The following is a 72089-nucleotide window of genomic DNA, read 5'->3' on the forward strand; positions in this document are numbered from 1 at the left end:
GTGATGATACCGTTTAATTAGAGAACTGTTATGAATGCAGTATGAAAATATGATTCAAATATGATGTGTGATGTTTAGATATTGGCGTTGATGTTCAGATATTGGCGTTGATGTTCAGATATTGGCGTTGATGTTCAGATATTGGCGTTGATGTTCAGATATTGGCGTGGTTATAGGACTTTAGGCTTGTGGCATACAAACAAACTTCTCTACCTGCGTCACTTGTCACACACACAGTATATTCTTAGTGCCACATAATACTGTCAAAAAAGTTCCCCTGTTGCTTAGATACAGTAAAGATGAACACACATTGCTTCAATTTCACCATCTCAAGATTATGAGGGGTGAGTTGGTGACATAGGAATTTGAGACAACAGAGATACCTAAGAAATGTCTCAAAATCTGTCTCAGTGGGAAAAACAAGACCATAAAAGATATTTAAATCTACATCAAAACACAAATAGGTGCCAAAGATGGACGATAACTTCTCTGACTCCTGTGTTGCCATGGGAACATGACTCATCAAAACAACTCCCACGGATTACCTGTAGCAGCTGGAGGCGACTCACGAAAGCTATTTCACGCTGCTTTGTTTGCCAGCACACTGTTAGGCAGTACTAAGCTTCGATTTTCAATAACATTTCACACCAGATGTCTCATAAAACACAGAAGAGACACTCACAACAAAACTACCGTGTGGAGTGAAGGTAATATGGCTGTTAAGACTATGATTCAGTGGGCTTAGGTACTGTCCAGTTCTATGGCAGTTTAGGCTAGTTAGGGGAGTTAGGGGTAAAATAATGATACGAAGTACGAGAAGCAACAGAGTCAAAGGAGGGTGAAACATGTAATGAATATGACAGGATTTCTCACTCCACATATCAGAGAGACAATGCTGTTATACAAAACATCTATCTGAACATTCCAAATGGTTGTACGCTGTTGAATATGGCCCAGATCAAAGTAAAATTCTGGGGTGGAGTTCCCCTTTAAATATAGAATGCAATGGATTGTTTTTTTTCAAATCTTTGTTATGCCATTTGCCTCTTTCCAGGTAGCTATTAAAAATGACAACCTGTTGTCTTGTTCACAGTCAACTGACAAATAAACGAAAGGTTAAATAAAGTATCACGCAAACCTATCTACAGGCAGTTAAACGTCAAATTAGTATGTTAGACCTGGAAGCTGTTATGAGTTTAGTGTTCTAGTGTTTCAGAGCCGTAAATGTAAATGCTAAATAAATAAATACACATTTTATATAAATATATGGCTGCATTCCGATTGGTTACGTTTCTATTACTTTTCATTCAGGTTAGAATGGCATTAGATGTACTGTATGTGAAATCAGTGCCATAGGATGATGTTGATTGTATGTCAAGAAATTACACTTGGTTGACTTCCTATAAGTGTATGGCATGCATCCTAACATCAATGTCTAATATAGAGCTGTATTTTAAGGCTGACTCTGACAACATTGACAAAGAACTGTGTGATGGGATGATTCCATAATAATCAAGTGAAGTATGACCTTCATTTGTAGAACTATAGGCCTACTTTCAAAGTGTCTCAAAGACATTGATCCATACGTTATGGTGTCATGTCCCTTGAGGGTGTGGAAAAGTTGACCGTCTTTAGGGTTGAATTACCTTATAAGCTTATATCCCTAGCCCTCAGTAAATATCTCTACATCCTCAATACTAAATGGGCTGACCTCTGACCCTTTTGATTGGCTATATTATAAAATAAGCAAGATCTCATCTTAGTTCATAGATGTGTGCCCTGAATGGTTCGATAAGACCTTAGACCTCTATTGGATTCACCTACAGTGCCCTCCGTAATTATTGGGACAGTGAAGCATTTTTTCTTCTTTTGGCTCCACACTCCAAAAGTTTGGATGTGAAATCAAACAATGACTATGAGGTTAAAGTGCAGACTGTCAGCTTTAAGTTGAGGGTATTTTCATCTAATTTGGGGGTGAATACTGTGCATCACCCAATTGCATCTCCCCTGTGCCCACCTCAGATTAGGTAATACAGTGGGAGGTGGGGGGGTTATATTGGAGGTGACATCCCCATCATGGCCCAGGAGCTCAGCTGTAACACACACACACACAAACACACACACACACACACACACTCCCCCAGGACCCTTCAATGGTGTCTCATTACTGCTATACAGGAGTTATGTGAGCTATAGTACCTTAACCTCATCAGGGTGATATTAGAGCTATAGTACCTTAACCTCATCAGGGTGATATTAGAGCTATAGTACCTTAACCTCACCAGGGTGATATTAGAGCTATAGTACCTTAACCTCACCAGGGTGATATTAGAGCTATAGCACCTTAACCTCATCAGGGTGATATTAGAGCTATAGTACCTTAACCTCACCAGGGTGATATTAGAGCTATAGTACCTTAACATCACCAGGGTGATATTAGAGCTATAGTACCTTAACCTCATCAGGGTGATATTAGAGCTATAGTACCTTAACCTCACCAGGGTGATATTAGAGCTATAGCACCTTAACCTCATCAGGGTGATATTAGAGCTATAGTACCTTAACCTCACCAGGGTGATATTAGAGCTATAGCACCTTAACCTCATCAGGGTGATATTAGAGCTATAGTACCTTAACCTCACCAGGGTGATATTAGAGCTATAGCACCTTAACCTCATCAGGGTGATATTAGAGCTATAGTACCTTAACCTCATCAGGGTGATATTAGAGCTATAGCACCTTAACCTCATCAGGGTGATATTAGAGCTATAGTACCTTAACCTCATCAGGGTGATGTTAGAGCTATAGCACCTTAACCTCATCAGGGTGATATTAGAGCTATAGTACCTTAACCTCATCAGGGTGATGTTAGAGCTATAGTACCTTAACCTCATCAGGGTGATATTAGAGCTATAGTACCTTAACCTCATCAGGGTGATGTTAGAGCTATAGCACCTTAACCTCATCAGGGTGATATTAGAGCTATAGTACCTTAACCTCATCAGGGTGATATTAGAGCTATAGTACCTTAACCTCACCAGGGTGATATTAGAGCTATAGTACCTTAACCTCATCAGGGTGATATTAGAGCTATAGTACCTTAACATCACCAGGGTGATATTAGAGCTATAGTACCTTAACCTCATCAGGGTGATGTTAGAGCTATAGTACCTTAACCTCATCAGGGTGATATTAGAGCTATAGTACCTTAACCTCATCAGGGTGATATTAGAGCTATAGTACCTTAACCTCACCAGGGTGATATTAGAGCTATAGTACCTTAACCTCATCAGGGTGATATTCCTAGTCTACAGTAACTAGCACACTGGTTCAGAACTGGAAATGTTCAAGATTCAGATTCAAGATTGAATACTTCATTGCCATACCAACTGAAGTTGTTGGGAATTTGACCTAGTGCAGCTCATAAAAACCGGTACAAAAGATTCACATGAATTTGCAGAGCCTATACACACAATAGCGACAGTACATGGTATTGCATACTGTATTTTATATTTTAACAGTACATTTACCATATTAATGATTGTAATGATAAGAGCCAGATGGACTCTGTGAGGGCTGGATTTTATTACACCTTGTGGAATAATAAAAAAATGAAAAATACAATTGGACTAGCAAAAACCATGGCTATAAGAGACTGTCTGACCCTTGTTGGCCCCCATTGGCTGATGACTCATATCAGTCTGTTGTCCATCACAGTGCTGCTATTCTGGCTTTTGGAGTTCTGTAACATCAAAACTGTTAAACTTCACTTTATGTTTGATTAAATAGACTGTATTTACATCATTGAGGCTGATGATGAGGCTTGTAGTAGTAATAGTTGCACATCATCATCACAGTTTCACTGAGGATGGGTTTTTCAGATCCCCATAGAACATTTACTTCATTAGCATCAGTGATGAGTTAATTAGTCTCTGGCATGTAAATAATGCTAGTAGGCTGTTAGGGATGTACTCTACTTTCCCTCCAGATGAGGTAAGAGTTATTACCTCATGAATATGCAAACACTTATCATTTTTATGGTATGCCTCTCTGTGACATGCCCATCTCCAGTGAAATATTACATAATATTATAATGAAGCAATTTAACTATTGTGGGTGCATGGTGTTAAGCATTGAAGTTTTATGTGCTTTCTCTTCCAACCATTCATTGCTAATAGGCCATTATTGGTGATATGCATTTTTTACTACAAAACACGTGAGACAGATTTCAGTTGTAACACCCTTATACAATTGCTCAGGGTTAATGAATAATTCATGAGAGGGAAACAGATCTATTCGCCTGTTTCCCTGCGCGCCCCTACAATGTGCACAGGGTTCCCTTTGGCCACGGGAGAAGCGCCTAATTCTTAAATATCCCTCATGTAGGCCTATCACAAATCGCTGACCCACTATCGATTTGGGAAAGTTGAATCAATAGATAAGGATGCAAGGAAGTTATTTCTGGGAATTAATTATCAAAAACAATAATTTTAGCTGTGGTCTGATGTGTATGACCTCACAAACACACTCTTAAATAACTAAAATAACGAATGAATCAATGGAGGAATCAAAATAATAACTATGTTGTCAAACTCCATGGATGACGTTCTCTTTTTCCTCACGTGATAGATCATTTTAATATTAATATTCAAACGACTTCGCACTAGACAGGGCAGGCTCCAAACAGTCGTCTTGTTTAGTACGCATGCTCTGCGCACAAAGGCAGTTGGGTGCGTCGCAGTCCCACTGTTTTCATGCTGAGGTAGTTGTAGGAGGGAGAGGAGATATGAAACATTAGCCCATGTGTTACCCAAACGCTCAATTACACATACCATCGAATTCTGTTGCAAATACCTGTGTGGTGTGGGAGTAGAAAAATCCATACGTTTAAAGAAACGAAATGGTCTGGCGCTAGAGAGGCGCGCGGTATCCCCACTTCAGCACTCTGGACAGCGCTCCACCAACTTGGAGACGGCGAAACTTGTAGGAGTTAAATTCGGGAATGAGGACCTTGGAGATAAATGACGGCGGAATCATGGTGGATATTAAGTGTATATTATCTACAGGTGCATGCAAAACGCAAGTTGACTTTTTCAAGTGAGATATGGACTTTGCGGAAATTATCTTCGCGTTGTTCATCGTTGTGGTCGCAATTGTGTCGTTGTTGTCGAACTTGCTGGTGCTGCTATGTTTTGTCCAGAGCACCGAGATCCGCCGACAGGTGCCGGGTATATTCATCATGAACTTGTCTTTTTGCAACATACTTATCACCCTTTTAAACATGCCATCGACATTGGTGGGGATTGTCAGAAACCACCAGCCTTTTGGGGATTGCCTTTGCCATACAGTTAGCTTTCTGGAGACCTTTTTGACTGCGAACACTATGTTGAGTATGGCAGCACTCAGTATAGACCGGTGGATAGCGGTGGTCTTTCCCTTGAGTTACTCCAGTAAAATGCGCTACAAGGACGCAGTGATCATGATGTGCTACTCGTGGCTCCACTCCCTCACGTTTTCCCTCATCGCCCTCCTGTTTTCCTGGGTTGACTATAGCCACATCTACGCCTCGTGCACATTGCATTTGAGCGAGGAGAGCGACAGGATGAAGTTTACCATTTTCACCGTCGTTTTCCACGCCAGCAGTTTCATGCTCTCCCTGCTGGTCCTGTGCTTCACCTATCTGAAGGTGTTAAAGGTTGCACGCTTCCACTGCAAGAGGATTGACGTTATAACCATGCAGACCCTGTTCTTGCTGGTGGATATTCACCCATCGTACGTATGCTCCTTTACTTAAGAGGTGTGCAATCAATAGCCGTTACAATGAGCAGTAATAGCTTTCCAGTAGGCTATGATGGAGGTTATAGTGTCAACCCTGAGGAAACATGATTAGAAGGTGTTAAAAAAAGAGAAATATAATCATATTCAATGTAGAATGTTTTGTCATTTATTCTGTTGGACTAATATCAGTTAATTCCTATTTTCAGTGTGAAACAAAGGTGTCTGGTAGAGCAAAAGAGAAGGAAACAGAGAGCCACCAAGAAAATCAGCATTTTCATTGGGTCGTTCATTATCTGTTTTGCTCCCTATGTTATTACAAGGTAAGTGGGTTTCCAGTAAACTGGGATACAGGCAGCTGAACAAACAGGAGTTTCATTCACCTACCATAAACACACATTATTAAAGGGGTTATTATATAGGTTATGAGATTAACACATCTCCAGGTGAACAGACTTTGATAATAAAACGCAGCTTATGAATAGTAAAGATATAGGCTATCATCGAAGGGTTTACATTGTTTAATAACTTTGCCACCCAGCAAAATAACTGAAAAATGATTAAACAAAATTCAGTTGAAAGGTGAGGCAGTACACATGCAAGATTGAGCAATGCACAACTGAAGCTTTAATTCAATTTCACCCAATGAGGGTTTTTGCATGTTTATGACAATGATCTCCATCTGAATCTGAAACATCCTTCATTAAACAATCCATTATCTGTTATCAAGTAATTTCACTGAACCACCATGAGATGACAGTTATCACACAAAGAGGCTTTTATTTCCAAGAACGCACAGCATGTCCTAGAGCAGGGTTTCCCAAACTCGGTCCTGGAGACCCCCCTGCGTGCATGTTTTGTTTTTTGCTCTAGCACTACACAGCTGATTCAAATAACCAATTAATCATCAAGCTTGGATTATTTCAATCAGCTGTGTAGTGCTAGGGCAAAAACCAAAATGTGCACCCCTTGGGGTCCCCAGGACCGAGTTTGGAAAAGCTTGGCCTAGAGGGAATATAGCAATGTAGTTTACATTTGAGCAAACGCTCTTATCCAGAGCAACTTACAGGAGCAATTATGATTAAGTGCCTTGCTCAAGGGCACATCGGCAGATTTTGCCTAGTCAGCTCGGGGATTCAAACCAGCAACCTTTCGGTTACTGTCTCAACCTCTTAACCGCTAGGCTACCACCCAGTAGTTGTGGGCTGGTGCCTGGCTAGGAATAACAGGAGTTCCATAGAAGTGTTGCCATTTTATAGCAAGTTTGCTGCAATTCTACACATTTTGCCATAGGGTGGAGAGAAATGTTTGAAGTTTTAATATGAGACTAACTAATGGGGGCCCCCCGGCCGGTAATTCGACCATGATAACAAGTTTAGATAGCTGGCCACTAAACTAACTTAGCAATCAAACAAATGTTAGCTGACATGGGCTAATTGACTGACTATCAGTGACTGACATAACAAGAGAAAAACTGCTGATGCACAACCAAATGTCGAAAATGCTCCTTGTGTATTCTACTATTCTAACTCGCAACAGTAAGTTGATACTCCGACTGAGTTCCCCCAAAATTAAAATGATCCGAGGACCTTCCAAAGGGGGGGCCCGCCAGTTGCCCATCCCTAGTTTAGACAGTGTGTGTGGGGCTGAAAGGTGGGGTCTAGAGAGGGTTGGGGTTGGAATAATGAAACAAATGATGGAGGAAAATGTACGTAATTGGCAACCTTTCACCCCCTGTGCACCTCTGAAATAGTCGGAATGACCTCAGGAAGGGAAAATAGCTGCTTATTTCCAGGATTTATCCTCTATCACTCAACTGCTTCATTGGCATTTCTGCATATACCTATGGGCAAGAATATTGTAGCAATGTTCAGCTTATACATATTTATTTTCGAAGAAAAGTTTGTACGTTATTATTTCCTTAAGTATAATGCTTTGTTGCCCAAGGTGTTTTTCTGGCCCATCCATAAAACCTAATTTATTCTATTGTACCTTGTAACCTTAGAGCCTCATGGCATTTCATAGAATAACAACTGAATTATCACCAAACACTCTCGAAAGCAAACAGAACAATGCCTGCAAGATAAATACCATGCTTTGAATATCGGATAACATTTACCCTTTCTAAAAGGCTATTTGCGAACTCTAACTTGGCCTCTGCCTTCTCCTCAGGTTGACCGAGCTGCTTCCCTTCGTGGGCATCAACCGCCACTGGGGAATCGTCAGTAAGTGCCTGACATACAGCAAGGCCGCGTCCGACCCCTTTGCCTACTCCCTCCTGCGTCTACAGTACAAGAAGGTCCTGGTAACCGTCGCCAACCGGTTGCTGCGCCGTGACCTGTACCCCTCGTCTGGCCACAACAGCTCTCTGGACACAGAGAACGACTACACTCTCCAGAGGATCAGTTAATGGCACCATTTTGGACATAACAAATATACCACAGACAGACAGACCCAAAATAAAGGTTTCCTCATGGAAAGAGGGAGGGAGGTGAGAGAGAGAAGGAAGAGAGAGAGAGAACGAGAGAGAGAGAGAGAGAGAGGGGGGGGGGAAAGAGAGAGAGAGAGAGAGATAGAGAGAGGGAAAGATAGGTTGTGGGAGGGGAAGAGGAGGATGAGGTGGATAGAATGAGACAGCAGGAAAACAGGCGGGGTAGACGGATGAAGAGAGGGCAAGATGGATAGACTGCACAGAGAATGATCGCATTCACGGACGTTTGCTCCAGATGATATTGGTAAACAAGGGAGTCTGATGATCCATGATTCACTGGCAAAGCCACACTCACTCACACACGCACACCCAGAGCCAGAATCAAATGAATCAATGTTATTGAATCAGCCAGGGGCTCGGTCAAATCATAAAGGGAGGGACACTCCACTAGAGACTGAATGCTAGTGGGCTCTTATAAAGCCTCTTTATAAAGGAAATGTCATAGCCACGTTTACAGACCTTTTGACACCCATATAGAATACAGGGACATGCTATGAAGGTTATTAATCTCTCGTGGACAGATGCACGTAACATAAATGGTAGTAGCAGCTGTCGACAGACTGTGGGATGCCATGACTAACGAGGAACTTTGTTCCGGTTGTCTGATTTTTTGTCACTGATCACTTGGACAAATCACGATTTTGCAGGTATCTTTCGAATTTCGGAAGGGGAGGGGACATTTGGGCCACAGACTTGCCCTAAACTGGCTGAGAGTTTTCGTATAGAGGGGTGGAGACTTCGCTGGTCTCATTAGTATATTTTATAACACATCTCCCCCAGAACTTAGTGGAGGATCTGACAAGATTCGCAAGATGTTCATTCTGGGTGTCAACGGTACAGAGTGGAAGATGGGAAAGCTTAGCTAGCGGCTGACCAGTAGCCATCCGGGCACTGGTGCAATTTCAAGGGGCAAGTTAAAATATGTGAACTTCTCAATTAATGGTACTCGCTGTGGCAAGTGCTGCCAACTAGATGGCCATGTTATGTAGCCTATGGACTGTGTTTTAGACTACTACTGCAGTTGCTCACAATTTCACATCAATCACTGGATATTGATGCACTTTGTATTTCTCTCAGAGCTACTAGTTACAAGAGCCAAAAGCAAATGCCATCATGTTTACTATGATAGCGTGTTGTAACTGATTATAAACTGGGTGGTTCGAGCCGTGAATGCTGATTGGCTGACAGGCGTGGTATATCAGACCATATACCACGGGTATGACAAAACGTTTATTTTTACTGCTCTAATTACGTTGGTAACCAGTTTATAATAGCAATAAGGCACATTGGAGGTTTGTGGTATATGGCCAGTATACCATGGCTAAGGGCTGTATCCAGGCACTCTGCCCTTAGCCGTGGTATATTGGCCATATACCACACCCCCTCATGCCTTATATCTTAAATGTACTACAGGTATAAAGATACTTTTGACTGAAATAGATTTGTACTATTGTATATTTAGTAACATACTTTATTCTGCCAGGTGATTGCTGGAAATGTTTATATGGATATTTATAAATACCGGATGTTATCTTTATCAAACTATTTTGCACTGTATGAGAAACCATAATATTTATTTGTTTAAATGATCTTAAAACAAAAGAGACGTGCTATAGCGGAAGAATGTTATGTTCAAGTAAGTGCTTTAAAACACGTTATTGTGTTTGTGCCAGTATTCAACATATGACTGTTTGGCTTTACAATAGAGTTGCTTTATCAGAACCTGTTTCTTTATATGCACCAGGCACAAGACTATTTCATTCTGCAGGCCTATGCCACTTGCTGTACTTTGGCAGTATGTGAGTAAAGCTGTTTGTGAAAAACGTGCAATAAAGCTGTCAAATAACAAGCATCCTTTGATACATATTGCCATATGACAAGAGAGGCATGTAGAAGCATATCTAATATCTAATGCCCATCTGGGGATGTCATGTTGGCAGATGTATTACCAGCTGTTTTGCAGGTGCCAGAGGCTGTTCAATGTTTGTGCCACCACACCTCAAATAATCCAATAGGAATGTCAAGAAGTAGGATATGTAGGGGAGAGTGGGGTAAATTGGGCCATTTTTAAACATTCAGCATCACTCCGTCAAGGGAAATATGGTATTCTTTCTAACAAAGATATCTACATATACAGTGCCCTCTATAATTATTGGGACAGTGAAACATTTCTTTCTTATTTTGTCTCCACACTCCAAAAATGTGGATTTGAAATCAAACAATGACTATGAGGTTAAAGTGCAGACTGAGCTTTAATTTGAGGGTATTTTCACCCATATCGAGTGAACCGTTTAGAAATTACACTTTTTGTACAGCAAAAGCATTGGGACAAATTCACTTATGTGTGTATTAAAGTAGTCAAAAGTTATTAAGTCCCATATTCATAGCACACAATGACTCCATCAAGCTTGTGACTCTACACATTTGTTGAATGCATTTGCTCTATGCTTTGGTTGTGTTTCAGATTATATTGTGTCCAATAGAAATTAATGGTAAATAATGTATTGTGTCATTTTGGAGGCACTTTTATTGTACATAAGAATATAATATGTTTCTAAACACTTCTACATTCATGTGGATGCTACCATGATTATCGATAATCCTGAATGAATCGTGAATAATGATGAGTGAAAAAAGTTAGATGTACAAATATCATACCCCCAAGACATGCTAACCTCTCACCATTACAATAACGGGGGAGGGTATCATTTTTTTAGGGGGTATGATATTTGTACAAGAAGGTCCTGGTAACCGTCGTCAACCGGTTGCTGCGCCGTGACCTGTACCCCTCGTCTGGCCACAACAGCTCTCTGGACACAGAGAACGACTACACTCTCCAGAGGATCAGTTAATGGCAACATTTTGTCCCAATACTTTTGATCCCCTAAAATGGGGGGACTATTTACAAAAAGTTCTGTAATTTCTATATGGTTCACCTGATATGAATGAACTTCAACCTCATAGTCATTGTTTAATTTCAAATCCAAACGTTTTAAGTATAGAGCCAAAAGAAGAAAAATGCTTCACTGTCCCAAATATTACAGAGGGCATTGTATTTCAGGATGTTGTGTATCCCTGGAAATAATCAGAATTCATGTAAACATTACATATTTCAAAACATAGCTTATCCAAAAAAAAGTGGTCTCTTGGCACAACTTACACCGGGTATGGGGTAAGTTAAGCAGCGGGACAAGGTAAGTTAAGCAGCGGGACAGGGTAAGTTAAGCAGCGGGACAGGGTAAGTTAAGCAGCGGGACAAGGTAAGTTAAGCAGCGGGACAAGGTAAGTTAAGCAGCGGGACAGGGTAAGTTAAGCAGCGGGACAGGGTAAGTTAAGCAGCGGGACAGGGTAAGTTAAGCAGCGGGACAGGGTAAGTTAAGCAGCGGGACAGGGTAAGTTAAGCAGCGGGACAGGGTAAGTTAAGCAGCGGGACAGGGTAAGTTAAGCAGCGGGACAAGGTAAGTTAAGCAGCGGGACAGGGTAAGTTAAGCAGCGGGACAGGGTAAGTTAAGCAGCGGGACAGGGTAAGTTAAGCAGCGGGACAAGGTAAGTTAAGCAGCGGGACAGGGTAGGTTAAGCAGCGGGACAGGGTAAGTTAAGCAGCGGGACAGGGTAAGTTAAGCAGCGGGACAGGGTAAGTTAAGCAGCGGGACAGGGTAAGTTAAGCAGCGGGACAGGGTAAGTTAAGCAGCGGGACAGGGTAAGTTAAGCAGCGGGACAGGGTAAGTTAAGCAGCGGGACAAGGTAAGTTAAGCAGCGGGACAGGGTAAGTTAAGCAGCGGGACAAGGTAAGTTAAGCAGCGGGACAGGGTAAGTTAAGCAGCGGCAGGTAAGTTAGCAGCGGGACAGGGTAAGTTAAGCAGCGGGACAGGGTAAGTTAAGCAGCGGGACAGGGTAAGTTAAGCAGCGGGACAGGGTAAGTTAACAGCGGGACAGGGTAAGTTAAGCAGCGGGACAGGGTAAGTTAAGCAGCGGGACAGGGTAAGTTAAGCAGCGGGACAGGGTAAGTTAAGCAGCGGGACAGGGTAAGTTAAGCAGCGGGACAGGGTAAGTTAAGCAGCGGGACAGGGTAAGTTAAGCAGCGGGACAGGGTAAGTTAAGCAGCGGGACAGGGTAAGTTAAGCAGCGGGACAGGGTAAGTTAAGCAGCGGGACAGGGTAAGTTAAGCAGCGGGACAGGGTAAGTTAAGCAGCGGGACAGGGTAAGTTAAGCAGCGGGACAGGGTAAGTTAAGCAGCGGGACAGGGTAAGTTAAGCAGCGGGACAGGGTAAGTTAAGCAGCGGGACAGGGTAAGTTAAGCAGCGGGACAGGGTAAGTTAAGCAGCGGGACAGGGTAAGTTAAGCAGCGGGACAGGGTAAGTTAAGCAGCGGGACAGGGTAAGTTAAGCAGCGGGACAGGGTAAGTTAAGCAGCGGGACAGGGTAAGTTAAGCAGCGGGACAGGGTAAGTTAAGCAGCGGGACAGGGTAAGTTAAGCAGCGGGACAGGGTAAGTTAAGCAGCCGGGACAGGGTAAGTTAAGCAGCGGGACAGGGTAAGTTAAGCAGCGGGACAGGGTAAGTTAAGCAGCGGGACAGGGTAAGTTAAGCAGCGGGACAGGGTAAGTTAAGCAGCGGGACAGGGTAAGTTAAGCAGCGGGACAGGGTAAGTTAAGCAGCGGGACAGGGTAAGTTAAGCAGCGGGACAGGGTAAGTTAAGCAGCGGGACAGGGTAAGTTAAGCAGCGGGACAGGGTAAGTTAAGCAGCGGGACAGGGTAAGTTAAGCAGCGGGACAGGGTAAGTTAAGCAGCGGGACAGGGTAAGTTAAGCAGCCTACACATTTCTTAAAACCATGTCTATCTTTACTCCCCAAACACAATCAGAATCGCCTTTTGTCTTTTAATTATTACAAACCTGCAAAATAAAGTTCTGAACTGGTTCAACTTCAACCCCAAAAACAGTACCGGTTTATATCATTCCAACAGTTCCTTTTGATTATTATTATTTTACCCCCCTTTTCTCCCCAATTTCGATCTTATCTCATCGCTGCAACTCCCCAACGGGCTCAGGAGAGGCGAAGGTCGAGTCATGCGTCCTCCGAAATATGACCCACCAACCCGCGCTGCTTCTTAACACCCGCTCGCTTAACCCGGAAGCCAGCTGCACCAATGTGCAGTCCCCACGGGACTCCCAGTCACAGCCGGTTGTGGATCGAACCCCAGGCTGTAGTGACGCAGCAACACTGCGATGCAGTGCCTTAGACTGCTGCGCCACTCGGGAGGCCCCTAACAAAGCAGCTTGCTATTGAGCGGGCAAGCTATTGTTTACATGCGCGATGGACAGACAAGTGCAGGGTGCGAGATGCGACTGAAATTTTGCAGGTGGGGAGAGCAAGAGAGGATGGAGGAGGAGGCTTGGCCCACATAATTATACCTACGGATGAGTGGCTTCTACGGAGGAACTTGGAATATCTTTGAACTTCCAAGAGTTGGCTTAACATTGAACCAGAGCTAGCTAGCTAACAAGCTTGTGTGTGCAGAGCAGCAACAGAATTAAAAACACGTCTTACCTTTTTGTAGTTAATAAATTAAATGTGAAACATGATAACTACAGTATCCTTAACTAACATTGAAAATGTTAATCCATTCTTCTCTAATTAAAAATCTCTCCCTAATTTCTGAATCATGCTTGTAACGTCAATAGGCTACATTAGCCTAAGCTTCTGAGGGGAGGGGCAGGTAGCCTACACGCACACACTGGCAAATATTTTCAGCTGGCAGGCAGACACTGGAATACGTTTCTGAGTGACAGAGTGAGGGCTTTACATAAGGTGCCTTGTAGCATTTTTTATGGGACTGAAAAAAATTACTGGAACGTAAAATAACGTTATTAACCGGTTCCCATGCTTTTAAAATAACGGTTATGTTCCAGAACAGTATAGATCACATTCATTCCCAGTTCTGACTGTGTTCCTCGAGAAAAAATAAAATCTGTTTTCGGTTCTGCTCCCTTAACCGGTTCCAACCCCTGATTGGCCCACACAGCTACAAGGACGCACTTTCATCCTAGGTTTAGGACCTCATATTGAAGCGTATAGAGACCCTAACTGATGTATACAATCTTAAAATAATCTCCTTTGGTTTAAATACAAGCATCATGAAACCTCTAACACAATAAATTCATTTGACTTGGTGAAAATCTGTTCTTTGGACCTAACTTGCTTACCACGTTTTCCATGTGGTTTCTTCCTTCACAGACTCCATGAAATAATGACCTCTTCCTAAATATTTGATCAACTGATTAATTTTGTGTATGGTTTCCTAGAAACAAGGTGGCTCAATTTACCCCTTTGGTCCAATTTACCCCACTCTCCCCCATGCTGAACATACCCCTTTGGTCCAATTTACCCCACTCTCCCCCATGCTGAACATACCCCTTTGGTCCAATTTACCCCACTCTCCCCCATGCTGAACATACCCCTTTGGTCCAATTTACCCCACTCTCCCCCATGCTGAACATACCCCTTTGGTCCAATTTACCCCACTCTCCCCCATGCTGAACATACCCCTTTGGTCCAATTTACCCCACTCTCCCCCATGCTGAACATACCCCTTTGGCCCAATTTACCCCACTCTCCCCCATGCTGAACATACCCCTTTGGTCCAATTTACCCCACTCTCCCCCATGCTGAACATACCCCTTTGGTCCAATTTACCCCACTCTCCCCCATGCTGAACATACCCCTTTGGTCCAATTTACCCCACTCTACCCTATGCTGACGTTCTTCAAAGCATATTGCTGATTGGTTGAAAGGGATCAAAGGACTTGCTCGAGCAAGGACTAAAGGACTGGAAAAACGCGCCAAGAAAAACACAAATCGGTGCTATTCGAAATCATTGGGAAGTCCCTACCCAATTGAAGTTGAGATGTCGAGTGGTTAAGGTGAGGGTTATGGTTATGGTTAAGGGTAAGGGTAGGAGTTAAGGTTAGGGGTCGTCCTAAAGATCCCGGATAGCACTGACGGAAAAAAATAGTGGCCTATTATTTTACAGAGAATGTCCACTGTTCACATAATCCAATACATACATTTTGAGGTAAGAAATTAAAAGGTTAAAATTGAATAAGAAAGTGGTGGAAATGGTTGAGCAAAACTGTTTAGAGTATAGGAATTGGTAACAGGTGTATTTCAGAAAGTTTACTTGCGCAAGTTTACTTGTTTTCAGGCACGATTCCCCCTCCATCCAGCCTTCCACTTCCGTCCGGAACATTTTCGTTTGTAATTTGATATTCAACCGTAATTCGTGTAATAAACTCACTTTTTAGGGAAGCCTTGAAAGTTTTCTTGCAATTAAGCACAGTAGCCTTGAGGTGCCACATCACAAAATATGGAATTTATACGGAGGAAAATGAAGACTATTGTTTTTCTGAATGCACTGGCAACAGTTGTCTGGTGTGCCCCTTCGCTCTGCGACCCTGAAGACGAATTTCTAGGTAAAGTAGGCCAACTCTGCTGTTTATGATAACGCACATGATGTGTTTGTGCATAGGAATGAAATCATAGTGTTTCGGCTAGTTCTGAAATAAAAGTGCATGGTTCAGAAATATTTCATTATATCTCAGACAAGACATGCAAACTGTGATGCTTCTATTCACCATTTTTATTTACAAGCCAACAGTAACAAGAATAAAAAATAACCTCGTGTCACAAATGAGTGCGAAATAAAATCCTTATTTTTCTTTAGAGAATTATTATAGAATTGTAGACTATAAAGATTGAGGTAGATATTCATCACTAGTGAGAGGTCACATGATCCAAAGAATGACAATTCTCAGCATGAATAAGTATTTACTGAAAGACAGACATTTGGGAGGAGAGATGGTGAAGCAAGATAAGAGCAGACTTTATATTGCCACAATAACGCTGGTGATAAATGCGATTCTGCCATCTAGTGTTAAATGCATGACAGCAACTAACAATAATTTTGTCTTTCAGGTAGCTTTTGCAAAGAACCAGAACCAGAACAACGTATGTAAATGTTATCTTCTTCAATAAATCCTTCAACTCATGTAAATGTGTTGTTTGTAAAGCCTTGGTGACAACATATGCAAAGGTTATTATGACCAACTCTGACTATTCTAAACCAATTGAAAGCATCCTAACATGATGTGTGCATTGCATCACAGTCACATAGCTTAGTACTTACTGTTCATACAGAAAGAAGGCCTAAAGGACCGTACATTTATAGCATGTTATCAAACCACAGGTTGAACTACCTATCACACTTTTAAAGATGAAGTCTTACTATGTGATTAGGCTAAATGGGATATTATGGCCTTAAGGCCGAGCTATCAATACTATTTTTGGATGATAAATGGCTGTATGAAATATTCACATTTTAATCTCCACTGATAATAGAAATATTTGAACTTGATAATTGTCAGTACTGCAGAGAGGTAGCTAGCTATATGAGACAATAAAAAAGTTTTAGACAAAGGGATGGATTCTTGCATGCATATCCATATGACCATTTGATATCAGGTTATGTACGTTTTCCATGCCAAGGAAATTAGTAATGAGCCTTATTGTGTACTGAACATTTTAGCTATGTTTCTTAAACAAATGAACTGAGAACAAATGTAAAGGTACAAGAGCAAGAACAACTTGGCCAATACCCCTAAACATCCTGATTTACAATGGAAAGAACATATGGGCTCATAAGCAGCATCTTGCAAGCAGGTTAACACCACGCCTACCTGAAAATTATTTATAACAAACAAATTGTTCTAAGAATATTTTGCCACCCAACTTACAAAAGCATCCAAAGGTCTCACAGAAGTTAATTGCAAAGATTCCATAAAATTATAAGACAATAAATGGTATTATGACACATTGCATAATGATGTACATTACATGTAACCTATTGATGTAACGGTATGTATTCTATGCATTGATGATTCAACACGGTAAGCTACATTCAGATCACACTCACCATATAATACTGAATTTCTTCCATCTGTCCTGCTCCTTGGTTGCCTCTTTTTTTCTACCCAGCCAAGTGCATGGACATCATGATGAACTACTGCGACGACATGTCCTACACCCACACAATGTTCCCCAACATCCTGGGCCACAGGACCCGCGAGGAGGCTGAGCTGGGCCCCGAGTACCTCCTCCTCAGTGTGGTCCACAACTTGCTCAATGGAGAGTGCACCCCGGACATCCGCATGCTAGGCTGTTCAGTGCTGGTGCCTCGCTGCGAGAAGGAGAAGGTTTGATGCTAACAATGGATAACATAATAAAACCAGATAATGTAACAACTTTCAATAATAAAAATACATTCAATTAAATTGCACTCTATATATACTCCCAACAATTTAATGGGTAAACCTAATAACCAACATTTCGGTAATGCAGTGCCTTCTTCAGTTAAAAAACCCAGCGCTTTCAATAATTGAATAACGTTTTATTTGATAATGTAAGGTGCTCAAGCCGTGCAGGAGTACGTGCGAGGCGGTGAGGAAGAACTGTCACCACGCCTTCGAGGGCATCGAGATGGCGTGGCCATACTTCCTGGACTGTGACCGCTTCTTTGTCAGTGACCAGGAGGGCTGTTACGACCCACTGGAGGGCCTACGAGGTAACGACCACAGTTTAACTGGTGTGTCATACAAATTACTATCAATCTATGATAGTGACAACAGTATGACACTAACTGTGTAGTATGATGTTGACTCAAATAATATTTTCATGCATAAAACAATCCCTTGAGCAAAATGTACAACTAGAGAGAACCATGTGTGTCAATATTATTACAAGATTATGTCAATGGCAACTGAGAATGCAGTTTCTATCCAGTGTCACGACTTCCACCGAAGCCTGCCCGAACCAGGAGAGGAGGCAGCTTCGGAGGAAGTCGTGACATCCAGATTAATGACAGTCGCCTGGTTACCACATGAGCCCTTGTGGCACACCTCAAGAATGTACTTAAACTATTTATAGGTCAATTCAAATGCCTTCTTACATTAACATTCACCGTTTTTTCAGATGATTTTATTATGCTGCAATCCTCTCAACACATGGACATATCTACTTTAAAACTTAGGCTTATGTGACCTAGAAAGTATCTATATTTGTAGCAACTATACAAAGCCCTCAAAAAGAACCTATAAGCAAGATGTTAGAGATTTGACAACCGCAATAACATTATGTGTGAGCCATATGGGAACGTATGTAAATGTGTCACTTTGTTGGCACTAGGCAATGGCGTTAACATATCTGCCATTAATATCTTGCCTCGTACAAGATATATGATTTTTAACAAGTCTCTGAATTCACACTGATAGGTAACAGACAACTGTAGTATATGTTCACCAGAGCAGTAATCAGTCTAACTTGAGTTCAGTACAGTTTGTTTCTCCCTGTTCACCAGAGCAGTAATCAGTCTAACTTGAGTTCAGTACAGTTTGTTTCTCCCTGTTCACCAGAGCAGTAATCAGTCTAACTTGAGTTCAGTACAGTTTGTTTCTCCCTGTTCACCAGAGCAGTAATCAGTCTAACTTGAGTTCAGTACAGTTTGTTTCTCCCTGTTCACCAGAGCAGTAATCAGTCTAACTTGAGTTCAGTACAGTTTGTTTCTCCCTGTTCACCAGAGCAGTAATCAGTCTAACTTCAGTTCAGTACATTATGTTTCTCCCTGTTCACCAGAGCAGTAATCAGTCTAACTTGAGTTCAGTACATTATGTTTCTCCCTGTTCACCAGAGCAGTAATCAGTCTAACTTGAGTTCAGTACATTATGTTTCTCCCTGTTCACCAGAGCAGTAATCAGTCTAACTTGAGTTCAGTACAGTTTGTTTCTCCCTGTTCACCAGAGCAGTAATCAGTCTAACTTGAGTTCAGTACAGTTTGTTTCTCCCTGTTCACCAGAGCAGTAATCAGTCTAACTTGAGTTCAGTACATTATGTTTCTCCCTGTTCACCAGAGCAGTAATCAGTCTAACTTGAGTTCAGTACAGTTTGTTTCTCCCTGTTCACCAGAGCAGTAATCAGTCTAACTTGAGTTCAGTACAGTTTGTTTCTCCCTGTTCACCAGAGCAGTAATCAGTCTAACTTGAGTTCAGTACAGTTTGTTTCTCCCTGTTCACCAGAGCAGTAATCAGTCTAACTTGAGTTCAGTACAGTTTGTTTCTCCCTGTTCACCAGAGCAGTAATCAGTCTAACTTGAGTTCAGTACAGTTTTTCTCCCTGTAGCTGCAACCAACCAACCAACCAACCAACCAACCAACCAACCAACCAACCAACCAACCACTCCAGCTGTGTGATTGCTCTGAGTGTTATGAGTCCTCTTCCTGTGTACTCTCTCTCTCTGTTTATCTCTACAGCTGCTCTATGCCACCATTAACAAGTCCTACAGTAGCCTATACCGACACAATAACAGTTCATGTAGCCATTTTTGCTGAAATATATCATAAATATGCATATTATATATATCATATTAGTGTAGATATTCACACAGATGGTGGTACCACATTTTGCATAACAGCGTTTAGTGTAGTATGAAATCTGTTTCCAAAAATATATTTGATTCTAACTGAAACACAAGCAGATGTCTGGCAACCCTAGTAAGCTATGTAATTATTTCCATGCTGATATTTACTTTGTCTTATGTTTCAACTTTGCTCGGTTTCTTACCTTTTAGGTCTGACACATTTGCCTAAATGAGCACATTTATACAGGAGGGACGGGGCTAGAATGTAGACCTTTTCCACTTTCTGACATGAGATGAAAGACTAAGACCTCATTTAGTAATGGGGTATCTTGATATACACCCAATGAGGCGGTTTATTGAAGCATGGTTATGCTTTCAAATGTAACTTTTCTGTGACACTGAATCAAAAGTCACACTTGCTAGTTAATACAAAAGTGTCATAAACTGGCTTGGAACAATATTGACCTTTTATATGTTTGGTTACACTTTATAATAACTTCCACAAATAAGCAATTATACTTATAACTGTTAGGTGCTTATAAATGCTTTACAAATCACTATCATACAGTGTCACCATCTCTTGTTTATCATAGCGATACAGAAGGAAGCCCAGGCCAGTATAGGTAATACCTCTGAGAAGCCTCATACTGTCATCCAGTTCAGCTACCACTCTAATGCCCAGATGAACAGCATCCTGAAGAAGACTGCAGCAAGATGCCCTGAAATCGCCACGACCTACAGCATTGGCCGCAGTGGGGAGGGCAAAGACCTGCTAGTGATAGAGTTCTCAAACAACCCTGGAGTACATGAACTGCGTAAGTACTAACGGTCCTCTATGCGTTACAGTGTGAGTCCTGGGAATGCTATTTCTTAAACTGTGTATTATGTCTCTCAATGCTATTCAATTAGGGGCTGATTCCAACTTAGGAATTTACGCCATTCCTACGCACGCCTTTCCTACGCACTTCAGTATTTGGTATTCAGATTTACCTTATTCAGTCGCACAACGTGCCCTGCAGGTGTGGCTACCTTGCATGCTCTGAATAAATGTAATTCAACTGCTGAAAACCCTCCTACTTGCTGGCCAACAGATTTCATTCAATAGGGTTTTCAGTACATTTATCTTAAGCCATCCCTTTAAATACGGTGTACCTTTTAGTTAGAATTTTGTTGACAGACTCGAGAGAACAAGTTCAGAATATTAGGGATCAATGAAAGAAAGCCATCTAAATATATGCATATTCGTCTCCGTTTCAGCACCAATTGGTAGATTTTATAAATACTCTGATCTTGTAGATTATTTAGGTTTAGGAAAGTATTAAAGAGTAATAAAAAACAGGTTTGGAGAGCCTTTACGCATGAAAGAAAGAAAACGGTGGTTTGATTCAACCCATGGTAATGTTGGAAGATTAGTGTACATATAATTATAATAGGGAGAATAGTGTAAAATAGTAGACTATACCCTCGTCTATTGCCTGCACTAACCATGGAACTGTGTGATGACATGGCCAAGATGACACGGCCAAGTATTGCGGCATTCGTTGGGTTACGGCTTGGTCTGCGCTCTGCTCCGTAACGATTTAATTAGCTTACATGTCATTTTTTGTATATTATCAACTGTTACAAATGATCCTTAGCAACAACCACACAGCCATGACCAAGGAAGCAAATGAATGTAAACTAAACAATGGAATTAAATGGAATGCTAATGTAGGCTATACAAACTGAAGGGAACTAACAGTCAATTGGCAGTTGAATATGTGTTGTTATTAGGCCTACTGATGGTCGATACTGATAGTGGTTAATATTTAACATGATAGAAATAGGACACAGAGAAAGTCGGGGTAGACTATCATTAAGATATTCGAGACTGCCCATCCCTGCAAGTTAAAAGGCCATACAATTTACATTCTGCATAATGGCACAGCATTTCATCATCTTTACTGTGTGAAAGTTGATATGTTGATATGCTTCAGTTTGCTGCCATGTGACTGGTTCTACATCTCCAGCGATTATAAGGTCAAATAGATCTAAAACAAGTGTCATTTAACCTATATTTACAATTCCCTTATCCAAATGTATTACTCATGTACCTAGCTCTTATCAATATCTCTTATCGAGTTGTAAATTACAGTGCATAGAGAGTGGTGTTATTTCAATCGAAAAAATTAAGTAGATGATTCTTCCACTTACCGGTAGGTTCGTTGGACCTTATTCATGGTTTCCTCGTGCGTAACGGTGGTGGAATTATCAGGGAATTCTACTTTTTTTATCCCTTATTTTACCCGGTAAGTTGACTGAGAACACATTCTCATTTACAGCAACGACCTGGGGAATAGTTACAGGGGAGAGGAGGGGGGATGAATGAGCCAATTGGAAGCTAGGGATGATTAGGTGGCCATGATGGTATAAGGGCCTGATTGGGAATGTAGCCAGGACACCGGGGTTAACACCCCTACTCTTACGATAAGTGCCATGGGATCTTTAGTGACCACAGAGAGTCAGAACACCTGTTTAACGTCCCATCCGAAAGACGGTACCCTACACAGGGCAATGTCCCCAATCACTGCCCTGGGGCATTGGGATATTTTTTCAGAGCAGAGGAAAGAGTGCCTCCTACTGGCCCTCCAACACCACTTCCAGCAGCATCTGGTCTCCCATCCAGGGACCAGGACCAACCCTGCTTAGATTCCGAGGCAAGTCAGCAGTGGGATGCATGGTCAGAATATGACGTATCTGTAGACACACCTCCGCCACACCTTCATTTATTTGAGCTCCACCCCGGTGAATAGCATGCTATTCTAATGCTTAAGTTCAAGGTCAGAATACACAGAGAGAAAAGTGCATAAAAAGGGGATTATGTTCCATTTACGCACGCTTAACTCGGGTCGGAATCGGACCCTTAATTACTATGTCGCCAATGTCCACGTTTCTAAATGTTGCACATGACTGTAAGCTGCTGTCTTGGCCAAGTCTCCATTGAAAAACAGATAATTCATCTCAATGGACTTTCTGGTTGAAAGCATTTAAAAGAAGTCCCTATCCTGTCGCTCTATATCAACAGTTGAACCAGAGATGAAGTACATAGGAAACATGCATGGGAACGAGGTGCTGGGTCGCCAGCTGTTGATCTATCTGGCCCAGTACCTGTGTTCAGAGTACCTGCTGGGGAACCAGCGCGTCCAGACCCTGATCAACACCACGCGGATCCACATCCTGCCCTCCATGAACCCAGACGGTTACGAGCTGGCTGCCGCCGAGGTCCAGGACACCATCGACCCTGAGAACGAGGAGGTAGGTTGAATCGACGTTGTTGACACGTCATTTAAATATTTTGTTGTATTATCAATGTGTAAAACGAATTGCATTTGCCAGAAAGGTATTAATGTATTAGGGTATTAATGCAGTTTCCCAGCTTTTTTGGAAATTCAACAACGGGCCTCAATATTTGGTTTAAACTATGGCTGATTTCACATTACTTGACAACACAGATCCTACAGTATGCTTTGATATGTCTGCTGTGACTCACAGACCAACCTAACTACCACTGTATGAACTGTACAGGCTCAGAACTACAACAGCTGGACCCTTGGTCGAGGCAACGCCCAGAACATTGACCTGAACAGGAACTTCCCTGACCTGACCGCCATCGTCTACAGCCGGCGCAGACACAGACGTTTCCGTAGCGACCACATCCCAATCCCAGATGCTTACTGGTTTGGTAAGGTACAGTATGAATTCCTATCCATTTACATCCATGCTTGCATTTTGTGTGGGATTTTATGCTTGCGGACAATAATACATGCATCAAATATTGTGCAGTGACGACTGCTTTCAATGTAATTTGGAATTACTGATGTGTAATGTATCTTCAATGTTAGATATCAACGTTTGAATTGAGTTTTGATTACCAATCATTAAGTTTTAATTGAAAACTTGATGATTGGTAATTGTTGTTAACCGTCACCTGATTGTGCCGTGTTATGTCATCATTTCCAAAACCCTGTGTTGTATTGATGTGCCCAGCAAAAGATGTTGACTGTAATTGATATGCTCGTCTTTATGTGTGTCATAATGCAGGTAGCTCCAGAGGCATACGCAGTCATGAAGTGGATCAGATCCATTCCATTTGTGCTCTCAGCTAACTTCCATGGAGGGGAGCTGTTGGTGTCCTACCCCTACGACCTCTCCAAACACCCACTAGAGCAGACGATGTTCTCCCCCACGCCAGACGAACAGGTAAGCAGGACTGACAGCAACATGTACAGTCAATAGGACAACAGCACTCTCCAAGATGGACTGCACTTTAAGATCTGAAGTGTGTCTATTGCAGAGAGAAGTCCGATTGATTGTTCATGCTCTACATTTATAATGATTAATCACCCCATTCTTGGGATTTTTTAAATGTTTATTTCCTTGACAGTCATCATGTAACAGACATGTAAAGAAAGCAAAAAATGTATCTTAGCTGCTAACAAATCAAACTAACGTAACAAATAAAATGTGAAGGTAAACAGAACTACCAATTATATTTTGTATGAATACGACCAAAATAATATATTTTTTTATTTTTGGCTGCAGGTATTCAAGCAAATAGCGAGAACATATGCAGATGCCCATGCCACCATGTCAGAAAACTCCGGAAGGTGTGATAGCTTTGGCAGCATCGGCCAGGATGGCATCATAAATGGAGCAAAGTGGTACAGCTTTGCAGGTGGTAAGTAAAAAAAAAAAACAGTCAAATTAAATACAGTCCAGGACTGTTGAAGTAAAGATATAGCGGGTGGCTGGTGGCACCTTTAATTTGGGAGGACAGACTCATAGTAATGGCTGTAATGGAATGGTATCAATCCATTCAGTCCATCACAGCTATTATTATCAAATGAAAGTTTCCTGGTCACGTACACTGTTTAGCAGGTGTTATAGCAGTGCAGCGAAATACTGATGTCACTAGCTCCCACCAATGCAGTCAAATGTCAAACAGCTGGAATGTAAAGAAAAGCAATAAATCAAGAACGGCGGGAAATAAACATTCTTATGAACCGTCCTCCCCTCACCAGCCTACTGTGATTGAAATAGCTGACGCAGGCTCAATGAAAACTTGCACTTAATAAGCACGTTATATTATGAACTATGTCCGCCACCTGGTGGCGCCTTCAGTTATTGTCACTATTCTGAAGATGGCGAGTTTATCATTTCTATTACATTTACATTTTAGTCATTTAGCAGACGCTCTCATCACTGGTACATTGTGCTTCTCGTCATGTGACCAGGTATGCAGGACTTCAACTACCTCCACACTAACTGTTTTGAGGTGACGGTGGAGTTGGGCTGTGATAAGTTCCCAGCTGAGGGGGAGTTATACACTGGCTGGAAGGACAACAAAGAGGCTCTGCTCACATTCATGGAGTCGGTGAGAGACTTTAAAGCCAGCATTTCATTACAAAAACATCACTCCTTTTCACAAATCTGAGACGAATTCTCCACTAACCCTGCGTCCCAATGTTTCCCAGGTCCACCGTGGAATAAAGGGAATAGTAAAGGATGAGGACGGGAACGGAATCAAAGGGGCAAGGATATCTGTCAGAGGAATAAGGCATGACATCACCACAGGTAATGTCAGCCTCTCCAATTGGTCATTTTCACCAGAAAATGTCAGTATGACTCTGGGTGGTAAGCATTAGATTAAAAAACGTCCTCACTCTCTCTCTAGCTGAAAACGGAGACTACTGGCGCCTGCTAACCGCCGGCATCCACATCCTGACCGCGTCTGCACCGGGCTACACCAGAGCCATGAAAAAGATCCACCTCCCGGCACGCATGCAGAAAGCAGGCCGGGTGGACTTTGTCCTGCAGAAGGCTGTGATGGAGCCTGACATGGAGGAGGACTATAGAATCCCGTCCATGGGGACCTATGAGCACTTCGACCCCTACAACCAGTTTGAGCGCTACACCATTAGCGAGCAGAACCAGAACAGAGAGGAGAGGCAGGAGAAACCGTGGTGGTGGAGCTACTTTAACCACGCCCATGGCTCCGCCCCCACCTGGCTTCTCAGAAACTAGCCCTTCCCCTAAATATAAATAGAATCCTCTATGGCTCCCACTCCTCCTATAACCTCCTTTCTCAACTCTGGTCCCCGATTACCATCAAGGGGTGCACAAAACTCCTACAAGTCAATACTAGCACACCTAATTCAATTAATCAAGGGCTTGATGATTAGTTCAATCACGTGTGCTTATACAGTGGGGGAAAAAAGTATTTAGTCAGCCACCAATTGTGCAAGTTCTCCCACTTAAAAAGATGAGAGAGGCCTGTAATTTTCATCATAGGTACACGTCAACTATGACAGACAAAATGAGAAAAAAAATCCAGAAAATCACATTGTAGGATTTTTTTATGAATTTATTTGCAAATTATGGTGGAAAATAAGTATTTGGTCAATAACAAAAGTTTCTCAATACTTTGTTATATACCCTTTGTTGGCAATGACACAGATCAAACGTTTTCTGTAAGTCTTCACAAGGTTTTTCCACACTGTTGCTGGTATTTTGGCCCATTCCTCCATGCAGATCTCCTCTAGAGCAGTGACGTTTTGGGGCTGTCGCTGGGCAACACGGACTTTCAACTCCCTCCAAAGATTTTCTATGGGGTTGAGATCTGGAGACTGGCTAGGCCACTCCAGGACCTTGAAATGCTTCTTACGAAGCCACTCCTTTGTTGCCCGGGCGGTGTGTTTGGGATCATTGTCATGCTGAAAGACCCAGCCACGTTTCATCTTCAATGCCCTTGCTGATGGAAGGAGGTTTTCACTCAAAATCTCACGATACATGGCCCCATTCATTCTTTCCTTTACACGGATCAGTCGTCCTGGTCCCTTTGCAGAAAAACAGCCCCAAAGCATGATGTTTCCACCCCCATGCTTCACAGTAGGTATGGTGTTCTTTGGATGCAACTCAGCATTCTTTGTCCTCCAAACACGACGAGTTTAGTTTTTACCAAAAAGTTCTATTTTGGTTTCATCTGACCATATGACATTCTCCCAATCCTCTTCTGGATCATCCAAATGCACTCTAGCAAACTTCAGACGGGCCTGGACATGTACTGGCTTAAGCAGGGGGACACGTCTGGCACTGCAGGATTTGAGTCCCTGGCGGCGTAGTGTGTTACTGATAGTAGGCTTTGTTACTTTGGTCCCAGCTCTCTGCAGGTCATTCACTAGGTCCCCCCGTGTGGTTCTGGGATTTTTGCTCACCGTTCTTGTGATCATTTTGACCCCACGGGGTGAGATCTTGCGTGGAGCCCCAGATAGAGGGAGATTAACAGTGGTCTTGTATGTCTTCCATTTCCTAATAATTGCTCCCACAGTTGATTTATTCAAACCAAGCTGCTTACCTATTGCAGATTCAGTCTTCCCAGCCTGGTGCAGGTCTACAATTTTGTTTCTGGTGTCCTTTGACAGCTCTTTGGTCTTGGCCATAGTGGAGTTTGGAGTGTGACTGTTTGAGGTTGTGGCCATAGTGGAGTTTGGAGTGTGACTGTTTGAGGTTGTGGACAGGTGTATTTATACTGATAACAAGTTCAAACAGGTGCCATTAATACAGGTAACGAGTGGAGGACAGAGGAGCCTCTTAAAGAAGAAGTTACAGGTCTGTGAGAGCCAGAAATCTTGCTTGTTTGTAGGTGACCAAATACTTATTTTCCACCATAATTTGCAAATAAATTCATTAAAAATCCTACAATGTGATTTTCTGGAGAAAAAAAATCTCATTTTGTCTGTCATAGTTGACGTGTACCTATGATGAAAATTACAGGCCTCTCTCATCTTTTTAAGTGGGAGAACTTGCACAATTGGTGGCTGACTAAATACTTTTTTCCCCCACTGTATAGGGCTAGAACAAAAATGTGCAATCCTGGAGGTACTCCAGGACACTGCCCTACATGATCAAAGACTGGTTACTATTTAAGTTGAATATGATTTACATCATGCTATCATACAAGTGACACATTTTAGCGTTACTATTATTATCCTGTTGCTGCAAAGTTGTTATAACTGAAGCAAAATATAAAATAGCTAGTTGGCTGGGTATCAACTTGTACATGATAGCAATATGTAATCTTAATAAGGCATAGTTCATGTAAAGTGTTTTCTTCTAAAGGTAGCCTCCATTGTACAAGCTTTTGTCCTGTTATACTGCTTCACTTTATGACCATAATGCACCACAGGAAGGTTGAAAGGCTTCAACTATTTGTCTCTCCACCCGCACATATTTGTAGGTGTTTATAATAAAACATTATTAAAGAACATTAATTTGTTACTATCACTGCTGTCTACGGAGTCCCACCTTACTGAAACTTTGTTAAAGAGAAGCGTTGATAACGAGTATGGTGCTTTTTAGTTCAATTTGACCTCACTTGCGGTTTTCCACTATGAGGTAAGTTTACTTCATGATAATACGGTAAAGTATCTCCTTCTCAGATAGTAACTGTCTCAGTTGTACTTTACAAGAAGTGTCCCTGAAATGTATTCACATGGTAGTAAATGGGACACTTACTGTAAAGTGTGACCGTAGTCTCTTTTAAAATATGTAATGAAACAGATTGGCCACAAGAGGGCCCCCTAATTCCACTTGTTTTCGCCCATGTTACATATTCAACTGAACCGCCTTTCCAAGAAAGGCAACATTTCCAGCCGACCCATACGGTATCCCCAGCTCTCCCACATGGCCACGTATAGCATCTGTTAAAGACCCAGAGGCACTGTCAGTCTCTTATACCAGTCAACCAACCATGCTTTATGAACCAGAAAGTGTGTCATTTCACATAGCGCTCTGCATCAATGTACTCTAGTGGATCTAGTTGATATCGGCAGTGTTTGTCTTACATTTTTACCTAGATATGAATTGATCTGGAGAAAAAAAATGTCAGTCCTATCTTGTAATCTGTTCTGCCACATGTTAATTTGTGAATATCATTCCGCCAACCCCTTTACAGTGCGCCTGTGCCTTAAAAAAAAAGAGTAGGATCTTTGTTGTAAATGGTAGGATGCAGTATAGGCTTGCAATATCTAAGGGATAATCAAAGAGTGGCTATGCGTTCTATGGAAAATAATCAACGAAGCGCTAGCGGAGTGGAACTGACATTCCACGGAGTTGCATTTTTTTCCAGACAACGCATAGAGCCCCGCGTTGATTATCGCTTTTATACCATGGCTTGCAGTATCTTACATTATTTAATACCATGGACCCCACTCCACAGTATGCAGCTAGCGATGAGAATAAATGTTTTCTTCAATCTTACCTCCACACATATGAGCTGATGTTCAGTTATGATATGGAGGCCTAATCTGATTTGTGTTTGCGTATATTTCCAGATGTCAGCACTCCTGACATATTAATCTACAGTTAAACAGTACCTGATGAGGCTGCTAGGCTTTTGTCACTTGACCCAATCTGACCAAACACCATCTCCTAGGATCACAACCCAAGGCCAACTCATCACTTATTGAGCTGCTGATGCTTATAATTTATAGGCATTTCAACAATGCATAAATATACATTCTGTTAAAGGGATTCTTCACACAAATAATTAAATTACTTTTGTGTTTCTTTACCTTGAAAGTAAAGGGCAAGGAGAGATTGCGACCAACACTTAGCCATAAATGGCCTCCCACAGCACCTAATGCATTCATGACCAAATATTTATTCATGTGAATGGACCCCAAATAGCATGTTGTTATCTGCATGCACAAATCATACATTGCATAGTAAAAATAATACGTTTATATCAGTAATATTGTAATTTAGGTGAACTATCTCTTGCTCCAAAAATGTTGTGCATTTACATTTTAGCAGACGCACTTATCCAGAGCGACTTACATGAGCAAATAGGGTTAACTGCCTTACTCAAGGGCACAGCAACAGATTTTCACCTATCACAGTAAAAAATGGGGTGTTAATATTTCAGAGTAAAGTTATTTTAACCCAGATAGAGTATTTTCAACATTTTTGAGAGTAAAGTTGCTCTATCAGTGGAGTTAAAAGTGAGTGTAAAAATCTGCAGATACGCAGTGACAATTTCAACTCTACAGCAGTGATGAATACCCGCCACTCTGCTTTGCTGAAGTTTGGCACGTACGTTGGTGGAGGAAGATTGCGAAGGAGTAGCTAGGCCACAGATATTGCTAGGTAAGTTACATCCCCGTTTTTTCAACACCAAACCGGTATTTTTTAACTTTACATAATTTTAGAGTTGTGCTGATGTCAAGGTCATATTTTAAGTTACGAGTTCCATGCGGCGGTCCCCCTTGCAGTGACCTCGTCATCAGCCAGCTAAATTAGCTTGTAAGTTCAGATGGTTGACAGTAATAACTGTTATATGATATACCCATGGAATATGTTTGATATTTTTGTGAATGGCTTGCTGTTTCATATGGCTAAAAATAGGTAACGTTAACTTAGCTAATCAGTTCGTTTGAAGGACACCACCGTTTGGCATGAGCGCAGATTGTGCTTGTCATGCGGTTAGCTAGCTTGCAATCAGTATCGGTAACTGTCTTTCTTTGTGTTGCAATATTTTCACGAATGAAGTTTGTCAGAATGGTAAATACGTAAAATAACGTTCGCTAACAACAAAACATTTATACAGATAGTATTGTTAGCTAACGTTATTGTATAGCTTCCCAGGCTTCCTTACACTAACGTTAACTGTTTTTTATAAAGCTATATATAACGGTAATGTTAGCATGCTTCTGATAGTTAGCCAGCTAATGTTGGTGTTATAAAACGATAACTTAGATCACTGATTTGCATGACGGGTTTGTTTAACATTGCTTAACCATTTTAATGGTTAGCTACTGTTCGAACTAAAATGGCTAATGAGCTAGCTAACTTTGACACATAGCTAGTTATTTGGTAGCTAATGGGACAATGTGCCTCTAAACTTGAACTAGCCTACACCCATTTGCTGCAGAAAATGGCAGCTTAACGTTATATTCAACCAGCACAACTTTGTCTACTTCAGCCTTTGTAATTGCAGTGTAACGTCTAAGTAATGCATAGTGCATTGCGTAGCTAGTACTACTGAGATAAATGGATAGTTAGCTAACGCTTAGTTGAACCAGCACTAAATGATGATTTTGAATATATATTTTCTTTGTTAACAGAGGCAAAATGCTGTTGCGTGTTCAGCTCGGGAAGAGCAGAAATACGTCAAGCTGTCTGAGCTGACATTCAATGCTTTCTTGAAAGAAGGTAGGTATAATAGGTTAAAGCAATACATATCACCCTAATGACAAAATAATACAGCATTAAGCTATTATCTTATGATATCTATTTAGGTCTATAGTCATTTCTGCTGTGCTTTATATTTTCAGTAACATAAAATCAGATGCAGATCCTTGTCTTTCATCATTTTGTGAACACATGAGGCAACCTTAAGTATGAACTTGGATTCTTGTGAGAAGGGAATGCATGTTTTTCTTTTTTTTCTTCTTTTTTTAACAGTGTGTCTAAAATTCAACATACCAGAAAGCAGAAAGCCAGACATTAAGGTGTATGACCAGTCTGACACAGAAGTTGACTCAGATGTTTTTGAAGAATTAGTAAAGGAGTCACCTGGAACTTTCAGAATCATGCTGGGCAATGGACTTGGTATTCATTCATTCAATTAGTTTTTTAGTTTAAAGGCCAGAATGAGAACCTTTATTGTCTTAAAAATAACAGTTTATTGTAATATGTTTCTATGTTTTGCACAAATTTCATAATGAACAGATACCTCTCATTCATCATCATGCTCGGGTACATCTGATGACACCATCATTCTGAATTTCACTGTGTGTGACGATGTTGAAGAAGTAGCGGCTGGCGAAGGAAGCCAGCCTAAAAGGCCATGCCACATAAACTATGAGGCAAAAGCAGTAAGTGGTGAACATTGCTGTTAAGTCCAATCTGAATGTTGTTTCATCATGTGACAGCATTACATATTGTTTTACAATTACGGAAAGCACATTTCTTTCCACCTATAGCTGATTGAAAAAATCCTAACATCAAAGCCTGGTGGTGAACGCATTATGCAAGAGTATGGAAAAACCAAATCTCTGACAGATGCCACCAGAAGACAGATGATCAACATACTTGCTGCTGAGATGACAGAAACACATGGGTAAGCATTAAGCATATAGATGGGCTGTAAAGAAACATTGTTATTATTTTCCGGTTATTAATTATGTAAAATGTGTTGTGCAATATCAATTCAGTGTGATGTTAACTTTGAATTCATATGCTAGGACATCCCCCCCAAAAGTGTCAGAGCACAGGGGATAGTAGCTTTGTTTCCCTATCTAGAAGACCCATACTCACAACATGGATATGTAAGTAAATGGGTTATTGCAACATTATGCACATATTCACTCTATGAAATGGGAATAGTACTCCTTTATAATTTATTTATAATAATATAGGATCATTACTACGATCCGGAGAGTGGTTCCGGATACCTTGCATGGCGATTGAAGACCATACAAAGAAAAACAGCAGAGGAAAGAGGTGCCTCAGTCAGCAAATCTCCTAAAGGTATGTTTTCTGATCAGTGACATGTAATTATAATGGTGACCTGTGAATTGTACAGAAAGGATTTCTTAACACTGTATTTTGTCTTAAGTTGGTGGGCCAGGCCGTGATCGTCAGCCCTTCACCTATGACAGAGAGCCATCTGATGAGGATGTGGAAGCAGCTATTGCTGTTTTGAGACACTCTGCTGATGAAAACACTGTCCGTGAGAAGATGAAAATGACCTTCATATATCGGCAAGCAATGGTCAACGATGAAGCCAAATCATCAGATGTCTTCTCGGTCTTCCCAAGATTTCTGGACACACCAGGACTGGTATGACAACTTAATTCACTGCATCACCAAAAATATCCAATGAAGAATAAGGTAACACTCATTATTTCTGTCTTTGTGTGTTACATTGCAGATAGAACAAGATTTCAGACTTCTGTTTGGTGAGGCCACAGCCAACAAATTCTTGGAGAAGTGGCCAACCACTTTCAAAGCAAAAGTAATAAAGGAAAGCCATGGACTTGTATCCACCACAGAACTCTTGGATTTGATGCGCAATGCTGAGTCAGCTGCTGAAGTTGAGAATGGTATGAATGAACTGTTTTACTTTTTATGTGGATAATGTAGGTGTGCATTATATGTCCATAATGGTGCAAGTTGTGAATAAGAATGTTATGCTACGGCACAATGTTAACCAGGTTTTTATTTACTTATTTGTAGGCTGGGACAGTGACATGTCTGCCATCTTGCTGCTGCTACATTTGCTACCACCATCTGCACAAGGTAGAAAGAGGCCGGGAAAGATGTCTGCATATCAAGCTGTAGATCAGCTCATCAGATTTCAAAAGGTATGCTTAACAGTTGTTTAAAATATATATTCCATCATCTTAATCTTGTGCACAGTTTGAGGTGATCTTATCTATTGTCAGAGGTTAGTCACCAAAACAATTCTGTTGAATGTGTTTTTTTTGTAGGTTGGAACCAGTGTGCAGCAGCATCTTGACAACATCACCCAAAGCAGTCAGCCCTACCTTCTCGCCCAGGGATCCACACAGAGCAGCATTCACTCCTACTTCATTGTGGTTGACAAGCATGCTCTTCCATGCAAGGCAACAGGTTCAGTAGGAGCTTTTGACGAAGTCTTTAAAGCCCATTACGTATTTGGTACGTCATACAGTTCTTCCTTGAGCAGCTTTTTCACTTTTGTGCAAACAACCATCTATAACATCGACATGGGGGAAACAAAGGAGACTCCTAGAGTTGCTGAGTTGCGAGCAAGAATGGTGCGTTAGTTGAGATAAAACTATGAAGTGTTTTCTTTGCAAAAGTGACCATGGAAGTCCAAACAACCTTGTTAAGCACCTTAAGATAATTCATGGGCTATGTACAGGCAGGACTCTTTTTCTGAAATGTGGTCAAGAAGGATGCTCACGTTCTTTTGGTAGCTTTTCTGGTTTTAGAAAACATCTTAACAAGTGCCACGGAGAAAGTTTAGTAGATTCTATAGAAGATGATCTTTCAGACCCTCAAAGTACCGTCAACACCAGTAATATTTCTCATGTTGAAGTGTCGACTGAATGTTTAGAGGCTGAGTCAGAGTTATCTTCGCCATACATTGTAAATAGTTGTGCAGCTGTTATTTCTGATCTAAAGGCAGCAGGTGTTGGTCAAAGTACAGTAAATACTGTAGTGATTTCCATGGAAGAGATTGTTCAAGATATTCATCAGCATGCTAAAGAAACAGTGATAAAGCATGTATTTAGTAATGAAAGAGAAACAGAAATGTGCAAGAAAGTTGAGGCGTGTTTTGAGGGGTTAGAGAATCCTTTCACAGTTCTAAATTCGGAATACAAGCGATCAAAATTTATGACTGCCAAGTGGGAAATAGTAGAACCAGTTGAATGTGTGATTGGTTCAAGATTTGACACAAGACGAAATAAAAAGACTGGAACATATGATCAGGTAGTAGTTCAAGATAAATTCATGTATATTCCAATTTTATCTACACTGCAGTCAATATTTAAAAGTCAGTATTTTGCAGAAATGTTGCAAAGCTCAGCTACCAGCAACTCTAGACTGAGAGATATTTGTGATGGATCTTTTTTTTAAAAGTCACCCCCTGTTCTCAACTGAGAAGCAGACAATACAGGTCCAGATGTTCTATGATGATTTTGAGGTCGCCAACCCATTGGGTTCCAAGCGAGGTATTCATAAATTGGGTGGAGTATATTTTACTTTAAGAAACTTCTCTCCAAAATGGAATTCTTTTTTGGCTAACATACACCTGTGCGCCTTATTTCATACTCAAGATGTTAAACGATATGGTTTTAGTGAAATTTTTGCTCCCATTGTTCGAGACATTAAAGTGTTAGAGAGCGATGGTATTGAGATTCCATTATACAGTGGTTATGTACGTGGCACTGTAGTACAGGTAACAGGTGATAATTTGGGTTTGCATAGTTTGTTTGGTCTGGTGGAGTCTTTCAGTGCAAGGTACTGTTGCAGGTTCTGTTTAGCAGAAAAGGAGGACTTTCAAACAGAATTCTCTGAAGATTCTTCCAAAATAGTTTTACGCACCAAAGATATGCATACTGCTCACTGTCAAGAAATGGCTTGTAATCCATCCCTTCCGTATGTTTTTGGTGTGAAAAGGTCATGCATATTAAATTCATTGAGGTATTTTCACACAACTGAGAACTTCTCAGTTGATGTGATGCATGATGTGTTAGAAGGGGTTGGCCAGTACGAATTGAAGTTATTATTTCTGTATTTGAATGAAAAACATGTTACATCAGGAGAAATACATTCAAGAATACAAAGTTTTGATTATGGTTTCACAGAGAGAAATAACAGGCCTGTGACTGTTAATTTAAGTGAAGGATCTAATGATCTGGGACTGAATGCAATTCAGTCCTGGTGCTTACTTAGGAATGTTCCTCTTATCTTTGGAGATTTGGTAACTTCTACTGACCAACACTGGGGCCTGCTTCTTTTATTATTGCAAATAATTAACATTATATTCTCGCCCATGTTATCTCAAGGTCTATGTGTATATTTAAAACATTTGATTGTTGATCACCATACACTGTTTAAGAAGTTGTATCCTCAGAAAAAACTTTTACCAAAGCACCATTTTCTTATCCACTATCCCCGCTGCATCCAGAAAATAGGGCCTGTACTTCATAGTTGGTGTATGAGGTATGAAGGCAAACAGAATTTTTTCAAAAAACAGCTTAAATCGTTTAAAAATATTACCAAAACGCTGGCAAAAAAGCATCAGAATCATATGGCATATAGTTGGCGAAGATCAACAACTTTTAGTCGGTTAGATATTGGTCCAGGAAAAATGGTGGCTTTAAATATGGTAAAAGGAGGTTCTGAAATTGCTTTGGCAATGCAAGTGCCCAGTAGCATTCAGGTTATGAAGGTTAATTGGGCTAAACATAATGGGTATGTTTATCGCCCACACTTGGTTATCTGTGGCGAAGTTGACTCTGAAGTGCCCTTGTTTTATCAGATTGAGTCAGTTCTGATAATGTGTGAAAAACTGTTACTACTCACAGTGCCTTTAGTTACAGTAACTTTTCAAGAACATTTCCATGCATATGAGGTGATCAGATCAAAGCATGATTTAGTTTTTTTCATGTCGACAACCTGCACTACCCTAGACCTTTTGACATACAAAGGTCATATGGAGGAAATGACACAGCTCTCCTTGTTGTGCCATATTGCTTTCTCTGGTGAACATTTTTATGATGTTATACTTCTGTCATAGACAAGGCAATGGGTGTACAATGTAAATTCACGGACATTGAAATTATACTTTTTTTTTCAATAAATGTGGGTGCTCTCATCTTGTATTATTGTGCTTTGTTTTATTTGATAGTATTGATATTTCTATAATTCAGTAACACTACATCATATGATTTAAATAAAAAAAAAAAACACTGTAGAGAAATGAAAAGTAAATATCATTACACTTTAAAGTGTCATTTTTTGAAGTAAAATTGTAGTTGACTTAACTCTATACAGTGTAATCATATTACTCTCAACAGTGTGATTAAACTACAGTGTTAAATATTTTGACACATTTCATTGTTATTTTTTACACAATATGGAGTAGAATTAACTCTAAAAGTTTTACACTGACCAAAGAGTACATTTTACACTGATTTTGAGTGGGACCAAATGTTATCTGAAACAGAGTTAAATTCAACTCGATAGGAGTTAAATTAACACTTCTGTTTTTACTGTGTAGTCGGCTCGGGGATTAGAACCAGCAACCTTTCAGGTACTGGCATAATGCTCTTAACCACTAAGCTACCTGCCATTTATGAAATTCTGTCTGTTATAAATAAAAAACACATTACTTTAACAATCTACATGGTGGTAGGGTACTGTCAATTAGAACATAATTTATTAGTTTCCGTTTAAAGAGATACTTCAGGATTTTGGCAATGAGGCCCTTTATCTACTTCCTCAGAGTTAGATGAACTCGTGGATACCATTTGTATGTCTATGCGTGCAGTTTGAAGTATCCCTTTAAGTCTGGGGTATAAGCAGGATAATCAACTGCAGTTCTATGGAAATATACCAATTCCCAGCTTATGCCTCAGGAGCCGTATCACCCCCTGAATCATGGTATATTTCCATAGGACTGCACAAATCATCATTGATGATCCCTTACATAACACAAGAAAATATAGCATCAATTCCATAAAATGATGCACTGTGGACACCAGTGGTGGTCGGTACCATTTAAGATGAGGGAGGATGACAAACAAAATGTATGAGGATGGCCTTATTTCTATTACAGCATATTGGATGACTATCATTCATATTCCATTCACCCAGTTCAATGTAACATCGATAGGTTTAGGCTACTACCAGTGGTGGAAAAAGTACCCAATTGTCATACTTGAGTAAAAGTAAAGATACCTTAATAGAAAATGACTCAAGTAAAAGTGAAAGACACTCAGTAAAATACTACTTGAGTAAAGGTCTAAAAGTATTTGGTTTTAAATATACTTATGTATCAAAAGTAAATGTAATTGCTAAAATATACTTAAGTATTAAAAGTAAAAGTATAAATCGTTTCAAATTCCTTTTATTAAGCAAACCAGATGGCACCATTTTCATAAAATAAAAAAAGCCAGGGGAACACTCCAACACTCAGACATGATTTACAAACGAAACATGTGTTTAGTGAGTCCGCCAGATCAGAGGCAGTAGGGATGACCAGGGATGTTCTCTTGATAAGTATGTAAATTAGACAACTGTCCTGTCCTGCTAAGCATTCAAAATGTAACGAGTACTTTTGTCAGGGAAAATGTATTGAGTAAAAAGTACTTTAGGAATGTAGTGAAGTAAAAGTAAAAGTAGTCAAAAATATAAATAGTAAAGTACAGACACCACAAAAAATTACTTAAGTAGTACTTTAAAGTATTTTTACTTAAGTACTTTACACCACTGGCTACTATATGATACTCAAATTTTCCCTATACCCATCATGAGGTTGCTAGAACCTAGCATATGAATATAAGTTTACAACGTAGGTGCACACAGGTCAAGTGAAAGAATTGAGGTGACAAATTAGACAAATTCAGGTATGTTTATCCCTGTTTTGTTCCGTTTGCTTCCGTTTAAGAAACGTTTTTCAACAGAATCGTCGGAATGAATACACCACTGATCACACGCAAACAGTTCTCTTTCATAGCCACATACAAACAGCTTGTTGTATTCCTTTTCGGATCTATGTGCTCTCCTCCTCTCACCTTTTCCCTTCGCTTGTGGACTTCAATGCACAACACAGCAGCTTTCTGTGACCAGGCAAAAAAAACTTTCCAAGCCAAACCTTCATATCATAACCACTACACACACCCTACATTGTTGTCACCAAATTAGCTAAAGTCATGTCATAGTCAACTTAGCTAATAGAACTAACGCGTTAGTAAACCCTCTACAATCTTGCAGTACAGTGCACAGTCAGTAAGCAGTTTAGCAATTACACCGGCAGGCCCCGGTGGCAATACATTAGTAAAACCAAAAGCTTACCTTGACTTGGAAGAGCTCCAGTGTTGGATAGTCATAGCCAGTTAGCTAACATAGCATCCCTCTATATTTGACCCGGGTGTTTGAGTAGGGTAAACTAGCTAGCTGCATTTGCTAACTAAGTAAGTGAAAGTGAAAAAAATGACAAAATATATATATTTCTCTCTCTTGTTCCTCCTTAATTTTGTAATAAATTAATTTGTTCAAAACTGTTTCGACTATTGTCTTCCTCTCTGTTTGAGTCAACTACTCACCACATTTTATGCACTGCAGTGCTAGCTATCTGTAGCTTATGCTTTCAGTACTAGATTCATTCTCTGATCCTTTGATTGGGTGGACAACATGTCAGTTCATGCTGCAAGAGCTCTGATAGGTTGGAGGACGTCCTCCGGAAGTTGTCATAATTACTGTGTAAGTCTATGGAAGGGGGTGAGAACCATGAGCCTCCAAGCTTTGTATTGAAGTCAATGTACCCAGAGGAGGACGGAAGCTAGCTGTCCTCTGACTACACCATGGTGCTACCCTAGAGAGTGCTGTTGAGGCTATTGTAGACCTTAATTGCAAAACTGTGTTTTAATCAATTATTTGGTGAGGTGAATGTATTTTGTATAGTTTTATCTAAAAAGGATAACTTTTTTAATATTTCACTATATTTGTATGAAATTCACTGAGGAGGATGGTCCTCCCCTTCCTCTTCTGAGGAGCCTCCACTGGTGGACACAGTAGACACAGAAGCACTCCAGGCCTACTTACTTTTACTGTCAGCCTACACTGGCATTAATGGGCTGTTCTTGTCCGTCTGACTGGACTGATACTCAAGACAAACTGAACAGTGTGCACTGTTCAAACTGCAATCTCATGGGCATGACGCCAGCCAAGGCCTTCCTCTCTAACTAAAAGAGAGGGAGTTATGGGAAGGTCACATGCCTCCCAGTGGGTCTGAGGACAATACTGTATGGGACCTGCTTTCCCCCAGCTACCCATGTGAGGTGGGGTCCTGGTTCACCAATTACTTAGGAAGGCTGAGAAAGTTGCGTGGAGCTGCCCTATACTGCCATGTTATATTAGCATCAGGCTGCTTAGGCAGGTAGAGGCTATTGCAAAGTAATGCTTCGATGCAGTTCAATGAATCTGCTGCTTTTATTCCCAAAGCAGTTGTCTCTCCTCAAGTCATATCTACATTAGGACTAATTGTGAACACAACTATCTAGATAGAAAACGATGAAGTATTTCACTATTGGTGTTTAGATTCAATGCTAGGATCACGTTGATAAATATAATACTGTAGGCCTACTAGAGATGTAACAATGAGTTTTGAACATTGTTTTGTTCAATGTTGGTGTGCAAGGGCTATGCCCTAACCCTTTCTTGTTGAAAAGAACGTGATGAACTCAGTTGCCCCCACAGTAAAAACAAACAAACTAAACAGTCTCCATATATACTTTCATTCATGTTTTCAACTGGTACCGGGGGACCTTCAGACGACTCTTGTGAGGCCTTTCCTAGAGCAAAACAACCGACGTCTACATGTTCGTGAGAGTCTCCTCTTTCCATAGAGGGGTCATATTAGTTTGTAGGCCAACCCGTTCGGACGCTACAGACAACATTTGTGAGAATACCGATGTCCCATGGTCTGACAAACTCCGCTCTAGCGCTGTCACCTTTCACCGCAGATTCGGAAGTGCGACATCGGCGGATGCAGTGGATTGAGAAGCATCTAATGCAGATATCTCTAGTTTAAATTGATGGCTTTTTATGGGAATGTTTTTATTATGCTAATTCCATTTCCGTGGGGGTGCGGTCATCGACCTCAAGGCGCAATGCAGTCTAAAATGTGTTTCATATACAGTACTAGTCAAAATGTGTTTCATATACAGTACTAGTCAAAATGTGTTTCATATACAGTACTAGTCAAAACGTGTTTCATATACAGTACTAGTCAAAATGTGTTTCATATACAGTACTAGTCAAAACGTGTTTCATATACAGTACTAGTCAAAATGTGTTTCATATACAGTACTAGTCAAAATGTGTTTCATATACAGTACTAGTCAAAACGTGTTTCATATACAGTACTAGTCAAAATGTGTTTCATATACAGTACTAGTCAAAACGTGTTTCATATACAGTACTAGTCAAAATGTGTTTCATATACAGTACTAGTCAAAATGTGTTTCATATACAGTACTAGTCAAAATGTGTTTCATATACAGTACTAGTCAAAATGTGTTTCATATACAGTACTAGTCAAAATGTGTTTCATATACAGTACTAGTCAAAACGTGTTTCATATACAGTACTAGTCAAAATGTGTTTCATATACAGTACTAGTCAAAATGTGTTTCATATACAGTACTAGTCAAAACGTGTTTCATATACAGTACTAGTCAAAATGTGTTTCATATACAGTACTAGTCAAAACGTGTTTCATATACAGTACTAGTCAAAATGTGTTTCATATACAGTACTAGTCAAAATGTGTTTCATATACAGTACTAGTCAAAACGTGTTTCATATACAGTACTAGTCAAAATGTGTTTCATATACAGTACTAGTCAAAATGTGTTTCATATACAGTACTAGTCAAAATGTGTTTCATATACAGTACTAGTCAAAATGTGTTTCATATACAGTACTAGTCAAAATGTGTTTCATATACAGTACTAGTCAAAATGTGTTTCATATACAGTACTAGTCAAAATGTGTTTCATATACAGTACTAGTCAAAACGTGTTTCATATACAGTACTAGTCAAAACGTGTTTCATATACAGTACTAGTCAAAATGTGTTTCATATACAGTACTAGTCAAAATGTGTTTCATATACAGTACTAGTCAAAATGTGTTTCATATACAGTACTAGTCAAAATGTGTTTTATATACAGTACTAGTCAAAATGAGTTTCATATACAGTACTAGTCAAAATGTGTTTCATATACAGTACTAGTCAAAACGTGTTTCATATACAGTACTAGTCAAAACGTGTTTCATATACAGTACTAGTCAAAATGTGTTTCATATACAGTACTAGTCAAAAGTTTGGACACATCTATTCATTCAAGAATTTTTCTTAATTTTTACTATTTTCTACCTTGTAGAATAATAGTGAACACATCAAAACTATGAAATAACACATATGGAATCATGTAGTAACCAAAAAAGTGTTAAAAAAATCACAATATATTTTAGATTTTAGATTCTTCAAAGTAGCCACCCTTTGCTTTGATGACAGCTTTGCACACTCTTGGCATTCTCTCAACCAGCTTCACCTGGAACGCTTTTCCAACAGTCTTGAAGGAGTTCCCACATTTGCTGAGCACTTGTTGGCTGCTTTTCCTTCACTGTCTGTTCCGACTCATCCCAAACCATCTCAATTGGGTTGAGGTTGGGGGACTGTGGAGGCCAGGTCATCTGATTTAGCACTCCATCACTCTCCTTCTTGGTAAAATAGCCCTTACACAGCCTGGAGGTGTGTTGGGTCATTGTCCTGTTGAAAAACAAATGATAGTCCCACTAAGCGCAAACCAGATGGGATGGCGTATCGCTGCAGAATGCTGTGGTAGCCATGCTGGTTAAGTGTGCCTTGAATTCTAGATAAATCAGACAGTGTCACCAGCAAAGCACCCCCACACCATAACACCTCCTCCTCCATGCTTTACAGTGGGAAATACACATACGGAGATTCTCCGTTCACCCACACCGCATCTCACAAAGCCACGGTGGTTGGAACTAAAAATCTCCAATTTGGACTCCAGACCAAAGGACAGATTTCCACCGGTCTAACGTCAATTGCTCATGTTTCTTGGCCCAAGCAAGTCTCATTTTGTTTTTGGTGTCCTTTAGTAGTGGTTTCTTTGCAGCAATTCAACCATGAAGGCCTGATTCACACAGTCTCCCCTGAACCGCTGATGTTGAGATGTGTCTGTTACTTGAACTCTGTGAAGCATTTATTTGGGCTGCAATTTCTGAGGCTGGTAACTCTAATGAACTTATCCTCTGCAGCAGAGGTAAATCTGGGTCTTCCATTCCTGTGGCGGTCCTCATGAGAGCTAGTTTCATCATAGCGCTTGATGGTTTTTGCGACTGCACTTGAAGAAACATTCAAAGTTCTTGAAATGTTCCGTATTGACTGACCTTCATGTCTTAAAGTAATGATGGACTGTTGTTTCTCCTTGCTTATTTGAGCTGTTCTTGCCATAATATGGACTTGGTCTTTTATCAAGTAGGGCTATCTTCTGTATACCCCCCTACCTTGTCACAACACAACTGATTGGCTCAAACACATTAAGAAGGAAAGAAATTCCACAAATTAACTTTTAAGAATGCGCACCTGTAAATTGAAATGCATTCCAGGTGACTACGTCATGAAGCTGGTTGAGAGAATGCCAAGAGTGTGCAAAGCTGTCATCAAGGCAAAGGGTGGCTATTTGAAGAATTTCAAATATAAAATATATTTTGATTTGTTTAACACTTTTTTGGTTACTACATGATTCCATATGTGTTATTTCATAGTTTTGATGTTTTCACTATTATTATACAATGTAAAAAATAGTAAAAATAAAGAAAAACCCTTGAATAAGTAGGTGTGTCCAAACTTTTGACTGGTAGTGTACTTTTTCACACTATGAGGTTGGAATAATACTGTGAAATTGTGAAAATTATTATAATGCCCTTTTAGTGTAAGAGCTGTTTGAAAAGACAGATTTCAGCCTGTTTTGGTGGGATGGAGTTTTGGCCTGCGGTAAATTAGTTAATAGACCAATAACAAAGAGAGTTCCAAACCTCTCTGCCAATAACAGCTAGATTTTAGTTTTCCCCTCCGCACTTGCATTGCTCTTTGTTAAGAAGCTATTTTTGTTTATTTTTGATCATATTTTAATTGAAAACAATCACAGTAAGATACGTAATTGGTACCCAGAAATTATTCGATATTGAGATAAAAACAGCTGCATTGGACCTTTAAATCTGTGGTGGGGACATGCCTTTAATTTCCAGTCCACCATTTCACTCAACCCCCCCCATCCCATTCACATTCAGAGGCAACACCAGTCTGGGTTTGGTGAAAAGTGGAGCTCCGAGTCACTGCGGCCTCATTGGCCTTCACGTGGTACTGCTGAAGCCCTGCGATTGTGGCTAGATTAACTTTTTATGAGCTTCACAAGGGCGATTCACTGTGCTCAGCCAAACTAACATAATTGCAAAAACAGCATTTGATTTCTTAATAATGGCTCAGTGTCATGTCCAATTCAGTCTGCTTGTTCAGTGGCAGCAATTACTGAATCGTACATGTGCAGACAACTCCTCCAGTGGGCGATAATAAGCCACTTTCTTTGTTAAAGACCCTGAACAAACTTGGGCGAAACACGTGAAGCAGGGATCATGCGGCAAGTCGAGCGTGAGCTCATACAAAAACCAGCAGATCGTTCGTTGTCCAAACCTCCTCAAGTGGTGATTCCACTTTAATAGTGTTGGGATCCCTGACCACAATGGAAATATAAAAATATAAAATGCCGCTGCTCGTTTGTGAAAGTCACTTCCTTGAGAAACTAAAGAGGGCGCTTATGGCTTGATTGACCACCAGTGGTTTATGAACCGGGGAGGCTTATGGAGGGATGGGTGGGTTTCTATTGGTTTATTTGGTGTTCCCTCCAGAAGCGTGACGGCCGGAGGTCACTGTACAGAAAGGCCTGTCTAGACATGACCCTGAGACTAATTCGACCCCCTTTTGAATGATCACTGCGATCCAGCCACCATGTTTGTTGACATATGGGTCTTTATTACGTTTGTTTTGATTAGTCTCTGAAACGCTCTGCTACTTCCTCCTTGTTCCTGATCGAAGACAAAGGCGAGGCCCTCCAACGAGTGGGCCCTCGTTTTTTTTCCAGGCCCAAACCTGACCTTAGTAGGCCCATCCTCTTGGCAGAGGAGCCGCTTAAAAATGTGAGAGATTAACATTAACATTGACATTAACATTGACATGTTAACCCCATTCAGGTTTACCTACTTATTTCAAATGGCAACACACCCAAACCCTCTGAAAGGGGAGGTGAGATTTGAATGAATGATTCATTTAGCCAATATTGTACTCTCAGTTTATACACCTATGGGTTAGGTAGATTCAGAATAAAACATTTAAAATGTCATACCTTGATATGAATGTGAAATTATTTTTAAATTTTGTGTGCCCAAGCCCCATTAACTAGAGAGAAGTGAACACATCACATTAACCTTAGCGGTAGAATTTGGTTTCAAAAAGGTTTTTCACAGGAAATAGAATACTGCTGGAATGTGTGAGGAGTTGCGAGAAGTTAAGTATTTGACTGATGACAAACACACAGCATCAAACAACCTCTTTGTAACGTAGACATTCTATTATTCTCATGTGAGATCCCCCTTGAGACGGATACTATAAAACCCAGAGGAAAATGACCAAACACCTGGGAGGGCACTCAGTTCACAGAACCCAGACGGCAGCGAGGCGGAGCAGTCTATCCCAACAGAAGGTCTGAGGAGCCTTAGGCACGACCACTTCAGATCAGGTTGCAGCAAGAGAAGCATCCTCACATTGACTTGAGTCTATAATATCTCGCTGTTGTAGAGTATTGTGTAGCTAGCTCTATTGAGGCTAACTGGAAGATTGTATTTATTCCTTATAAAGCCTAAATGAATGGTTCGGAAATGTGACATGTGACGTTGTATACTGTAGCTATTCCTAACAATTCCAAGTAACTTTATGTTAAGCATTTACAACGCATTTATAAGTGGACTCTACAATCATTAATTAAGCCTTTTGTCTAGAAAGATGCAATGAATGATACCAATGAGCAAGTATAGTATTTCATTGCTTAAAATAACAGACGCTTTGAAATCTATTTACATGTATCCACAGTCCAACCCAATTCACCAAGGTTGAATAGATGCATGCCTCGAAGCAAATGAAACAATAAAAGTGGACTCTGAAGGCTGTGGGAACATTAGGGCACTGGGGAAGATAGTAGTTAAGGCATATGCAAAGGTAAAAAGTCATAATTGGATCATTTGCTTGAGAGAAATGAAATGTACATTTAGTAAAGTAAACATAGCAGGAGAATTCCACAGTCCACCGTGGCTCTATCTTTGGTGTGTGTGTGTGTGTGTGTGTGTGTGTGTGTGTATGTGTGTGTGTGCGCACGCACGCTGTGTATATATATATATATATTACATGAGCATGTTAAAGGATTATACAATACATCAAACAAAAAACAAACAAAAAATACACAGCCATTTTGGTATGGTAAATAAGCTGAATTTCTTATTAATAGCACTACGATGTGGGTTATGGTGTTTTGCAATGAAGTCCTATTTACATTAAACACTTTTGGTCAATAGGGAGTGCTTTTGGCCTTTGCATAAATGTATTTGGTGCAGTAAATATTCAATTCAATTGGATCCAGCCCTGAGGCCAATGGTGTTCCAGCCCTTTTTGATCACAGAAGTTCTCACGCACTTACATAACACATTAGCCTTCCACGTACATGCTTGTGAACATTATGCTTGCTTTTGAATACAGTACATTTGTATTTCTTTAGGCTATGCATTGTACTGAACACTCAAGAGTGTGACATTTTCCCACAGTGCAATAATGAATAAATGCTGACGGTATAAACACCTAACAAGTAGATGTTGAGCCTTTATTGGTAATGTCAATGTGTAAAATATAAAGTGATTACTTACCTTACTTATATTATTACGTTTTTTGTCAGACCTGTAATACATTTTACAAGCTGTTTTAGTGACTCCAGGCAGACATTCAGTCACTTTTCACTAGAGCCACTTTGGTGACATGTTGTTGTGATGGACTTGGCATCAGATGGAGTCCTGTGATGCACTGAGATCGGAGATCATGTATCAACAGTCTGTCTGACAGAGATTTACAGTGTCTGCTAAAACTGGATTCTCTTTTTGGGGAATGCCAGTGCCTGCAGTATTTATGAATATTTTGGCTTTTCTACATCAGGTTGTATTCACAATTGTTGGAGAAAGCAGAATATTCTGGCATGTCACCAACAGTATTTTATTACAGCCCCCATTCATGTTCAGTATCTTGCTTTAGGGATTAGTGTTCTCAATATCTTGACGTGTAAAAGCTTTAAGATCGTGATGACATCAGTCTTGTCTCTTTAAGATCGTGATGACATCAGTCTTGTCTCTTTAAGATCGTGATGACATCAGTCTTGTCTCTTTAAGATCGTGATGACATCAGTCTTGTCTCTTTAGGATCGTGATGACATCAGTCTTGTCTCTTTAAGATCGTGATGACATCAGTCTTGTCTCTATAAGATCGTGATGACATCAGTCTTGTCTCTTTAAGATCGTGATGACATCAGTCTTGTCTCTTTAAGATCATGATGACATCAGTCTTGTCTCTTTAAGATCGTGATGACATCAGTCTTGTCTCTATAAGATCGTGATGACATCAGTCTTGTCTCTTTAAGATCGTGATGACATCAGGCTTGTCTCTTTAAGATCGTGATGACATCAGTCTTGTCTCTTTAAGATCGTGATGACATCAGTCTTGTCTCTATAAGATCGTGATGACATCAGTCTTGTCTCTTTAAGATCGTGATGACATCAGTCTTGTCTCTATAAGATCGTGATGACATCAGTCTTGTCTCTTTAAGATCGTGATGACATCAGTCTTATCTCTTTAAGATCGTGATGACATCAGTCTTGTCTCTTTAAGATCGTGATGACATCAGTCTTGTCTCTTTAAGATCGTGATGACATCAGTCTTGTCTCTTTAAGATCGTGATGACATCAGTCTTGTCTCTTTAAGATCGTGATGACATCAGTCTTGTCTCTATCTTTGCTGGCTTAAAAACAAATCAGTGCCAGACAACAATGGGCTTTATTTTTTTCATTCTGCTATAGTATGACCGGAATGTATCTGAAATTACTTTGGATCTAATCCAGTGTCTCAGAGAATGACCTATTGAGAATGGCTATGTGGTGTACACATACTTGTTATTTTGGAAAAGAAAGGCCTGTACCATTCACCTGGCATACTTCCTAACATGCCTTGCAACAAATTACAACAAGTAAATTGTCATAAACTGACATGAGCTATAATAAGGATTATGACAGGTGTCATGTCATTATGACAGGTCTCATGTCATCTATAATAGAGCCGACTAGGTGACAAATCTGTCGATGTGCCCTTGAGCAAGGCACCTAACCCTAATTGCTCCTGTAAGGCGCTCTGGATAAGAGCTCAAATGTAAATAATACACGGTCGACTCACTGACTCACAGTTGATGTCAAACGTTAGTGTTCAGGCGTTTGATTGGCCTGAATGTTCCCGAGGCAGCCCGTAGCTGTGACTGTGTCATGACTGAACAGACGGTGCAGAGGTTTGCCTGTCTGAATAAGCCATAGGGGCTAAAGCAAGAGCTGCCATATGTGTCCTCCCAACATCAAATGCATCACGTACTGTACAGCACTTCATCCTCTGAACTCAGCCCCTTAGCGCATAGGCCTATGTACATTTAGTCTCTTCGCATAATGACATGTTGAAATCTGTGGAGGAAGAATTCTCAGTGACCTCTGGTTTTCTGAGTGAATAACTAAATACGCATGGGAGGGACTGTGCTAATACACTGAAGCACATACAGCCAACTGCTTTCTCGTAGTGGGGGGGTCTCTCCTGCATATGTGAGCTATTTTAAGCATGGCACAGTTTAGACACGGCCAAATTAAGGGGCTGGAATAAAACATAAAGCGCAATTGAAATAAGTGTTCTTATCTTAATGCACATTATCTCCGTGTCCCACGGATAAAACACTTAAAAGTCAGTCAGGAAGAAGAGAAAAGCCGGAGGCTCTGGAAGCTGGGTACATGTCTATGATGCACCCGGCTACTTTAGCTGTCATGCGGCTATATCTCCAGGCATTCGCCGAGTGCAGTGAGGCTTGGCTTAAGCCATTTAGCAGCGCCCTGGTTAACTGAAACCGACAAAACTTCTGATTCTAGCCTGATCTTAGAATAACACCCCTGGCAAGTGTGAAGCTGTCTTTGTGCATTTCGTCCCAGCATAGCCCCATAAGTGCATTTGTAGCTGACAGAAATACAGATGGCGATTCCTTATGAGGTTACCAATGTTGCCCAGAGAGGGAAAGTAAATGACAAATACTCTAAGAAAAGGAGGAATCATATCTGGCTGACATAGTTGTAAGGGTTGGGATGAGACTTGTACTATGGCCTGTGGAGAATGCAAAGCCAAGGCTCTGAAAGTGCCATTACAGAAATAGAATAAGACGGCATTTGGGCATTTGGAGCCAATGGGGGCTCTATAGGGTAAAAGTGTGGGCTAGTTTCAGCCTAATATTGGCCAAGATTTGTCTGTTTAATAGAGTAGTCAGATCAGTACATCGTAAGATGTTGTGATGTTTACAATCAACTGTGGAAGTGTAATGGTCCAATGGGCATGTGAAATGTCAGATTTGATCAAGCACTAAATTTCACTGAACATAACAAACAGAGCAAGTGGTACAGTAGTTAATGAAGTAAAACCACCAGCCACTTGAATAGATTACTTTGAAATGTGGCTGCTAAGGCTTACAGTGCAGTGCAGCGCAGCATAGTATTTCTGGTGCTAACATACATGCTATTGAGTTCATTTTGTCAACTTTTCTTGGCAATCTCCAGATTGTGTTAAATAAGAGGGAGAAAATGGGACTAATGATGTAGTGTTAGTGGAGTACGGTAGAAATGTGATGATAACTACAACAGCAGGGGACCCAACACTGAGCCATGTGGGTCACCACCATTATAAGGCTGTTAAACCGAAACGTCTGCGTATAATCCCCCTGTGCAGTGAAACTGATTTTAAAAAATCAAAAGATTAAGCAAGCTCTGCCTACATCTCGTTGTGTGCGGAGTGCGGACCTATTATATTTGTGACTTGTTTCATGAAACTAAGCGTATGTCGCATGTCACTACTTCACAGGAGAGGCATTTGAACGTAAATATGTATTTTTTTATCAAAATGCGTTTTTGGGCAGAAATTGTTATTTTATTTTATTTCACCTTTATTTAACCAGGTAAGCCAGTTGAGAACAAGTTCTCATTTACAACTGCGACCTGGCCTTCTGGAACATGTGAACTTTCATGTGCCTTAATGAAAAACTTGTATGCCATCTGTATAGACAAATATAATGGTTAAATTACGAGCCTAGTTGGTTTAGCCACGAAAAAAGACATGAACCTTCCCGCTAGCTGTGACACTCTGGCTCCATGGACTTTATTATTGAGCCAGGGTTGTTCATTTTCCTTGTTTGGGTGTATTTCTATGTTGGGTATTCTGGTTGTTTCATTTCTATGTGTGGTGATTGTTCGTGATTATTCAGGTGACTCCCAATCGGAGGTAACGAGTGACAGCTGTCGGCTCGTTATCTCTGATTGGGAGCCATATTTATACTGTGTGTTTTCTCGTGGGTATTGTGGGTTTTTGTTCCTTTTGGTCAGTGTACCGTAGGACTTCACATTCGTCATTTGTTTGTTGTTTTCGTGGTTGCTTTTATTTAAATAAAGTCATCATGTTCACTCCACGCGCTGCGTATTGGTCCGTTTCCTCAGACGATCGTGACAGAAAAACCCACCATAGAAGGACCAAGCAGCGTGTCCAGGAGCAAGACAGCTGGACATGGGAGGAAGCGCCTGGTAAGGAGATCGAGAGGCTGGCGATGGCCCAGGTGGGCAAATCGTGGTCCTGGGAGGACATGCTCGGGGGCAAGGGACCTTGGGGGAAGATCAAGGCCCTGGCGAGAGAGGAGCAACGAGCGTCAGCAGGGCCATCATCGTTGGAAGGACGAGAGGCAACCCCAAAAAAGTTTTTTGGGGGGCACATGGCTTGGGCGGCTGGGTTGGAGGAGGCTGCTACAGGGAGACGTGGAGAGAAGGCTATCGGATTACGGGAGCCATTGGCGAGTAGAGGAAGGGAAGTTGTTGCGGCACGGCGTGAGAGACTGATGTGTGTTACCAGTCCGGTCCGGCCCGTTCCTGATCCCCAGTTAAAGCCAGTGGTGTGTGTTCCCAGTACGGACCGGCCTGTTCCTACTCCACGCATCAAGCCCACGGTGTGCGTCGCCAGCCCAGCCCGGCCTGTTCCTGCTCCACGCACAGAACCTACGGTGTGCGTCGCCAGCCCAGCCCGGCCTGTTCCTGCTCCACGCACCAAGCCCACGGTGTGCGTCGCCAGCCCAGCCCGGCCTGTTCCTGCTCCACGCACAGAACCTACGGTGTGCGTCGCCAGCCCAGCCCGGCCTGTTCCTGCTCCACGCACAGAACCTACGGTGTGCGTCGCCAGCCCAGCCCGGCCTGTTCCTGCTCCACGCACCAAGGATACGGTGTGCGTCGACAGCCCTGCCCGGCCTGTTCCTGCTCCACGCACCAAGGATACGGTGTGCGTCGACAGCCCTGCCCGGCCTGTTCCTGCTCCACGCACCAAGCCCACGGTGTGCGTCGCCAGCCCAGCCCGGCCTGTTCCTGCTCCACGCACAGAACCTACGGTGTGCGTCGCCAGCCCAGCCCGGCCTGTTCCTGCTCCACGCACAGAACCTACGGTGTGCGTCGCCAGCCCAGCCCGGCCTGTTCCTGCTCCACGCACAGAGGATACGGTGTGCGTCGACAGCCCTGCCCGGCCTGTTCCTGCTCCACGCACCAAGGATACGGTGTGCGTCGACAGCCCTGCCCGGCCTGTTCCTGCCACCCGCACCAAGTCTACGGTGCGCGTCGCCAGCCCGGTCCGGCCTGTTCCTTCTCCCCGCACTAGCCCTGAGATGCGTGTCCTCAGCCCGGTACCTCCAGTTCCGGCACTACGCGCCAGGCCTAAGGTGCGCCTCAGACGGCCAGAGTCTGCCGTCTGCCCAACGGCGCCTGAACTGCCCGTCTGCCCAACGGGCGCCTGAACTGCCCGTCTGCCCAACGGCGCCTGAACTGCCCGTCTGCCCAACGGGCGCCTGAACTGCCCGTCTGCCCAACGGCACCTGGACTGCCCGTCTGCCCAACGGCGCCTGAACTGCCCGTCTGCCCAACGGCGCTTGAACTGCCCGTCTGCCCAACGGCGCTAAAGCCGCCCGTCTGTACTGAACCTGCAAAGCCGCCCGTCTGCCATGAGCCTTCAGAGCCGTCCGCCAGACCGGAGCCGCTAGAGCCTTCCGCCAGACAGGAGCCGCTAGAGCCTTCCGCCAGACAGGATCAGCCAGAGCCTTCCGCCAGCTATGAGCAGCCAGATCCGTCAGCCAGCCATGAGCAGCCAGAGCCTTCCGCCAGCCATGAGCAGCCAGATCCATCAGCCAGCCATGAGCAGCCAGATCCGTCAGCCAGCCATGAGCAGCCAGATCCGTCAGCCAGCCATGAGCCGTCCAGCCAGGATCCGCCAGAGCTGTCCAGCCAGGATCCGCCAGAGCCGTCCAGCCAGGATCCGCCAGAGCCGTCCAGCCAGGATCCGCCAGAGCCGTCCAGCCAGGATCCGCCAGAGCCGTCCAGCCAGGATCCGCCAGAGCCGTCCAGCCAGGATCCGCCAGCCAGCCAGGATCTGCCAGAGCCAGCCAGCCAGGATCCGCCATTTAGTCCGGTACTGCCCCTTAGCCCTGTGCTGTCCCTTATCCTGGTGCTGCCCCTTATCCTGGTGCTGCCCCTTCTCCTGGTGCTGTCCCTTAGTCCGGTGTTGCCCCTTAGTCCGGTGCTGCCCCTTAGTCCGGTGCCGCCCCTTAATCCAGGTGGGTTTAGTTGGGGGGTGGTCATGTGGAGGGGGCTACGGAAGCGGATAGTGACTAAGGTGGGGTGGGGACCACGACCTGGACCAGAACCGCCACCATGGACAGACGCCCACCCAGACCCTCCCCTAGACTGTATGCTGGTGCGCCCGGAGTGCGCACCTTTAGGGGGGGGTACTGTGACACTCTGGCTCCATGGACTTTATTATTGAGCCAGGGTTGTTCATTTTCCTTGTTTGGGTGTATTTCTATGTTGGGTATTCTGGTTGTTTCATTTCTATGTGTGGTGATTGTTCGTGATTATTCAGGTGACTCCCAATCGGAGGTAACGAGTGACAGCTGTCGGCTCGTTATCTCTGATTGGGAGCCATATTTATACTGTGTGTTTTCTCGTGGGTATTGTGGGTTTTTGTTCCTTTTGGTCAGTGTACCGTAGGACTTCACATTCGTCATTTGTTTGTTGTTTTCGTGGTTGCTTTTATTTAAATAAAGTCATCATGTTCACTCCACGCGCTGCGTATTGGTCCGTTTCCTCAGACGATCGTGACACTAGCCATGATTGGCTGAGATAATGGATTGGCTGGACATGCTGAGAGATGAGTTTGGATTGGTCTGCCATGTAGCATGCTTCCGTCTATAACATGAGCTGCTCAATATGTGTAGGAAATCCTTTCTACCGCAGCTTTTTTTGAAAGATATCATGAAGAACTGTAAAAGTGTTGAACTGCTCTCCACTTTCTGGAGGACGATCTTGCCATGTTGACTCTCTCTGACTCTGAAAATGAATCAGACGATGAGGAAATCCCTGATTTAGGTAAAAACTTGTTCATTGAACCAGACATTGAAGAGTCTTCTGAAACGGCAATCAAGAGTGTTATTGTCACAGAAGAAGTTGACCATGTTTTGAAATCAGTTGAATGCCCGGTCGAAGCAGAGTATGATAGCTAAGGAGATGGAGAAAATTCTGGCGTTTGATTGCAAATATGCGGAGGGAGTAGAAAAGATAACACACAGAAGGCTGTTGTATAAAACACCTGTCTCCGGTTTACATCTTCAAACTAAGGGCAACCATGGCATCCGTGACAGAGGGAAAAGCGTTTATCCATGTATATGGGTAAGAGAGTCTAGCTAGCTACATTTTCAGATATTATACGTTTCTGATTTTGTCAGAAAGTTGTTTTCATTTCAAGTTAAAGCGTACTGTTAGCTAGCTAGATAACGTTAGAAGGCTGGCCTCACTAGCTAACATTACGTGTATGATCTGTGTAGTAATATTATTCCTATCTCAGAAAGCCATTTGCATTGCTAGTTATAGCCTAATGTTAGCTCGCTAGCTAACATTGACCCTAGTTGGTTAGCTTTAGCTACCTGCAGATTCATGCATGGTGGCTAGCTATGACAATCAGTTTGTATTGTTAGTAGTATGGGTTGGGATTATTGCTGCATTCAAAACAACTGGGAACTCAGAAATCTCCAACTTCTGACTTCAGTGAGTTCAAAACAACTGGGAAAAATATTTTGAACGGTCATCCAACTCGGAATTCCAAATCTGGAACTTGGGCCTCTTTTTAAATCTCCGACCTTCCGACCTGAAGAACACCGACGTCATGATTTGACTTCTTGATTTGAGTTCCCAGTTGTCTTTAATGCACCATTAGGTTAATTGGTCCTCCCGAGTGGCGCAGTGGTCTAAGGCACTGCATTGCAGTGCTAGCTGTGCCACTAGAGATCCTGGTTCGAATCCAGGTTCTGTTGTAGCCGACCGTGACCGGGAGACCCATGGGGCAGTGCACAATTGGTCCAGGGTAGGGGAGGGAATGGCCGGCAGGGATGTAGCTCAGTTGGTAGAGCATGGCCTTTGCAACGCCAGGGTTGTGGGTTCGATTCCCACAGGGGGCCAGTATAAAAATAGTTTTTTGATTATAATAATGTATGCACTCACTAACTGTAAGTCGCTCTGGATAAGAGTGCCTGCTAAATGACTAAAAATTTAAAATTGTTTATCTAACTAGCTAGCTACATGTCAAAACAAAAGACTCCACTTCGCCAGATAATGACATGACTAATCAAGTTAGCCAGGTGTGTCTGGGGGTGGTTATAGCATTTTCTTTCAGATGACCCATCAATTTAGAAAAGTGTGGATAAGAATCATCTAATAATTATAAAATATTTATAAAATATGTATATGGACACTTTCTATTTTTGATATTGCTACTATGCAAATATGGAAGTACCCATTTCACTGTACCATTTACACCTTCTGTAACCTGTGCTTAAATAAACTTGGATTGTATTTGATATAGCGTGTGTTTACCAGAGACGGTAATGTGAAGAACATGACCTGCACCAAAGTCAGATTAGGATATACAGTGCCTTCCAAATCACGTCCAATCAATTGAATTTACCACAGGTGGACTCCAATCAATATGTAGAAACATCTCAAGGATGATCAATGGAAACAGGATGCACCTGAGCTCAATTTCGAGTCTCATAGCAAAGTGTCTGAATACCTATGTAAAAAAGGTCTTTCCGTTTTTTAATTGTAATACATTTGCTAAAAAATAAAAAAGAATTATGGGGTATTGTGTGCAGATTGCTGAGGGAAAAGTTTTATATAATCCATTTTAGAATAAGGCTGTAATGTAACAAAATGTGGAAAAAGTCAAAGGGTCTGAAAACTTCCCGAAGGCACTGTACACTATATATACAAAAGTATGTGGACACAACGGCTCAGCCGCGAAGTGGTAGGCCACACAAGCTCACAGAACGGGACCGCCGAGTGTTGAAGCACGTAGCGCGTAATAATAGTCTGTCCTCGGTTGCAACACTCACTACCGAGTTCCAAACTGCCTCTGGAAGCAACGTCAGCACAATAACTGTTTGTCGAGAGCTTCATGAAATGGGTTTCCATGGCCGAGCAGCCGCACACAAGCCTAAAATCAGCATACACAATGCCAAGCGTCGGCTGGTGTGGTGTAAAGCTCGCCGCCATTGGACTCTGGAGCAGTGGAAACACGTTCTCTGGAGTGATGATTCACGCTTCACCATCTGGCTGTCCGACGGACAAATCTGGGTTTGGCGGATGCCAGGAGAATGCTACCTGCCCCAATGCATGGTGCCAACTGTAAAGTTTGGTGTAAGAGAAATACTGGTCTGGGGCTGTTTTTCATAGTTTGAGCTAGGCCCCTTAGTTACAGTGAAGGGAAATCTTAATGCTACAGCATACAATGACATTCTAGACGATTCTGTGCTTCCAACTTTGTGGCAACAGTTTGGGGAAGGCCCTTTCCTGTTTCAGCATGACAATGTAAGAATGCTGTTCATTGACTATAGCTCAGCATTCAACACCATAGTACCCTCCAAGCTCATCATTAAGCTCGAGGCCCTGGGTCTGAACCCCGCCCTGTGCAACTGGGTCCTGGACTTCCTGACGGGCCGCCCCCAGGTGGTGAAGGTAGGAAACAACATCTCCACTTCGCTGATCCTCAACACTGGGGCCCCACAAGGGTGCGTGCTCAGCCCCCTCCTGTACTCCCTGTTCACCCATGACTGCGTGGCCAAGCACTCCTCCAACTCAATCATCAAGTTTCAGACAACACAACAGTAGTAGGCTTGATTACCAACAATGACGAGACCGCCTACAGGGAGGAGGTGAGGGCTCTGGGAGTGTGGTGCCAGGAAAATAACCTCTCACTCAACATCAACAAAACAAAGGAGATGATCGTGGACTTCAGGAAACAGCAGAGGGTGCATCCCCCTATCCATATCGACGGGACCGCAGTGAAGAAGGTGGAAAGCTTCAAGTTCCTTGACGTACACATCACCGACAAACTGAAATGGTCCACACACGCAGACAGTGTGGTGAAGAAGGCGCAACAGAGCCTCTTCAACCTCAGGAGGCTGAAGAAATTTGGCTTAGCACCTAAAACCCTCACCCTGGTACGGCAACTGCACCGCCCACAACCGCAGGGCTCTCCAGTGCGGTCTGCCGAACACATTACCGGGGGCAAACTACCCGCCCTCCAAGACACATACAGCACCCGATGTCACAGGAAGGCCAAAAGATCATCAAGGACATCAACCGCCCGAGCCACTGCCTGTTCACCCCGCTATCATCCAGAAGGCGAGGTCAGTACAGGTGCATCAAAGCTGGGACCGAGAGACTGAAAAACAGCTTCTATCTCAAGGCCATAAGACTGTTAAATAGCCAACACTAGCACATTAGAGGCTGCTGCTGCCTATTGAAATCACTGGCCACTTTAAGAAATGGAACACTAGTCACTTTTAATAATGTTTACATATCTTGCACTACTCATCTCATATGTATATACCTCATTCTATAATATTCTACTGTATCTTAGTTAATGCCGCTCTGTCATTGCTTGTCCATATATGTATATATTCTTAATTCCCATTCCTTACTAGTTTTGTGTGTATTGGGTATATGTTGTGAAATTGTTAGATATTACTTGTTAGATATTTCTGCACTATCGGAGCTAGAAGCACAAGCATTTCACTGCACCCGCTATAACATCTGCTAAACACGTGTATGTGACAAATACAATTTGATTTGATTTGATTTGATGCACAAAGTGAGGTCCATACAGAAATGGTTTGTCGAGATCGGTGTGGAAGAACTTGGCTGGCATGCACAAAGCCCTGAGCTCAACCCCATCGAACACCTTTGGGTTGAATTATGGAAACCGACTGCGAGCCAGGCCTAATCGCCCAACATCAGTGACCCCACCTCACTATTGCGCTTGTGGCTGAATGGAAGCAAGTCTCCGCAGCAATGTTACAACATCTAGTAGCCTTCCCAGAAGAGTGGAGGCTGTTATAGCAGCAAAAGGGGGACCAACTCCATATTAAAGATGATTTGTCCGACGAGCAGATGTCCACATACTTTTGGTCATGTAGTGTAGGCCAAAGACTAGATAAAGTGTATTTTTGCTACTGCTTTCACCACTTTTAGTTTTGAAATCTTTGGTTGTTTACAACACTACCTTACTCTGTTTAGCATATGGCCTCACATGTGAATCCTTAAAGAGATGGGTGTGGATAAGGCTTAAGAGGGTGTGAACGATGCTGAATGGGTGTAGACAAAGAAGAGCTCTCCAGTAGGTATACCAAAACATTCAAGGGCCATTTTCTCAAAAGTGGTGTAACAAGTTTATCAACTTTCAAATCAGAATTACTTTCTCATTGCTCCTCAACTGCAGTGTATGATATACCATTTTCTAGCTCTGAGTCTCTACTTTTATCCAATATAAAAAAACACAATTTCAAATGTTGCTACATAGGACTCCGGTCGGTCACATTTTTTGTTTATCACTTGTTCTGTAAATCCATAATTGGAGCGGAAAGGCTGGATGTGTTTATCATGGAATAGTCCATTGGCCGGAAGTGCTGCTTGTGGATCAGCTTTCTCTACCCAAAGTCCAACCTTACCTGATTTACTTAACAAAAGGCACATCTCAATAGGTGGTCCAGGTGTCCTTTGACGTGGCACAAGTGGGAGGGTGGGCCTTTCCTGTTTTGTCCTTAATTGCTCCTTTATTGTTCCCGCAAACAAGGGGGCAGGCCAATGACATCAGAGTGCACAATCAGACCAACTCCCTGATTTGTCAACTGATTTTGTCATTGAAGTGCTTTAACTACTTCCCCAGAGACAGATGAACTTGTGGATTCCATTTTCGCGAGCCAACGCTAACTAGCGTTAGCTCAATGACTGGAAGTCTGCTGGTATCTGCTAGCAGCTAATGCTAGTTAGCAATTGCGCTAGCGCTAGTTAGCAACTTCCTTCAAACTGCACGAAGAGAAATAAAAATGGTATCCACAAGTTCATCTGACTCTGGGGAAGTAGATAAAGGGCCTCATTGCCAAAATCCCAAACTATCCCTTTAAGTGTGTGTATATTACGGCATTTATACTTTGGATATAGTTTTTGAACATGAATAATAATACAAAATGGCTGGAGTGCATCTTTAATATTAGTCACTGGACCAGTTCTTAAAGACAAAATACCTATGCCGATTTTGAGGCAATAACTTTGAATATGCACCAATTGCAAAGCCGTGGATAAACTTCAACATGCACATTTGTGTAAGCATCAGTGTCTTTCAGATACACTCTTACTTCCTGTTTTCAGAAGTTCAAAATATAAACAAGATAACGATATTGATGATGATTTTTCAGTTGTGATAAGACCAAAAATTAGTACTAAGCTATTTCAGGCAGTTCTAAGTCCTATTCCTTAAAAAACAAAGAAAAGTCGACATGGTTGATTTAGTGTTAAGGACGGCACTTTTAAACCATTCCAAATGCCCATCACTTTGACACGTAATGGCTGTACTTGTCAAAGTATATCATCTTAACTGTTGCCCATGCCACCCTGCAGTTGTTATGAAGGCATAACATAACACACAAGCACTGAACCCGGACAACTTGTAATATAAATGTGGTAAAAGAAAAATAGCTAATGCTCGTCGTAGCGTGCACAAACTAACAAGTTAATTAAGCGTAATCCTCTGCACATGAACTTTAAGCTCATATTAGTAGTCAAATGCAATCTGCTGTTAGGTGCAGTGAACTAACTATGTGATGATAAATCTTCTACGGCGTGAGGTAATTTCTCAATGCGCTTTAAAGATAGCAGAGGATATGGCAGATAACTGCTTGAAGCCTTTGCGAGTCAGGGTGCGGCTAGTCTAGATATGTCAGCCAGTGTCAGGCCAAATCAATATACGCTTCCCAGGGTTCCTTTGGTGCTGTAATCCAGGCCTTGGTGGGCGCTGACCCCAGGGGATTCCTGAGCTTTTGTTTTCTTGTCCTTTTTTTTTCAAGAGCAAAAGCAAAAGCAGAAGCTAATTACTTTTAAAAAGCACAGTTTGTCTGTGTGCTAAACCGCTTAGCTCATATCTGAGACACTATTAACCTTCTGTTTTAACACTGGACAGCTAACGTAAAGGGCTGCTCATGGGAAATTGAATATAATGGTACGTTCTGCTTTACACATTCTTTAATTGTGAACATGGTATGTCGGGAGTACATAACATGTGTGCACCATGTTAGGCCAAAGAACCTAATCTGATGAAAATACACTTCAGACATGGAATTCGAAGGACTAAACAGAGCACATGAGGACAGTTATGGGAACATGGAGCCCCTCAATTGCATACTATGTACTGCATTCACAGGTTGCTACTGAAGCAATTTAATGTGTCAAATACCCCCTTCGGACATGCATTAGTGGTTAACCGCCTGCTCCCAACTCTTCGTACCAATTAATTTGAGCTATATAGATATGAACTGCGCGTTGCAAAGGCTTACCATCCCGGGCACATATTTATTTGAGAGCAACCCAGTATCTTCCATCTGATTTCACAGATCCCATTAAGTTATAATCTTGTATTATCTGCCTTAAAATAACAATAGATAATACTAGAACAGTGTGTGATGCATAATTAAGGTATTAACCCTATGAAACAAGAACACGCTCATACCAAATACCTATGGAAAATAATGTATCCAGCAAACAGAGGTCAAACAAGGTCAAACCTTTGCCAATTACACTCATTTAAATGTTGTATGCTAGAAAACATGTATTATATTTGGGAAAGGACCATGTTTATTCTAAAAGTTATTGAAGTGCAAGTGTGAATAGATTATTCAAATAATTCATTGCAACTGGAGTTCATTTGAATTTGTCCTCAACCGATAGCCACAGTTTCATCCTTTATTTACCAAAACAAATAATTGGTCACACTTTATTTGGATAGTCCGGATTACTATCAACAAACTATCTGTTGATAAGCAACTGCTTTCTATGGTTACGGTTAGGGTTAGGTTTAGAATAAGGGTTAGATTAAGGTTAGGGCTAGGGTTAGAGCAAGGTTTAGTGTTAGTAAATAGTTAGTTGAAGTGTTATTGATAGTCTGTATTTGGACTATCCAAATAAAGTGTTACCAAATAATGTACTCCATCAGAAGGGAGTGGAGGCAGGGAGAGAGGGTTTGCTAGAATGTTACAACCCCCCTTGTAAGTGCTACTCACTCACTTAAGCCATCAGCCACGTCATTAAAAATGTAAAATTAACGTTTTTAAAGTGGAACATGATTCTGTTCCGTGCTCTGGGGGCACTGAAGCGCATGCTTGCATACAGAATGCATTTGGTCATCTCCCTGGCAACAGGGAAGGAAAGGTGCAATAAGTGAAAAAGGAGAAGATTGTTTTTATTCTTTATTTAGAGAGTTATTCTAGCCAGTGAGTCATACTGATGCCCTGCTGATGTGAATCTGCCTTGCTCAATTGTGGCTGTTGTGGAGAGAATGTCTGAGGCATACAGCAAGGCTCTGTGGGAGAGTAGAACACTTCATTCAGGGCTGCCCGTTTGTTTTCAGACAGGTTTGTATCATGGTGAGGATTCTACAAAGCTACACTAATCACTGTGACAGCACCTCTGGAAGTGTGATGAGGTTATAATGAGGTTATAATCACATAGGTTATAATGTCACATTTGGTCATGTTATTACACTGGTCGGTGCAACTATAGTATGGCATTAAATTCAATGTTAAATTCAAATCTCACTACCATCATATCTAAGCCAATATGACACCAATGTCGATGAAAATTCGCAAATCAACTTGATTGAAGGTACACAACACACTCCCCACCTCTCGTCATGAGAACCGAGAACCACATACCGGATTTTAACAGGGTCATTAGCATTAGGGGAAAAAATGTTTTATGTGGGCCGACCTAACTCAATATCTAGGCGTCGGATAAGAACGAGACTACAGCATCCATAAAGTGACCATTAGACTTGCCACCTTTAGGGCAACAGTTTTGATTAAATATATAATTTATCGCTCTCACGAGCTCATTCTGTCCAATAACAACCAACGATGTGCTACCTTTTTGTAGCATTTCTGACAATGCTAACATCTAGGTAGGTAGCTAGCTAACAGCCATGGAAGAGGGTGAAAGGATTAGCTAGCACTTCCAGCTGTCAGAGAAGGGAGAGTAGGCTACTCTGGATAGTACCTTTCTGGATAGGGCAGGTACCTTTGTGGTAGGACATTATGAAACTATTCTCCAGTTCCAGTCCCTAGCGAGAAAAACTGAGGACAGAGAAATATAGCAGCATAATATTCAGGGCTGTCTAACTTGAGTATAATGCAGCCTGTTTCTTTGTGATGTTTTCTGTCCTCAGATACAGAGAAACCCTGTCTGCAGATGAAGTGGTCCCAATGAATGTCCCAAGAGAATGAGTGTACATCCTTGTATGCCGTGGATTAAACGTGTACCTATCTTAGCAAGTTTTATGCACACAATGTATAAACCTATTACAACTGGAGCAGGCCAACCCTGCTGGGTGTGCAGGCTTCTGTTCCAACCCAGCACTAACACACCTGATTCAATGTATCAAACCTAATTAGTCAATAATCAAGTGTGCTATTTGCTGCAACAGAAGTCTGCTCACCCAGTAGATCAGGGATCAGTGGAGCGAGGTTGGCCACCTCTGGTATTTACTTTTGTTTGTTCACCTGTAATTATGTTTTTATTAATAATAGCCTACTTGTTGCAAAAATGTCTAACCTTTACATATGCGTTAGCTTACTTGTACACTTTGAAACTATATAAAAGTGTTGATTCTTTGAAGTTACGTGTTTAAACTGGTTTTAATTGTGAACTATTATTCAAGATGAACTTGTAATGAATAGTCAGGGAGAAAAAGGTGTAGATTCACGCGCAGAGCGCGGCAGGTGTTTATTTCGCCTTGGCAAAAGGCAGGAATCGTGGTCACAGGCAGGCAATGGTCATACACAGGTAGGCAAACAGGCAGGATAATCAAAAACTAGGACTGAAGGCTATAACTGGTTCTCACAAACGAGCTAGGAAACGGCTTAGTAGAGTCAAAACGATCAATACCTCACAAGGCACAAACAGAATGAACTGAACTAAATAAGGAGATAATGAGACCAGGTGACTAACAAACACAGGTGAAATCAATGAACAAAAATGAAAGACAGGGCTACGTTCAAGAACACAAAGAAACAGGGCTATGTTCAAGAACACAAGGTTGACTAAGAAAATAAATACAGAACCTTACAGAACTAGTGTTGATGTTAATTAATCACAGATCACAATCCTACAATAAAGAGGGGGAGGGAATCTGTCTATAATTTGTCTGTGTTTCTGCGTCGTATTCTCAAATGAACATTACCTTTTTGTTCAGTCATCAGCTCTCCAATTAGTTTTATTTGATTGTCACTATTTTTTCAGGATATCAGCCATGTGGACCCATTTTGCAGCTGATAACAGCATGCAACGCCAATGTAGCCATAGACCTACAGCAGTGGTTCCCAACTCCAGTCCTCCATTACCCCCAACAGCACACATTTTTTGTTGTAGCCCTGGACAAACATACCTGATTGAACTCATTGAGGGCCTGATGATTAGTTGACAAGTTGAATCAGGTGTGTTTGTCCAGGGTTACAATAAAACTGTACTGTTGGGGGAACTCGAGGACCGGAGTTGGGAACCACTGGCCTACAGTATGATGGTATTAGCCTTATGGGCATTTGCAATGCACCCCTTGACATTGTGCATCTGAAGCAGAGAATAGCTTAACTCACACACTGTTTACATATTGTTCAGATATATGTTCTCAATTTAAAAACGATACCGGTAGACAATGTATATGAGGTGAATCATTATACTCGATTTTGTACATGCCTTGTGCTGACATTACATTTTTTGGTGCAAATCCAACCCTTGTAATCTAGGTGGTGAAATGTCTGGAAGCAGGAGATGGGATCCTTAGCTTAAAACATACACACAACTACTAAACTCAGCAAAAAAAGAAACGTCCCTTTTTCAGGACCCTGTCTTTCAAAGATAATTCGTAAAAATCCAAATAACTTCACAGATCTTCATTGTAAAGGGTTAAAACACTGTTTCCCATGCTTGTTCAATGAACCATAAACAATTAATGAACATGCACCTGTGGAACGGTCGTTAAAACACTAACAGCTTACAGACGGTAGGCAATTAAGGTCTCAGTTATGAAGACTTAGGACACTAAAGAGGCCTTTCTACTGACTCTGAAAAACACCAAAAGAAAGATGCCCAGGGTCCCTGCTCATCTGCGTGAACGTGCCTTAGGCATGCTGCAAGGAGGCATGAGGACTGCAGATGTGGCCAGGGCAATAAATTGCAATGTCCGTACTGTGAGACGCCTAAGACAGCGCTACAGGGAGACAGGACGGACAGCTGATCGTCCTCGCAGTGGCAGACCACGTGTAACAACACCTGTAAAGGATCGGTACATCCGAACAATCACACCTGTGGGACAGGTACAGGATGCCAACAACAACTTCCCGAGTTACACCAGGAACGCACAATCCCGCCAACAGTGCTCACTGTCCGCAATAGGCTGAGAGAGGCTGGACTGAGGGCTTGTAGGCCTGTTGTAAGGCAGGTCCTCACCAGACATCACCGGCAACAACGTCGCCTATGGGCACAAACCCACCGTTGCTGGACCAGACAGGACTGGCAAAAAGTGCTCTTCACTGACGAGTCGCGGTTTTGTCTCACCAGGGGTGATGGTCGGATTCGCGTTTATTGTCGAAGGAATGAGGGTTACACCGAGGCCTGTACTCTGGAGCGGGATCGATTTGGAGGGGGGGGGGTCCGTCATGGTCTGGGGCGGTGTGTCACAGCATCATCGGACTGAGCTTGTTGTCATTGCAGGCAATCTCAACACTGTGCGTTACAGGGAAGACATCCTCCTCCCTCATGTGGTACCCTTCCATTCCATTTCTGTTAGTCACATGTCTGTGGAACTTGTTCAGTTCATGTCTCAGTTGTTGAATCTTGTTATGTTCATATAAATATTTACACATGTTAAGTTTGCTGAAAATAAACGCAGTTGACAGTGAGAGGACGTTTCTTTTTTTGCTGAGTTTACTACCAAGTCCAATGCCAGGTACACTTGGAGGTGCCACTGTGATAATGAAGACTACCACAACAATTACATTGTCTATGCTAAATGTGTTTAAATTGTAAAGTAAGAAAATAGTCGGGCTAGAATAAATACTTTTTATTCAATGGGGCAAAGCAGAGATGACAAAATACTTTTCATTTCACCAACACAACGATATAGCCCATTATTAAAGTACAGTATGTTTACAATATCACAAACAATGATCTTTTACATGAAATTACATGTTATATATTCATACGGTTTAAGGGGGCACCTTCGTCATGACGACTAGGTGAAGGTGCTCTACTCAAATAGCACAACATAATCATTCAGATTGACCAAGTAAGTACAGCATATACAGTGTATATATATATATATATATACAGTACCAGTCAAACGTTTGGACACACCTACTCATTCCAGGGTTTTTCTTTATTTTTACTATTTTCTACATTGTAGAATAATAGTGAAGACATCAAAACTATGAAATAACACACATGGAATCATGTAGTAACCAAAAAAGTGTTAAACAAATCAAAATATATATTTTATTTTTTATTCTTCAAAGAAACCACCCTTTGCCTTGATGACAGCTTTGCACACTCTTGGCATTCTCTCAACCAGCTTCACGAGGAATGCTTTTCCAACAGTCTTGAAGGAGTTCCCACATATGCTGAGAACTTGTTGGCTGCTTTTCCTTCACTCTGCGGTCCAACTCATACCAAACCATCTCAATTGGGTTGAGGTCGGGTGATTGTGGAGGCCAGGTCGTCTGATGCAGCACTCTATCACTCTCCTTGGTTAAAAATAGCCCTTACACAGCCTGGAGATGTGTTTTGGGTCATTGTCCTGTTGAAAAACAAATGATAGTCCCACTAAGCGCAAACCAGTAAAAGAGCACACGTCCTCATTTATAAATTGCAGTATAAATATGAAAACAGGTGGGAGTACTCACAAATTTGGAACAGAACATACATTTTAAGTATTGATAGTGTGCAACGTACCATGTGTACTGGTGCATTTGAATCGGCATAAGCTGTTTGTTAGCTCCACGTGGGCCAGCATGACAAATTTCCTAGCTTCTCAAATGACAGAAAGTGGTGCCTGAAAATGAGAAACGTGAAACTGACAAGGAGAAACATTTGCAACATGGTTTGCTGCAATCTAAGAGTCTGATTTTGTCATTTTAATGTAAAACGGATCAAATGTAATTTCTGACTGGATGACAGCTAACGTTGCCATGCTGTGTTAATAGCATAGGCTAATGTTTTTGTCACTCGCAATGCTCATTATCAGTCGCTCACCACTGGTCTGTTTGCGTATTAGTTGGCTGTCTGGGCCTAACCGGTGGGACTGACACATAGTAGCCTACTACTGACTGTATTTAACTTACCTGAAAAGGCTCAGCTAGGTCGTTTAATGTTCTTCTTCAATAAGATGATTCTGGCCTGTAAAAAATAAATTTGATACACCTACTAGACCCACTTATAGGCCTAGCTGCTAGCTAGTAGCCTACGTCAAATCAATTCAGACCTGCTAATTATTTAAACTGAACTATATCAGACAAATCTGACAAATATGAAAATACAATGTAAAAAAATACATATACATTTAACCAGAAGTTTATTGTATGGTGATGATTAATCGTTTTATGAGTTTTTGGTGGAAATTAGAGATCTCAGAGATAAGAAGGGAGAGAGTGAAAGTCTGACAGGAGATCCTCCCAGAGCAGAGATAACGACCTTACAATCAAGCACATAGACATACAACAGGTAGAACAGATTAGACTTGGTGCTTCAATGGGAATGTTGGCTAGAAAAAAACGAGAAACATACAGAAAATGTGCCCTCTAAGCTCATCACTAAGCTAAGGATCCTGGGACTAAACACCTCCCTCTGCAACTGGATCCTGGACTTCCTGACGGGCCGCCCCCAGGTGGTAAGGGTAGGTAACAACACATCTGCCACACTGATCCTCAACACGGGGGCCCCTCAGGGGTGCGTGCTCAGTCCCCTCCTGTACTCTCTGTTCACCCATGACTGCATGGCCAGGCACGACTCCAACACCATCATTAAGTTTGCCGACGACACAACAGTGGTAGGCCTGATCACCGACAATGATGAGACAGCCTATAGGGAGGAGGTCAGAGACCTGGCCGTGTGGTGCCAGGACAACAACCTCTCTCTCAACGTGACCAAGACAAAGGAGATGATTGTGGACTACAGGAAAAAAAAGAGGACTGAGCACGCCCCCATTCTCATCGATGGGGCTGTAGTGGAACAGGTTGAGAGCTTCAAGTTCCTTGGTGTCCACATCACCAACGAACTATCATGGTCCAAACACACCAAGACAGTCGTGAAGAGGGCACGACAAAGCCTATTCCCCCTCAGGAGACTGAAAAGATTTGGCATAGGTCCTCAGATCCTAAAAAAATTCTACAGCTGCACCATCGAGAGCATCCTGACTGGTTGCATCACCGCCTGGTATGGCAACTGCTGGGGCCAAGCTTCCTGCCATCCAGGACCTCTATACCAGGCGGTGTCAGAGGAAGGCCCTCAAAATTTTCAAAGACTCCAGCCACCCTAGTCATAGACTATTCTCCCTGCTACCGCACGGCAAGCGGTACCGGAGTGCCAAGTCTAGGTCCAAAATACTTCTCAACAGCTTCTACCCCCAAGCCATAAGACTCCTGAACAGCTAATCATGGCTACCCAGACTATTTGCACTGCCCCCCCACCCCATCCTTTTTACGCTGCTGCTACTCTGTTAATTATTTATGCATAGTCACTTTAACTCTACCCACATGTACATATTACTTCAACTATCTCAACTAGCCGGTGCCCCCGCACATTGACTCTGCACCGGTACCCCCCTGTATATATAGCCTCCCTACTGTTATTTTATTTTACTTCTGCTCTTTTTTTCTCAACACTTTTTTTGTTGTTGTTTTATTTTTATAAAAATAAATGCACTGTTGGTTAAGGGCTGTAAGTAACTGTAATGTCTGCACCTGTTGTATTCGGCGCATGTGACCAATAAAATTTGATTTGATTTGAAATGGTTTATTGTCCTTGCAAAAGTCAAAATTGTACATTTAAAGCTGCCCTGGAACGGGAGGAAGAAAGGAATCTGTGTATGATCTTTTTCAATTGGAATACTGTTCTATTTATTCTACATCTATACCAACGCCAGAATGAAAACTGTGTGGCTTTTTGGGAATTCATGGATCCAATGGTTGGAGAAGCATGCCAGGGCGGTCGGAAAGCATCACAACCTCTCCCTTGACTACTGTCACATTAGGTGGCTCGGAGAGTGAGGAAAGAAGTGGGGCAAACTGCTTCATGTTCTGCGCCAGCAGAGTGCCTGTGCTGCTGCTCCCCCTTACATCATAGTCATCCACCTCGGCAGAAACGACTTGGCACACACAAAGGGGACAGCCCTGGTGAGTCAGATGCGCACTGATTTGGAGGTAGTCATCCAAATGTTCCCCGGGACAACGGTGGTCTACTCTGACATTGCGCAGCAGAGGAGTTGGATGTTCCAGTGGGAGGAGGACATCAACAAGCGCATAGAGATGGCCTGGCGCTCTGTCAACCAGCTGGTGTTTGCATTTCTCCTTGACAGGCGCATGCCCACAATCCGCCACCCTGCCATTAAGCAGTGTGTCCTTGGGCAGTACCGTACAGATGGCATGCATCTCACGGATGAGGGCAATGACCTCTTCTTTGAGAGTCTGAGAGCTGGTCTCTCCACCGTCCTAGCAAGATGCAAGCAGTAGTCCACAACACCACACTCACTGTCACTTGCCTGCCTCTCCACGAACCCAAAGGCTCTTTTAAATTATTATTATTTTTTAAATACATTTTAATAAATGTGTGTGTGACGGGAGGGAGGGGGCTGTCAAAACTATAAATTAAAGAATGGTCAAAATGTCTCCAAAATGTCACCATTACCATTACACCATACATTTAAATGGACAGTCTGGAAGCGTTTGTTCCAAAATGTGTTTTTTTTTCACTCAGTACTGATTACACATTTATTTATCTTGCTTGGTAAAAATACAATACTCTAAAACACTTGATTTGTTGAAAACAGACTCATTTCATCACGTAGCTAACCAAGTTAGCAAGCATTTCATTTTATTTTGATTGCACACAGCAGGTCGCGCAAGCAATCAATTATTCTGATGTTGTTGTTTTACCTGGGTGCACCATGTGCAGCATCCTGACTACTTTTTATTTTTGGATGGCGACTTCAGATTTTCTGGGAACACACTGAAAAGTAACTTGACACTGTGTTGATCAGTCATCACAAATGTGGATTATAATAATGACAAGAATGCCGGAGCTGGAATTTAATCTAAACATGTTTGAAGCGATGCTGTCAGTCGAGTCTGGTAAATTGTCTGATGCTAGAATGCACAGCTGAGGTTCTGTTTATATGTTCTGTTTGGGGTTCAATCAGTGACTATATGCAGTTCAACATAGCTAGTTTACTGTTTCTTAACAAAGCAATTAGTTTTTTGGGCTATAGTTTGTCTTGTGGTCTTGTTTGTTCTTAGTCGAGGAAATGTAGCGTAACTAACTGCAGTGTTTGTCCGGTCTCAAATCTGTCTACCTTGTTTACTGTAGCTTGGTCTGTGCAATGCAAATGAATGTGAGCAACGTGGCAGTTTCCCAAAGATTGGTGATTTTAAACTTAACGTAACTAACATTACCTCGCTGTGTTTTATATAAGAAAGTATGATATATTGCGGTGCATAAACTGGCCATACGCGTTAGCTAACGTTAAAGTCTTACGTTGGCTAACGTCACCTAGCCAGCTAACGTTAACATCTGCTAAACACGTGTATGTGACAAATACAATTTGATTTGATTTGATTTATCATAGCAGCCAAGGACGTTCGGTAGCTTATTTGTGCATATTGGTTTGTTCTCTGATTACACACAAGTGTTTAAGTCAGCAGTTTACATATACTGACTTCAGCCTTATATGAAAAACCTCACTTGGTAAAATATAGCTAGCTAGCTTTTCTCGCTTGTTGGTTAGCTACCTAGCCAACGTTAGCTTTCCTCTGACTGGTATAGCATTACATTATCTAGCTGGATAGCTAGCTGGCTACCTAGCTAATCAAAACAAAACCACATTAATTGGCTAGCTACCTTTATTTGCCTGTTCGTTATCCAGCTACAGAGGCTAGCTGCTGGACTTTGGACAAGCAAGCTAATGTTAGCTAGGTAAATTTAGCTAGCTAACTACCTAGCTAATCAAAATATCTATTTGCATTTATTGATTAACCTTAGCTTGAATACCACAACATACAGGGCTTGCAGTTGATGAACGACGCCTCCTGGCGGCCATGTTGGAAGAACACCGCATTAATTCTTCTGACAACAACAGCTAAGTGGCTACCCCAAACTGCATGATAACAGTGCCTAAAACATTTTCTGTAGAGTATTTGGCTGCTCTAACAAGGCAGGAAAAACAACTGGATAAAAATATGTTTACAGATTCCTCGCAATCATGAAACACCATTGGTGACACCAATGAGATGACTCAAGAACTGTCAGAAAAGTGAAGAAACCTTTTTGCCCGTCAAGACCTGAACCCAGACAGCTGTCAGGAACTGGTCTGCGACTATCATTTCATCACTAGTAAGTCAAGTCTGATCGATTTCGAGTTTAGTTCAGCTGTTATGCTAACCAGGTGTTAACAACAAAACTAAGTTAGCCAAAATTAGCTAGCTAGATACACAATATATACAAAAGTATGTGGACACCCCTTCAAATGAGTAGATTTGGCTATTTCAGCCATACCCGTTGCTGACAGGTGTATAAAATCGAGCACACAACCATGCAGTTGACAAACATTGGCAGTAGAATGGCCTTACTGAAGAGCTCAGAGACTTTCAACGTGGCACCGTCATAGGATGCCACCTTTCCAACAAGTCAGTTCGTCAAATTTCTGCTCTGCTAGAGCTGCCCCGGTATGCTGTAAGTGCTGTTATTGTGAAGTGGAAATGTCTAGGAGCAACAACAGCTCAGCCGCGAAGTGGTAGGCCACACAAGCTCACAGAACGGGACCGCCGAGTGCTGAAGCACGTAGCGCGTAATAATAGTCTGTCCTCGTTTGCAACACTCACTACCGAGTTCCAAACTGCCTCTGGAAGCAACGTCAGCACAATAACTGTTTGTCGAGAGCTTCATGAAATGGGTTTCCATGGCTGAGCAGCCGCACACAAGCCTAAGATCATCATGCGCAATGCCAATCGTCGGTTGGAGTGGTGTAAAGCTCGCTGCCATTGGACTCTGGAGCAGTGTAAACGCGCTCTCTGGAGTGATGAATTACGCTTCACCATCTGGCAGTCCGACGGACGAGTCTGGGTTTGGCGGATGCCAGGAGAACACTACCTGCCCAAATGCATGGGGACAACTTTAAAGTTTGTTGGAGGAGGAATAGTCTGGGGCTGTTTTTCATGGTTCAGGCTAGGCTTCTTAGTTCCAATGAAGGGAAATCTTAACGCTACAGCATACGATTCTGTGCTTCCAACTTTGTGGCAACAGTTTGGGGAAGGCCCTTTCCTGTTTCAGCATAACAATTCCCCCGTGCACAAAGCGAGGCCCATACAGAAATAGTTTGTTGAGATCGGGTGGAAGAACTTGACTGGCCTGCACAGAGCCCTGACCTCAACCCCATCGAACACCATTGGGATGAATTGGAACGCCGACTGCGAGCTAGGCCAAAATCAGTGCCCGACCTCACTAATGCTCTTGAGGCTGAGTGGAAGCAAGTCCCCACAGCAATGTTTCAACATCTAGTGAAAAGCCTTCCCAGAAAAGTGGAGGCTGTTATAGCAGCAAAGGAGGACATTTACATTTACATTTACATTTACGTCATTTAGCAGACGCTCTTATCCAGAGCGACTTACAAATTGGTGCATTCACCCTATAGCCAGTGGGATAACCACTTTACAATTATATATATATATATATATATATGTATATATATATAATATATAATTTTTTTTAGGGGGGGGGCGGGGGCGGGGGGGTAGAAGGATTACTTTATCCTATCCCAGGTATTCCTTAAAGAGGTGGGGTTTCAAGTGTCTCCGGAAGGTGGTGAGTGACTCCGCTGTCCTGGCGTCGTGAGGGAGCTTGTTCCACCATTGGGGTGCCAGAGCAGCGAACAGTTTTGACTGGGCTGAGCGGGAACTGTGCTTCCGCAGAGGTAGGGGGGCCAGCATGCCAGAGGTGGATGAACGCAATGCCCTCATTTGGGTGTAGGGACTGATCAGAGCCTGAAGGTACGGAGGTGCCGTTCCCCTCACAGCTCTTGTAGGCAAGCACCATGGTCTTGTAGCAGATGCGAGCTTCAACTGGAAGCCAGTGGAGTGTGCGGAGGAGCGGGGTGATGTGAGAGAACTTGGGAAGGTTGAACACCAGACGGGCTGCGGCATTCTATAAGACATTACTACAAGACTAAACAGCTCGCATATAATTATAAAAGCAAGGCTTGCTTTCATATAATTTAAAAAGCTTAAAACGGTAGTGGAATGTCATTAGTGTGGTGTGTAGAATCCATTACTTTAACTTTTATGTGGTACAAATCACATTATTGTGGGAGCACCTCCTTTAAGAGGATTAATTAGGCTGTTTGAGAAGGTTTTAATCCTAAGCAACCTGCATACACATTGTTTGAAGTACAATAGACCAACATACTGTAGCTACTGTAGTAGGTCAAAGCTGTGTGCTGGAAAACCTTGGTAGAGCATGGGTGGAGTAGGCATTGTGGTGCTAGTGAATTTTCTTTCTTTTTCAGGTTCAGACCAATGCCTACTTCTCACTTAAAATATAGTGTTAAAAAATATATATATATGAGGTCTGAGGAACCACTTTGAAATTTTATGATTCCTTATAGCTGTTTGATGTTCTCTGTGAATAGAAAAATAAAATGCTATTTTTGTTGGTTTGTTATATGTGCTAGTGTGGACCTAGTGTGAGGAAGGAC

At 42.0% G+C, this 72089-nt stretch overlaps 3 protein-coding genes across 3 annotated transcripts; all 3 read left to right on the forward strand.

Annotated features, from left to right (window-relative positions):
• The first annotated feature begins 4742 nt into the window (after positions 1–4742).
• Positions 4743–8218, forward strand: LOC121572701 (G-protein coupled receptor 26-like). Its single transcript, XM_041884722.1, has 3 exons — positions 4743–5772; positions 5985–6098; positions 7948–8218. The coding sequence occupies exons 1-3, from the start codon at positions 5105–5107 to the stop codon at positions 8183–8185; spliced, it is 1020 nt and encodes a 339-aa protein (XP_041740656.1). The 5' UTR covers positions 4743–5104; the 3' UTR covers positions 8186–8218.
• A 7279-nt stretch (positions 8219–15497) lies between these two features.
• Positions 15498–25993, forward strand: LOC121571146 (carboxypeptidase Z-like). Its single transcript, XM_041882463.2, has 12 exons — positions 15498–15734; positions 16237–16269; positions 17296–17513; positions 17725–17881; positions 20323–20544; positions 22794–23023; positions 23294–23455; positions 23810–23968; positions 24311–24446; positions 25003–25142; positions 25243–25342; positions 25443–25993. The coding sequence occupies exons 1-12, from the start codon at positions 15629–15631 to the stop codon at positions 25790–25792; spliced, it is 2013 nt and encodes a 670-aa protein (XP_041738397.2). The 5' UTR covers positions 15498–15628; the 3' UTR covers positions 25793–25993.
• A 6031-nt stretch (positions 25994–32024) lies between these two features.
• LOC123491353 lies at positions 32025–36140 on the forward strand. Its single transcript, XM_045221711.1, has 6 exons — positions 32025–32097; positions 32188–32299; positions 32388–32611; positions 32703–32874; positions 33008–33135; positions 33262–36140. The coding sequence occupies exons 3-6, from the start codon at positions 32510–32512 to the stop codon at positions 33577–33579; spliced, it is 720 nt and encodes a 239-aa protein (XP_045077646.1). The 5' UTR covers positions 32025–32097; positions 32188–32299; positions 32388–32509; the 3' UTR covers positions 33580–36140.
• The last annotated feature ends 35949 nt before the right edge of the window (positions 36141–72089 follow it).

This window comes from Coregonus clupeaformis, chromosome 8 (assembly GCF_020615455.1).
Source record: "Coregonus clupeaformis isolate EN_2021a chromosome 8, ASM2061545v1, whole genome shotgun sequence".
NCBI classification, from domain to species: Eukaryota; Metazoa; Chordata; class Actinopteri; order Salmoniformes; family Salmonidae; genus Coregonus; species Coregonus clupeaformis.

What these genes read in the sequence shown, in the direction of transcription:
- LOC121572701 (XM_041884722.1), top strand. Translation starts at nt 5,105, where the DNA reads ATGGACTTTGCGGAAATTATCTTCGCGTTGTTCATCGTTGTGGTCGCA. An exon ending in CTGGTGGATATTCACCCATC is followed by an intron (nt 5,773 to 5,984) that starts GTACGTATGCTC and finishes TCCTATTTTCAG; the next exon opens with TGTGAAACAAAGGTGTCTGG. An exon ending in GCTCCCTATGTTATTACAAG is followed by an intron (nt 6,099 to 7,947) that starts GTAAGTGGGTTT and finishes CCTTCTCCTCAG; the next exon opens with GTTGACCGAGCTGCTTCCCT.
- LOC121571146 (XM_041882463.2), top strand. Translation starts at nt 15,629, where the DNA reads ATGGAATTTATACGGAGGAAAATGAAGACTATTGTTTTTCTGAATGCA. An exon ending in AGAACCAGAACCAGAACAAC is followed by an intron (nt 16,270 to 17,295) that starts GTATGTAAATGT and finishes TTTTCTACCCAG; the next exon opens with CCAAGTGCATGGACATCATG. An exon ending in CCCACTGGAGGGCCTACGAG is followed by an intron (nt 17,882 to 20,322) that starts GTAACGACCACA and finishes TGTTTATCATAG; the next exon opens with CGATACAGAAGGAAGCCCAG.
- LOC123491353 (XM_045221711.1), top strand. Translation starts at nt 32,510, where the DNA reads ATGAAAATGACCTTCATATATCGGCAAGCAATGGTCAACGATGAAGCC. An exon ending in TTCTGGACACACCAGGACTG is followed by an intron (nt 32,612 to 32,702) that starts GTATGACAACTT and finishes GTTACATTGCAG; the next exon opens with ATAGAACAAGATTTCAGACT. An exon ending in AGCTCATCAGATTTCAAAAG is followed by an intron (nt 33,136 to 33,261) that starts GTATGCTTAACA and finishes TTTTTTTTGTAG; the next exon opens with GTTGGAACCAGTGTGCAGCA.